At 35.3% G+C, this 60948-nt stretch overlaps 4 protein-coding genes across 4 annotated transcripts; 2 read left to right on the top strand and 2 right to left on the bottom strand.

Moving 5' to 3' along the window:
- Nucleotides 1-322: 322 nt before the first annotated feature.
- On the bottom strand, nt 323-17564 carry LOC132563571 (ATPase family gene 2 protein homolog A-like). Its single transcript, XM_060228313.1, has 15 exons — nt 17359-17564; nt 15717-15984; nt 14681-14739; nt 13301-13891; nt 12881-13010; nt 12285-12341; nt 10715-10838; nt 10011-10142; nt 9431-9548; nt 8652-8800; nt 7013-7222; nt 6417-6550; nt 2971-3097; nt 2031-2195; nt 323-1492 (listed from the first exon to the last, which is right to left on the bottom strand). The coding sequence occupies exons 1-15, from the start codon at nt 17549-17551 to the stop codon at nt 1316-1318; spliced, it is 2634 nt and encodes an 877-aa protein (XP_060084296.1). The 5' UTR covers nt 17552-17564; the 3' UTR covers nt 323-1315.
- A 327-nt stretch (nt 17565-17891) lies between these two features.
- LOC132563561 (RNA-binding protein 26-like) lies at nt 17892-36453 on the top strand. The gene is made up of 22 exons (XM_060228302.1): nt 17892-18069; nt 20832-20950; nt 21195-21400; nt 21790-21875; nt 22749-23140; nt 23874-24047; nt 24641-24751; nt 25045-25197; nt 25546-25773; nt 26302-26529; nt 27270-27397; nt 27862-27993; nt 28266-28499; nt 29511-29669; nt 29910-29984; nt 30700-30765; nt 31138-31236; nt 31699-31803; nt 32133-32366; nt 32964-33050; nt 33557-33685; nt 33913-36453. The coding sequence occupies exons 1-22, from the start codon at nt 18005-18007 to the stop codon at nt 34006-34008; spliced, it is 3306 nt and encodes a 1101-aa protein (XP_060084285.1). The 5' UTR covers nt 17892-18004; the 3' UTR covers nt 34009-36453.
- Nucleotides 36454-43432: 6979 nt separating this feature from the next.
- On the bottom strand, nt 43433-50548 carry LOC132563575 (sodium/bile acid cotransporter 7-B-like). Its single transcript, XM_060228317.1, has 11 exons — nt 50449-50548; nt 50059-50141; nt 49687-49823; nt 49245-49320; nt 48805-48843; nt 48528-48563; nt 46760-46908; nt 46140-46240; nt 44714-44839; nt 44107-44257; nt 43433-43773 (listed from the first exon to the last, which is right to left on the bottom strand). The coding sequence occupies exons 1-11, from the start codon at nt 50546-50548 to the stop codon at nt 43749-43751; spliced, it is 1023 nt and encodes a 340-aa protein (XP_060084300.1). The 3' UTR covers nt 43433-43748.
- A 289-nt stretch (nt 50549-50837) lies between these two features.
- Nucleotides 50838-60276, top strand: LOC132563562 (serine-rich adhesin for platelets-like). Its single transcript, XM_060228303.1, has 7 exons — nt 50838-50924; nt 51638-51773; nt 54536-54627; nt 56237-56461; nt 56975-57063; nt 57366-59266; nt 59816-60276. Exons 1-7 carry the CDS (start codon nt 50838-50840, stop codon nt 60274-60276), a joined length of 2991 nt encoding a protein of 996 aa, XP_060084286.1.
- Nucleotides 60277-60948: the final 672 nt, after the last annotated feature.

Here is a 60948-nt window from a genome sequence, read left to right as displayed (position 1 = left end):
TTCTGTTCTGTACACATGGTAAGGTACCAATAACAAGAAATGTATTTGAGTTAAAGTCTACAAGTTGCATGATGTTAATCTCTTTGAGAGCAGATGTAAATGTTTTCTGAAGTGATGGACATTGTAGTAAATTATTGTTACTTTTCCCACAGATTAGACAATGAGGGTTTACAAGTTTTTGCCAATCTGCCAGGTGTGTTTAAAATGTGTGTACATATTTAGTAATAGGTTTTCAGCTCTCCACATTCCTCTTTTGTAATGGAGAAAATAGCTTTGCTGCACAGACAGTTTTTCATTATCAGAAGGCACAAAGAAGTAGTGATTGTTTGTGTTCAAACCTGTTATTATTACTCTATCTGTACACAAATTACCTCTTATTACATACATCAAGCTCCTGGAAATCTACATAAGCCTAAATATAGTCATGTACTCAAAATTTTTGCTTGCATCAGTCTTACCAGCATTCATTCCTTCCACATACTTTTCAGGTCTTTTCCCAGCTGTGTATTTCCAGCCTTTTTCACAAGGTGACGCATTTCCCCTACATGTCGTCAGCGATTTGGTCGTTCTACATGCACATTCCTTAAATAGTAATCAAGCCAAGGGGCTGATGTCACGTTACCAAACAATAACCAGATTTATAATTCAAAATATTACTGAGCTTCCAACACATGAAACTTCATATTGCACAAGGGAATTGAATATTTCAAAATAAGATTATGATGGCGTTTTTAAAACATCATCTAAATGAATTTCCAGTGAAAGTATTTTTGTTGCATAAGCAGTACTTTTACCTGCGTTCTTTAGAAATTACTGATGTAACAGAGACATCAAATTAAATAATGGCTTCTGACACGTTCATTTCTAACGCAATAAATCATTACTTTCCTATAGTAATATCAGTAGTTTTTATTCTGTGATTTTCTCACATTGTTTCTTCTTGTGTCATCTGACTTTCTTTTGTCATTGATGTTGATGTTGTATGATGTCATTATGTCACTCACAATGTCCATATCATTCCACAATGCTGTCACTGAATATTGTTTTGTGAAGACAATAGTTGTGAAGATTTAGTTGCTCTTGTTGATCTGCTGGCCTATGTTTCCCTGTAGAAATTCCTGAGTTATATAACCTTTGTTTACCTGTAGGATATCTGGTTCTCTGGTCAAGTTTACCAGACATGTCACATCTGACATACGGTTAGATTTGTGTTGATTCATCATCAACACAGAATTTGGAGTAAATAAGACAACAGTGAGAAAAAGTCACTATTTCTCTAGTTCAGTGGTAGGTTTTATTTACCTCACAGTATAAATCAAACTTTCTGCATGCCTTTTTCATGTTGGTAGTTTTTATAGTATTCTATCAGTTCAACAGTTATCCTTGGTTTGATCACTGTCAGAGCAGCTTCAAAGTGACGTGAATGTACAGTCTGACTGTCAATGTCTTCTTGTAGGGCAAACATGGCAGCCTCATGACACACAGCAGACACCTGAAATAAAAACATGAAACCTGGTGACAAGAAAAAAAATACATCACTTGTAACACAAAGACAAAACTCTTTATATTTCAGAACATTCCACGGGATAAGATTCATAGCCAAAATACCAAGCCTTGCAACACAAAGGCACAATGTTATACATTACAATAAAAGTGAACCCATCCCCTCCCCATTCATCCTCTATTGATCTCTTTTGTTGTGGTCAAGTGTGACATTTGTACTTTGGCCTATGTCCACTAAAATCTGATCAGATGAATAGTGCCAATATCACCTACATCTGTTGAAGTGTTTTATGAAATATCTTGAATATGTGTTTTTATTCAAAGACATCCAAAAGTGACCTTTGCCCTATTAACATTGTCAAAGACTACGACAATCAAATGAGGTTTACCTTACTATTGTGTGAACCTGTTATAGATGTAAACAATAGACAGATTCATGCCTGAATGCATGCAGAAAGTGACCACTATGTGCATCCTTAGTAAAAACACGATAAGAAGTAACATTTGTTTATACACAGTAAACTTACCTCAGCACCAGAGTAATTTGTAGTCTTCTTTACCAGAGATTCTATATCAACTTCTGTGTCCACTGGCATCTTGGCCATGTTGATCCTGAAGATTTCCTGTCTCGTCTTCATATCTGGTAGTGGCACATACAGAATCCTGTCTAATCTGCCGGGTCTCATCAGAGCCTGATTACAAGAGATACATACATATACAGGCAAGACTGATCACAGTAAATGAATAATGATAAACAGTATCAGAAGAAGCAACCGAAAGCTACTCCAGAAATAAGGGTATTACTGAAATTGGTTAAGGCTCCTCGTTAACAATTCTATTGGACACAAATTGTTACCAAAAGGCAATAATTCTGTCATCATCTTAGTATGACCTGTGTATACATTATCCTAGCTTAAATGAAAGCAAAGTTTGGATACAGATATAAATTTTAACAAAGGGCACTGACGCTGTAATAAAGGGGCTGCTGGCCCTGAATTTGGTACATTGATATCACCATAGTTTGACCAATGCTTACATCAATGATCCTTGTTTAAGTGTGGGCAAAGTTATGCTCTTGACATGAAAGGTTGGACAGAAAGACGGACAGATAGACATAATGGTGTAAATAGGGTTCCCCTAAAAATTTTCAGGGAGCAGAAAAGTACAGAAATAACAATACCATGTACATGAGACTGACAGAAAAGTAACGACTCTCCCCATCCACTCTTCTAACCCTCCCTTTCCCAAAAATTACTAACATATTGGAAGAATAGTAAAATCTAGGCCTGTTTTCTTACAGAAAATTTTGCAGCACGAACAGGATTAATTGGAATCGAGAAATAATCAAAATACTTTCTTAGAAATCAATATACAAACAGAAAGTGTTCAAGTTTGCTATATCATGTGAAGGCAAACTGAAGTCAAAATAACTTAATGATCATTATAAAACTATATGACTTTCTCAACCTTATCTATCATATCAGGACGGTTGGTGGCCGCGATTACTGTGACATCCTGTAAACTGTCCACACCATCTATCTCTGTCAACAGCTGGGCCAGCACACGATCACTAACGTTACTACCTCCTGAGGAACTGTCAAAAAACACAGCTAACAATCATCACATGATAACACAGAAAAGCTTACAATCATCACATGGTAACACAGAAAAGCTTACAATTATAACATGGTAACACAGAAAAGCTTACAATTAGCACATGGTAACACAGAAAAGCTTACAATTATCACATGGTAACACAGAAAAGCTTTCAATTATCACATGGTAACACAGAAAAGCTTACAATCATCACATGGTAACACAGAAAAGGTTATTATCACATGGTAACACAGAAAAGCCTACAATTATCACATGGTAACACAGAAAAGCTTACAATTATCACATGGTAACACAGAAAAGCTTACAATTATAACATGGTAACACAGAAAAGCTTACAATTATAACATGGTAACACAGAAAAGCTTACAATTATAACATGGTAACACAGAAAAGGTTATTATCACATGGTAACACAGAAAAGCTTACAATTATCACATGGTAACACAGAAAAGCTTTCAATTATCACATGGTAACACAGAAAAGCTTACAATTAGCACATGGTAACACAAAAAAGCTTACAATTATAACGTTTCAACACAGAAAAGCTTACAATTATCACATGGCAACATAGAAAAGCTTACAATTATAACATGGTAACACAGAAAAGCTTACAATTATCACATGGCAACATAGAAAAGCTTACAATTATAACATGGCAACACAGAAAAGCTTACAATCATCACATGGTAACACAGAAAAGCTTACAATTATAACATTTTAACACAGAAAAGCTTACAATTAGCACATGGTAACACAGAAAAGCTTACAATTATCACATGGTAACACAGAAAAGCTTACAATTATCACATGGTAACACAGAAAAGCTTACAATTATAACATTTTAACACAGAAAAGCTTACAATTAGCACATGGTAACACAGAAAAGCTTACAATTATCACATGGTAACACAGAAAAGCTTACAATCATCACATGGTAACACAGAAAAGCTTATTATCACATGGTAACACAGAAAAGCTTACAATTATAACATGGTAACACAGAAAAGCTTACAATTATCACATGGTAACACAGAAAAGCTTACAATTATAACATGGTAACACAGAAAAGCTTACAATCATCACATGGTAACACAGAAAAGCTTACAATTAGCACATGGTAACACAAAAAAGCTTACAATTATAACATTTCAACACAGAAAAGCTTACAATTATCACATGGCAACATAGAAAAGCTTACAATTATAACATGGTAACACAGAAAAGCTTACAATTATCACATGGCAACATAGAAAAGCTTACAATTATAACATGGCAACACAGAAAAGCTTACAATCATCACATGGTAACACAGAAAAGCTTACAATTATCACATGGTAACACAGAAAAGCTTACAATTATAACATGGTAACACAGAAAAGCTTACAATTATCACATGGTAACACAGAAAAGCTTACAATTATCACATGGTAACACAGAAAAGCTTACAATTATCACATGGTAACACAGAAAAGCTTTCAATTATCACATGGTAACACAGAAAAGCTTACAATCATCACATGGTAACACAGAAAAGCTTACAATTATCACATGGTAACACAGAAAAGCTTACAATTATCACATGGTAACACAGAAAAGCTTACAATTATCACATGGTAACACAGAAAAGCTTACAATTATCACATGGTAACACAGAAAAGGTTATTATCACATGGTAACACAGAAAAGCTTACAATTATCACATGGTATCACAGAAAAGCTTACAATTATAACATTTTAACACAGAAAAGCTTACAATTAGCACATGGTAACACAAAAAAGCTTACAATTATAACATTTCAACACAGAAAAGCTTACAATTATCACATGGCAACATAGAAAAGCTTACAATTATCACATGGTAACACAGAAAAGCTTACAATTATCACATGGTAACACAGAAAAGCTTACAATTATAACATTTAAACACAGAAAAGCTTACAATCATCACATGGTAACACAGAAAAGCTTACAATTATAACATTTTAACACAGAAAAGCTTACAATTATCACATGGTAACACAGAAAAGCTTACAATTATCACATGGTAACACAGAAAAGCTTACAATTATCACATGGTAACACAGAAAAGCTTACAATCATAACATTTTAACACAGAAAAGCTTACAATTAGCACATGGTAACACAGAAAAGCTTACAATTATCACATGGTAACACAGAAAAGCTTACAATCATAACATTTTAACACAGAAAAGCTTACAATTATCACATGGTAACACAGAAAAGCTTACAATTATCACATGGTAACACAGAAAAGCTTACAATCATAACATTTCAACACAGAAAAGCTTACAATCATCACATGGTAACACAGAAAAGCTTACAATCATCACATGGTAACACAGAAAAGCTTACAATTATCACATGGTAACACAGAAAAGCTTACAATTATCACATGGCAACATAGAAAAGCTTACAATTATCACATGGTAACACAGAAAAGCTTACAATCATAACATTTTAACACAGAAAAGCTTACAATTAGCACATGGTAACACAGAAAAGCTTACAATTATCACATGGTAACACAGAAAAGCTTACAATTATCATATGGTAACACAGAAAAGCTTACAATTATCACATGGTAACACAGAAAAGCTTACAATTATAACATGGTAACACAGAAAAGCTTACAATCATAACATTTTAACACAGAAAAGCTTACAATTAGCACATGGTAACACAGAAAAGCTTACAATTATCACATGGTAACACAGAAAAGCTTACAATTATCACATGGTAACACAGAAAAGCTTACAATTATAACATTTTAACACAGAAAAGCTTACAATTATCACATGGTATCACAGAAAAGCTTACAATTATAGCATGGTAACACAGAAAAGACTTTCACAAATCATGAAAAAATTCATATTAGAATCTCAGGTCAATAATGTCAAATTTGTACAATTTACACAAGAACAGTGATGAGTGAAAGGACATCATTTCTTATCAATGGTGATATTAAGTAAACATAGTTTTAAAGAGTCATGGAAATTAAATGAGAAATGAAGTCCTGATAACACTGTTACAATTCTACTGACTACACAAACATTGTATAAGGGGTGATTTGATCACACACTTGTAAACATTGTCCTCATCATTCATACATTATCTGTATCTCTTTTGTATCTTTTTTCAAATAAACATCCTCTTCCCCCTGTCCCATAAAGAATTGGGAGTTGCCCAGTGCCCATTTTTTTTTATTTAGCTAAAGTCTACATGACAAAAATTCTCAAAAAATTAGAAAATCTTTTTTGAAATCCTTCAACAATTACCTTCCTCTTTCAACAGCAAGAGCATCAATCTCATCAAAGAAAACAATGGATGGTGCAGCAGACCTGGCTTTCCTGAACAACTCTCTGACTGCTCTCTCTGACTCACCGACCCATTTACTGAATAACTCAGGACCCTATAAACATAACCAGTAAAACGTTGTCTTCAGATTGGTAGGCAGAAAGACTATATACCTATATCATAGCCAGTCAGAAATGTATGTGTGGTGTTTCAGTGACTGTACACTGTTACCATCACCAGACAAATCACCTGGGAAGAGTATTTACATAAAGTTGTGTGGGATAGTAAACAAGTTCTCTTGTCTGTTCCATCCAATACACTTGTTAAAGGTAATGTAAGAATTGTTAGTAAAATTAGGGGAAAAGAAAGGAGTTTGAAATATTTCATACATGCAAAAAAGTCCAGAATATTTTGGTTTTGTTAGATATACCCCTATCGTTATTCAAAATTTAAATCAATAGTTCTAATGCTTAAGTTTATGTTTTGATAGTTGTATACAACATAGACAGTCGGGTTTACTATCATTCTAGCAATGATGACAAAGATATGTTTACAACCAACTTATATAACGGCTGACCTTGACAGCCAGAAAGTTGAGTCCACTCTCCGTGGCTAGGGCCTTGGCGATCATGGTTTTAGAACAGCCTGGTGGACCATACATGAGAACACCTCTAGGAGGTTTGATTCCCATCCTGAGGAAGGCTTCAGGATGTTTCAGTGGCCACTCCACTGCCTGCTTTAGCTTCAACTTCACCTCCTCCTGACCTCCAACATCACTCCACAGCACCTAAAGGGTAAGAGGTCAAGGTCAGATATAATCATGTAACTCAAACATCACTTCATAGCACCTACTGGGTCAGAGGTCAAGGTCAGATATAATCATGTAACTCAAACATCACTCCACAGCACCTAAAGGGTAAGAGGTCAAGGTCAGATATAATCATGTAACTCAAACATCACTTCATAGCACCTACTGGGTCAGAGGTCAAGGTCAGATATAATCATGTAACTCAAACATCACTCCACAGCACCTAAAGGGTAAGAGGTCAAGGTCAGATATAATCATGTAACTCAAACATCACTTCATAGCACCTACTGGGTAAGACGTCAAGGTCAGATACAAATATGAAATTTTAACATCTCTCCCGAGCAGTTGTATTGTCAAAGGTCAAGGTCTGCATTTAAACAAGACTTGTAATCTTTATAATTGTTTAAAATTTGTGAATTTTTAGGCATTTTATGACATTCCTAGCTACTTTATAGTGTGATGTTTGTAATTTCTAACTTCTTTAGTCTAATGTTTTTGATTTCTAGCCAATAATGTCAGACATTTTGGATTTCTAGCCAATAATGTCAGACATTTTGGATTTCTTACCAGTCCATTTTTAGTGAATTTGACCTTAGGAAATTTGATCTTGATGCTTTCTAGCTATTTCAAGTCTGACCTTGATATCTCCAGCTGTTAAAGTCTGACCTTGATATCACTAGCTGTTGAAGTTTGACCTTCATATCACTAGCTGTTGAAGTTTGACCTTGATATCACTAGCTGTTGAAGTTTGACCTTGATATCACTAGCTGTTGAAGTTTGACCTTGATATCAATAGCTGTTGAAGTTTGACCTTGATATCACTAGCTGTTGAAGTTTGACCTTGATATCACTAGCTGTTGAAGTTTGACCTTGATATCACTAGCTGTTGAAGTTTGACCTTGATATCAATAGCTGTTGAAGTTTGACCTTGATATCACTAGCTGTTGAAGTTTGACCTTGATATCACTAGCTGTTGAAGTTTGACCTTGATATCACTAGCTGTTGAAGTTTGACCTTGATATCTCTAGCTGTTGAAGTTTGACCTTGATATCACTAGCTGTTGAAGTTTGACCTTGATATCAATAGCTGTTGAAGTTTGACCTTGATATCAATAGCCGTTGAAGTTTGACCTTGATATCACTAGCTGTTGAAGTTTGACCTTGATATCAATAGCTGTTGAAGTTTGACCTTGATATCACTAGCTGTTGAAGTTTGACCTTGATATAACTAGCTGTTGAAGTTTGACCTTGATATAACTAGCTGTTGAAGTTTGACCTTGATCTCACTAGCTGTTGAAATTTGACACAAAAGATAAATAAGCTGACCATTGGGATTTCAGATCTTTCTGTAGTTTAATATAACATTGGTCTTAACTTGCTGGTTAAGTTTGACCTTCGTATAAACTGACCTTGGGAATCTCTAGCTGTACCTCCCGCATGGCACTAGGCTGAACAGTTGTCATAGCAACAGCTATATCCTCCCTTGTAATGACAGCAGTCGGCTCTGTCTCTAGTTCCTCATGGTCACGAAGATTTCTCTTCACAGCATTGATACTGGCTGTCACAGAAATATTTAATAAGGCAAAGAAGTAATATAAATTGTAAAGAAAACTTAAAACATTTTGTTTTGTTTGTTTACACATCATATTTCTCCCAGAAGCATTGGATATCTAGCTGCAGCAATTCTTTGAGAAAAGATCCAACCAGTATTTTGCAAGAAATAGCAGCAACAAACTTTCATTGTCAAAATCCAAGATGGCTACCTGTCAGCAATTTTTTGTTTTTCTGGTTAGTCTTAAAATCAAATGGACACAACCATGGACCAAAAGGAACTCACAGATCAAATTTGAGAAAGGTCCAAAAAGATTGATAACAAACTTTCATGATCAAAATCCAAGATGTCAGTCATCTTGCTTATCTGATCAGTCCCAAAACCAAATGGGCACATGCGACTAGGGACCAATGGCACCTATACATGAAATCTGATCCCTCCAGTATTTCTCAAGGTCACAATAACTGAACATGTTAACAGATAGATGGGCAACAGAGGTTACCAATCTGATTATCAAGTCAAATGCAGTCTTCTTTCCTGAACCTGAAAATTGTAATTAATGTTCAAATTAACAAGAATTGTAGAAACATCTAGTGAGTCAACTTTCTTTCTACATCAATAGTGCAAAAATGTCACCTTGCTGACATACGTAGGCCAGATCTGCTCCAACATAGCCATGTGCTGTGTCAGCCACTGCAGTAAGATCAGCCACGCTTAGGGAATGGGGCACTGTGGACATCACACACTGTAATATCTGAAATTGTAATATTTTACAAAAATGCAAGTTATGATAATTATTAAAGTATAACTTCTATGTTTTCATTCTTTTTCATAATGGAATAACATGTAATTAATGGTGTAAACTTTATAACATAAAAATGTATTATATTCACACTTCATTTTTACCAGAAGCAAAAAAGTATGTAAATCAATGACACAAAATCTGAGATGTTTACAAGACTGTATGTCTTACTCACTGACCATAAACTAAGGTATTCCATCGGACAGTATACCTCAATCTATATTAGTCATTTACTTTGATACCCTCATGGTGTCATATGTTATTGCTTTTGGTGTCCTTGACACAGTAATGTTATTTGAAACATTTGATTTCTTAAAAGAACAAATTACAAATTTTACAAGAACTTTTTTTGACAGAAATAGTTCATCTTAGGAATTGTACAAATTTTAAGATATCGGAACAGGATAGCAAGACCTCCAGTCTATCTGTTGCTGTCGGAACGCCAATCTCTATCTCTCTGTCAAACCGTCCTGGTCTCCTTATGGCTGGATCAAGAGAGTCTGGCATACAACAAGCAGCAATCACCATCACAAAACATTTACTAGCCTGGAAAGTAAAACCATCAATAATCAGTGAAACTGATGAAAGCTCCCCAAAAAGAATTTATAGAACACAAAATTTTAACAAAGGTTCATAGTTCTGTAATCAAGGGGTTGCAGATCCTGAATTTGGTATACAGCACATTCTCTTGATATGACCACTGTATACACCAAGTTTCAAGATCCTAGTAAATACAAGCAAAGCTATGCTTATGACACAAAAGTTAAATAAAGGATCATAACTCTGTACTGAGGGGTCATGGAAACTTATTGGTAAAGACAAATAGATAACATAAAGAATGCAGTTAAAAAGTACCTTTAACATATTGCAAATAAATAAGTGGGATCAACTACAGGTCAAAATATTTACCTGTCTTCTCCTGTAATCTTCAGTATTTTTTATAACTTTCATAGAGGACATTAAAACATTATATCATTTAGGTACAGATTATGGATGCAATAATCAGCAGCATGTGAATGACTGGTGTACATGCCTTCTAAGTAGAAATAAGTTCTTCAATACAATAAATGATGGAAACAGAAATTACTGACATTAAATTTACTGCGAAGTATACTTACCCTGTCGATTCCATCCATCAAAGTGAGAAGTGTCGCTACAAGGCGTTTCTGAGACTCATTCTGTGAGGTATCTCGCCGTGGGAACAGGGAATCAACATCATCCATAATGATAATGGTTGGTGACCTGTAGAAACAGGGAATCAACATCATCCATAATGATAATGGTTGGTGACCTGTAGAAACAGGGAATCAACATCATCCATAATGATAATGGTTGGTGACCTGTAGAAACAGGGAATCAACATCATCCATAATGATAATGGTTGGTGACCTGTAGAAACAGGGAATCAACATCATCCATAATGATAATGGTTGGTGACCTGTAGAAACAGGGAATCAACATCATCCATAATGATAATTGCTGATGACCTGTAGCCTATACTTATATCACATAAACATTCATTTATTTTTCAACGATTGTGAAACAAGCTATCAGTTTACATTAAACACTATATAACCTGAGGTTACACAATGTGTGATTGTGGTATATGGTATCTCCTTTAGTGGAGTTAGCTATATTTAAAACAAGAGAACCAGAGGGATCTTGGAGCCCATCATTGTTTGATCTTTATTTGCTCTTTGAAAGTTGGATCTTTTCCCACAATACTCTTCTCTTCTCTCTTTTTGATCTTAAAGAAATTTGAACATTCCTTTGCAGAAAAAGCAATGATAATCTTTATCTGCCAAACCAAAGATGGTCACCTGGAAGCCATTTTGTTTTTTTCTGATCAGTCCCAAAATCAAACAGACACAAGTAGAGAACAAAAGAAATGTATGTATGAAATTTGAGAGAGATCCATACAGTCCTTCAGTCTTTACTAGGCACAATCAAAGATGGTAGACTGTTGACCATTTTATTTTCTGATCAATCCCAAACTCAAACAGGCATAACTAGGGATCAAGACACCATAGACATGAAATTTGAGATGTTTGAGTTCTCAAGAAATAGCGATAATAAACTTTCAAAATCAAAATTCAAGATGGCCGTCTGGCAGCCATTTTGTTTTCTGATTATATTATTATTATTATTATTATTATATTACATTCTTAATGGCCTGTCAACACATGAAAGTTTTTATGGCCATCAACTGGTAAAACACACAGCGATCCAGTTTTTCTGATCAGACCCAAAATCACACAGTAGCAATCAGGGACCAAGGGGCTTCTACGCTTGCAATTTAAGAAAGATCTACGCATGAATTCTCAGGAAATAAGAGTAGAGATAAATCATGTTGTGACCTTTCAGTTAGCAAAATATAACTTATAAATCATTGTTATTACACTAACAACCTTGTCAAATAGAACTTGTACAGACTTCAGGTATAAATAACACAGGAATATATATTATATAAGTATCCAACAGTGGTAACAAATAAATGTTTTTGACATCTAAATCCTCAGTGAATTTCTTCTAAATCAATTTCTCTCACATTCACAGGGGAACTCATTTTAAATATTCATCTGTACATGTAACCACAATATCTCCACAGTTTAATTATTTCCTAAAACCCAATTGTGTATAATTCTTATTTTAAGAATATCATTTGATTGATCATTTTTGCTTTCTTACCTTTCTTCTGCCTCTTTGAACACATTTCTCATATTTTCCTCCGACTCTCCATAAAACCTACAACAATAAAATCAAATTTCTGTTGTTCCTTTACTAGATGTAACAAAATAATAACATGTAACTGTTGTAGACTGTAATCACTTCAAAAAACTCAGCACAAAAAATGCAGCATCTATCTCATTGACCGCCATATCGAAAAACAAACTCTACTTACCAAGCTTTGCTGAAGATATTTGAACTTATGACTCTCATTATATTATGAACTGGTTTCTTAAGATTATAACTTTTTGAGATCACATTATTTACAGGAAAATATGTTATAGATTGAAAATGTGATCAACACTTCAAGTCCCCTTACTTGCTAATAATGAAAATACATTCGAGTAAAAACTTCAAAGATACTTTGAGTCCCCTTACTTGCTAATAATGTAAACACATTCGAGTAAAAACTTCAAAGATACTTTGTGTCCCCTTACTTGCTAATAATGTAAACACATTCGAGTAAAAACTTCAAAGATACTTTGTGTCCCCTTACTTGCTAATAATGTAAATACATTCCAGAGTAAAAAAGTAAAAGACAGTTTGAGTTCCCTTACTTGCTAATAATGTCGGAGGAGCAGATATCAATGACATGAACACCTAGTTGATTGGCAACAGCCTTCAGTAACATGGTCTTACCCGTACCAGAAGGACCAAAAAGGAGGATTCCTCTAGGCAGTGGCAACCCTGTAATGATATCAAAATGGATATTATTTATCAAATAACAGGAACTTTTCTGAACTTCAGGACTCCCAATTGTAAACCATATTTGATTCAATCCACATAAAACATCATGTAGAGATTGAAAAAGTATTATTTTCATATTTCTAAGATTACTGGTACACAGGAGGAATTAAAAATTACTCATATTACACACTCAACTTAACAACACTGGTACCAAAAAGGCTAACATTAAACTTCTACGGACTAGAACTCTATGTTGAAACAATCCATTTTAATCCTGCACAATTACTGGCCATAAGACTTGAACACTTCTGGAGAATGAAGGGGTAGATTTATCATCTCCTTCAAAGACAATATTTGCTTTGACAAGCCTCCAATCATATCAAATGTTACAAATCTCTTCTCCTGCGAAACTTTCTCTTGATCTGTGATTGGTTTAGAAATGACAACTCTTGTATTTGCAGTTATTTTATAGAATGTCTTTTGAATGTTTTTCAGAGCATTGTCGGTTGTGGTCTTTTGAGGTGTCTGAAAGTTTGCATCAATCAGAGATCGACTTTTCACATCTGGAGTACTAGAAGAGGAGGGAGAAGACACACTCTCAGTACTAAAGCTTTTGTTGTCAGAGCCCCTCAGTGGTGTAGATGTAACACTTGTGTCTGATTTGTCTAAAAAAGACAAACTAGAATCAGCAGATAGATCTAGTTCTGATAAATCTGTGGTCAGATTCTGTAGCCTGCTTTCAGCAGTGTCTGATTCTTTACATTGGACATGGACTTTCTCCTCACAAGCATTCCACGGACTGATCTCTGCAACCTGAAGTCGACATCTCTGTCCATAATAACACATGCTCACATCATTGCCAAGAGTAAAAGATCTTCCACCTGGTAAAGAAAACAAATTCATTTATATCAATTTTTTTAGTAAACATAAAGTCTGTTCTTTACTAATAAGCTGCAGCCCTAACCATCTCATTATGAGATATAAAAAGATATGTTTTGTATTCAAACCTGGTAATTGATTTGAATGAATGTATCTGGATACCTGAGATAATTAATGAAGGGTTAAAGGGCTGTAGAGTAACTTATAATCTATTTCTTGTATCACACCCTGATACAAGTATCTGTATATACCAAGATGTTATTATGTGGAATGTTTAAACCTAATTTGATTTCTTTGACTTTTATGAAATTTATATATTGAATTAATCATAATCAATAACATTAAACTACTAAAAGATTAAAACATTTTCGTTTTTTTTTCACAATTTAATCAAGTCATGATAAAATATCCAATGTCAGTTGTGCTGACAAAATCAAGCAAGTAAATTGGTTTGTTGGATTGCATCATCGAATATTCTGAATTTGGAAGATGTCTTATGTATGATCATAAATGTCTGTGGTGAAACCGAAAGTCACAATTGTCATTGTTTGGTTTATCAGTGTAGAGGATTTTACATAGTACTAACTGGAGATAAACTTGATTTCAGATGATAACTTGTACAACAAAGAAATACATTATACTCATCTCACGTACACAAATAAATATTACTCTAGAGATGTTAAACCTGTGTGCACATAAGAATGGGATCTTTAATTTGGTAAAAGTTATGAAGTGTTGGAAGAAAATGAGGAAAACTTCATTTTCTGTTGCAGAACTCAATGAATACATACACAAATGGTGTTTCAGGTATTTTTCAAATTGACCATCTCCCAACACGTCATTCCATTCTCTGAAGCAACAATAAGAAAACATTTTTATTTATCATTATTGCATGATCAAGAGTAAGAGCCAAAGTCATGAAGCTCAGTTATTTACAACTTTAAGATTACGTCATGGAAAGTTTCAAATTCAAATAACAATATGAATCAATACCACTTCATGACTGGGCAGCACAGTGGTAGCATATTCGTATTTCATCTACATCAGTTGGTATTCATCTTTCACCTAGACATTTGATTCCTGAAAGGGCATGGGGGCACCCTTCATCCACATGGTTATTTGGGCTTACTTCCACAGTAATTAAGACTCCTGTGCACTCCTTCCAGCCCCAATTACAAGAGTGATTAATACAGGCTTAAAGCCTGTTTCGCAATTGTTTTAAAATAAACAAAAGTTCATATTACTACCTATCCATCGAACCAGTTGAAAACTTGCTTTATTTAAGCTACCTGTAGAACTTGCACCTGTATTATTCACAACAACAAATTTAATTGAATATATAACATTGAAATATCAGTAACAAACAAAACGCTTCCACAATTAGCTAAACCTTTTCAGTACAAAATTATTGCATACCTCAGAAAAAATACTATTGCTAACCCAAGAACACAAAAGACTCTGACACTATAATCATACTATAATCCAATACTAAAACATCCTTATAGACAGATATAACAAAGCCCTCTCCAAATAAGTCACAGTTTAAAAAACATTTTGTCAACTTATTGTGATCAAGTATAGCGTATATGTACAACAGGATCATTTCATCACAGGCAAATTTTGTTGTTTGTTGTCCAAACTGGAATGTATAATTCCAACCATGTCCATTGTTTTATTGATGAAGAAAAAAAATCTAAAAACGTAATTTAATTCTCTATCTCAACAGAAATTTTGTAGATGATGAAATCTTAAGGTGAAAATTTGACAATGATGGAAAGAAAATGATGTCATGAAATGTTTTCCAAACTCTGTAGTAATTGACTTTACCTTGGTGACAACATCACATTAGCAGCCATTTGTGGTGCATCCTGGACAGCAGTGACTGTGACCAGATCTCCCAACTGTCTCCCTAATATAACCAGGGTGTCCTCAGGGACTTGTACAGTGCCTGGTGCCACTGAGGCAGAGGGCCACGCTATTCTGACATATCGCTCATCAACAATGCATGGCTTTCCAATTGAAAGGCCACACATCATCATGGAGCTTACATTCAGTAAGATGATGTCATCCCTCAGTTGACTTGGCAGACTTGGTCCTGTAATAAAGAATAATGAAAGGAAATACAATTTGAAATTAAAAATGTTTGCAGTTTCATTTCACAATAGGACATTGCAAAAACTGGTAGGATAATTACATTAAGTCTAAAATCCTGGCTGTAATTCTTTATTATTTAATATGGTGTTTCACAGAGGAATCAAACAGAAATGATTCTGATTACAGCATAGTGGTATAATAATTATTCTGCTATCAGAATTACATCAAGCTTACGATCCTAACTCAGTGACTGCAGTATAACTTTATTCCTTGTTTTAGCACCATCTCATAATAGATAAGGAATCACTAATTAGAACTATCCTGGTTGCAGCACCAATTGATCAACCTGGTTAAGTACCAGTTTTCAATTACTGTAAACAGATTTAATTTGGTGCAATCAAATTTTGGAGCATTGTCTTCAATTTTCTTTTAAGAAATGGGGTATAGGAACTAAAAGAAGGATGTTGTTTTACTTTGTTTGTGCCACGGCTTTGAAAGCTCCATAGGGGATATAGGTCTTGAATTCTTCAAGTTCCCTGTACTGCATTCACTACTGCAAATGGCAGCAGATTCCACTGTAACATTGTTCTGGGGCTGGAGGAGGAATATCTATCTGTGTCCTTTGTAGAAGTTATGGGTTTTAGTTGGAAAAGGTCTTGTGTTGGAGTCAGCTTGAGCGAGTATGTATTCTATTGCTACTTGTTAACACTGATGTATTGTTTCATTTTAGAATGTATATGCTTTGTTTTATCAGGTTTATCACCCCAGGAACAGCAAGGTTCACTTCGAGGTCGGGTTCCCACCTATTTAATCAGTGAAAAATGTAAAAGTGTCGCATGATTGACACAACTTCGACAACTTTGACCATTCCTTTTCTCGGGTAGCTCTTTCCTAAACACAAATGATGCCAATTCTTCGGTTGAGGTTACTTAGTCCCAAGTTTGGTGTTATAGAGCTAGGCTGGTAGTATCTGGTCCAATCACCTGTCCTTCCGATTGACACACTGCTATATAATTATATATTATTTAATCTTTAAAGTTTTACCCCGTATACTTTTGTTTCATAATAACACCATTAACCTATCTCTTTTAATTTCACTGTATTTATCTAGCATTACTTATTCATGTTTAGGCAGATGTTTATTGTACTCTATGTTTTGTTTGTTTCCTTTTCAGTGAATTTAATTTCCTCCTGCATATGAGAATATCCTATCTCAAGTCTTGTGTATGTAGAACTTATCGTAGCAGTCACTAATCTGACCATCCGTAATATTTCCTACACTAGTGTCAAAACCTGTATGTGACCTCTTCTGTATTTGATTACAAACAATATCAAATTAACCTATTCTTATGGAAGTCATAATATTAGTCTTTACCGTCAGCTTTATGGTAAGGGGAGATCACTCCATGCAATGTGTCATTCCAAATATATCCATGTTGAAATTGTTCCTTATCTGTTGTATTCTGGCACTCTTTGGAATGTTTTGACACGTCTCTTATGTTTATGATACATAAACATCGAACACATTGCTGCCATTCCAACTTTGGGGTCTTTGATTTTGGTGGCATAATAAAGTGTACGGTTTCACCATACGATATACATCTTGCAACCTGCTTTCACTTTGTCCACACGTGCTGTAGTCTCGTTGTAATATCGCGAGAATATATCAGTTTCATCGCAATTAATTTTCCATCGATGATTCTTTCCATTCTTATTGGATTTCGTCCGATATATTTAGCAATTAAATAGAAGAAACAAGATTTGGTTTACACCATTAATGTCATATCGTATATTTTAATCAAACATGTTTTCAATGAAATTCGTTAAGTCACGTGATATAAAACGAGAGTACGACGCCATTTTTCGGTATCGTATACGAACGTCTCAGTAGAAGTAAACACATGTCGACTTGCTTAGTTGTAAAATCATTCATTTCCAAAGTGTAATGCCATGCAGCTGACGTCAACGAGATATGCGATTATTTGAAAGGATTGCATATGCCCTGACCTACAGCTTTTTGTATGAAAATGATCGTCGAAAATTTGGACGCGTTGAAAGTCTGGCTCACGAAAACGTTGACTCCAATGTAAGACTCAGGGCTATGTCTACAGTAAAGGCTGGTTCATTTGTTGTAGCATATCAAAATTGATAGAAATTCATTCAGAAGTTGTTGACTTTATTGGTCATTACCTTAACTAGCATTTTATTAATTACAAATGTGCTGTTATAAAGGTATGATGTGCTATAGTCGCTGCTAACGACCATTGACCAAATAGGCCATATGCCTTGCATTACGTACTGTTCTGTAGAGATTCGGAATGTCAAATAAGTGTTTTCTGTCGTCATTTCTGGCTATATTGTCATCAAACTAACGATTTTTACAAGATAACTTATCAAAAAATGCGTCATATCTGGTAGCATCTTTTGATGATAGTCATTCGGTAGCTGCTTTCGGATTTTTTTATGAACATGTAAATACAAATGTCACGTCTAGAAACAATCGGGGGTGTGATGATTTTTATATTTTTGGTTCAGTCTTTCTCTGCTGGCGAACATTTCATGACACAGTAGCTAGATTCTCTGTACCTTGTCAATTACACAGCTATATCTTTAAAAGTGGTAGTCTAGCAGCAGGTGATTTTGTGCAAACCATTCCATTATTTTTTCTCCCATAATATCTTAAACACTAAATAGACAGTTTCTAACTCAAAATTTTGTAATAAGGAATTTAGGAACATTATTATCAACACATGACTGCTACAGTTACCAAGCATCTGCATCAAATGGTGATATATCATTGTTATAAGGTGTTGCAATACCTACAATTGGCAAGAGCTGAGAAAGAAGTTTCAAAATGGATATATTTGATGTTCATTTCCAGAACATAATCTGTTACTTTTATGTATGCTATTATACATTTCATAGGACAAATCATTGGTACTATGTAGTATGTAAGTATTAAATACAGATATAGAAACTTTTAGCCATTGTCCATCAAATTGTTATTACAGAGAAGTAAAAAAGTTCCAGTATTAAACTTTTTACTGATGATTTTTTGAAAGGTTTTATTTAAGGTAGTAGATTGATAGTAAAATATCAACATGTTGCCTGTCTACTTTTTCTGGTAAAGGTGGCAGAATATGTGTAACAGGAAATAGTTCATTTTCTCATATTGTTTGTGTTTTCGCAGCAACCTTTTTTTTTAAATAAATTTTCATCTTTCATTAAAAGGAAGGGTATGATGCTTGGATATTGATAAAAAAAAATATATGAAAAAGTCAAGTTTTCATTGATTTAACAAGCTTTGAACTGCAGAGCAATCAAGAAAGGATAATGCTTCAGAATGACTTGAACCCTTTCCTTGACCATCTTGTGTTAAAAGTTTTAAAAAAACTATAAGGTTGGATAAAGAAATTTGTAAGGATACTTTTCTTGATTGAAAACGAATTGGCCTCTGTACTTAACCTTTTGCAATTTTCTCCCAAATGGCAAGTTTTTCCAACTATTAAGAAACAGCCTGGAATTTTGTTTGCAGGTCCTAAAATTCTGGGAAAGTGATCTACAAAGTCAGAATTCATATATTTGAAATCTGTGCTTTATGGTGATGAATTTACTTGAAATCCATCCAAGACTTCCAAAGTTATACTCTAGAGAAGTACCTGAATACATTGAAATTGTTGATGGTAATTTCATCAAAATTTCATTAAAATTGCCCCTTTTTAAGAGAGTCAGAACACAAAAGTCCCAGATTTTATGTTGGAATTCATTTTAAATTGAATGATTTATTACTTTCTATCAAACATAAAGGAGTACATCCTTAAATGCCATTAAATGTTGTTTCAGTCCTCCTGTAAACCTAGAGATGTTATTATGTCAATGACATGGTAATGCCTGTGATTTGAATAATGATGAATTATGATCTCAGATGCATGTTGTTCCTATAAATATAATGAACATTTTTTCTTTTCATTTTCCCTTTGTACTGCCTATAGACACTGCATAAATTAAATTTATGATCATATTGGATATTCAAATGCTGATTTGCATATTTCTGATAATTCTGATTTATCACTTGATAATAATGAATATATTTCAATTACATTTCATCTACTTAGAATAAGTCCAGACATTCTGTCATTCAAATAATCATGTCTAATTTTTTTGCAAGTCATCTGTTAAGCTGGGAGTAAATGCTAGAGTTGCATAAATGGTGAATGTTATTGTATGTAACAATTTTGCAATGAAATAAAAGTCCTCATGCAAGCAGATGGCAGTTACAATGCTCATGAAAACATATTGTTGACATAATCATAAAGTACTGTCCTTGTATGACAAAAGCAGAAAAAAATAAAGTTCTGTAACTGCTTCTGGTTCTGTAACACACCAGCACATAGAGTTTAGAAATGGTATGACCTCAAGAATTTTTAGGAATGCAGTTGCCAAGTTTAGGCAAAATTCTGGCCTAAGTGTCATCAAATAGCATTTTCTGGCTGTTTGGTGTCAATGTTCCCACTTTGAAAAAACACTTATGTATGTATATAGATAATTAGATATGAAATTCTTTTATCATTAGTATCAAAAACATTTTATTTAGTTCCAAAACACTTATTTTAGGTCAGAACTGATCACAACTTTCTTCACTTCCAATGATCAGAATTAATATTTGAGCTATGAGCAGTAGTATCCAATGGCATTAAAATAATTGTGATAATCACAGATAGTATAGGAAAGATGTGTGGATATGATATTGATTTTTTATTTTTTTGTTTTTAAAGTTATTGTTAATTTTTAAAAATCTTGTTTGGTTTTTACTTATTCATAAAGTATTGTCTTCTCTTTTGTTTACAGATGTGATGCTGACCCTGATCCCCTCGCAAAATATGTGGTTGCTCTCCTCAAAAAAGACAAAACAGAAAAGGAGCTTGAAGCAGTTTTCTTAGATCAGTTGGATGTTTTTCTTCAAAGCAGTAAGTTATTTTTTCAATTATTCATATAATGATGTCTGAACTGGGTATGTTTAACTAGCTTGATTAATAAACAAATTCATTTGCTTTTTTTCCTTCCTGGTATTTAACACTGATAATGAATTTTATCTTAATTTAAAAAATAGTTCATACATTTGCCATAACTGAAAACGCATAATACTTAGTTAAACAGACATATGGTTGAATTTCTATTTTTCTGATATTTTTCATATTAATTTTTTTTCAGAAACAAAAGATTTTGTTGCATCCTTTTTCCAAGTGTTAAGAGATAAATCCTACATTCCACCACCACCACCACCAGCACCAGCAGCACCATCACCATCCAGTGTACCTGTTAAAACAGAAGCAGTCCCAGACAGTACAACACAAGCCAGTGCTAACTTACTCAAACCCTCAGAGGCCAAGGCAGAGGGGAAAAAGGAGACAACACAGGTAAACATCAAATAATTCTATCCAAAATCAAATTGTTGATTGAACTTGAGTGTGGGTCAACCAACTATATTCATCAACTTTTTGTCTTCCCACTGTAAGTTTTAGTCCATCATAATTATTGGGCTGTTACAATCATTTTCTGGTCTTGATAAGATTTAAGAAATACTAGGATGGTAACATTTTTGTTGGTCCATAAATGCATATCCATTACTGTTCCATTTTATTAGAAGAATAATATGCCTGTTCTAGTCCGTCTAGGATGTTGAAAGTAGTCACAAGACAATACTGGTCATATCCACAGGTTTGAGTTACAACACTTAAACTAAAGAAATTATACATTACAATGATTTCAAATGTAGTGATAACCAAAATTGTCTTATTTCATCTAGAGTGAAGATAAAGTTGTGAAAGACAATAAAGATAAAGATGTTAAGACACGACGTACCAGGACTTCAAGTCAGGAGAGACGTGAACAGTAAGTCATTATACTAAGTCAGGAGAGATGTGAACAGTAAGTCAATATACCAAGTCAGGAGAGATGTGGACAGTAAGTCATTATACTAAGTCAGGAGAGATGTGAACAGTAAGTCATTATACTAAGTCAGGAGAGATGTGAACAGTAAGTCATTATACTAAGTCAGGAGAGATGTGAACAGTAAGTCATTATACTAAGTCAGGAGAGATGTGAACAGTAAGTCATTCTACCAGGTCAGGAGATATGTGAACAGTAAGTCACCATACCAAGGAAGGAGAGATGTGAACAGTAAGTCATTATACTAAGTCAGGAGAGATGTGAACAGTAAGTCAATATACCAAGTCAGGAGATTTGTGAACAGTACGTCATTCTTCCAGGTCAGGAGAGACGTGAACAGTAAGTCACCATACCAAGGAAGGAGAGATTAGAACAAGGTTTTGGAGACTAAAAAAGAAAATTGTTGTTCATTACACAAGGTTTTAGTGACTTGTCAGAACTTTTAGTCATTACACAATGTTTTGGTGACTGGTCAGAACTTTTAGTCGTTACACAAGGTCTTGGTGACTGGTCAGAACTTTTAGTCATTACACAAGGTTTTGGTGACTGGTCAGAACATTTAGTCATTATACAAGATTTTGGTGACTGGTCAGAACATTTAGTCATTATACAAGATTTCAGTGACTAGTAATTACATAAGATTTTTGCTCTTTTCCTACTTAAATGTGCATTTTTCCTTGATTAATTTCCATCATAATGATCAATATGGTCATTAAACAATTACTGATTACTGTGACTCTTATTTCCAAAGATTTTCCTTTAGTTGTAACCATTAATCAAAACAAATTTGGAAGCTCTCAATTTAATATTTGTTAGGGAAGAGAGGCAGAGAAGAAGAGACAGGTTTGGGCCAGTGGATCATACCATGCCTAGAGTGGTCAGAGGGCAAGATCGTGTAGACCGACCTGACAGACCTGATCGTCCTGATAGAGGTCCAGACAGGGGTCCAGACAGGGGTCCAGACAGAGGTCCAGGTGATAGGCGATACTACAGAAGAAGGTCAAGATCACGCAGTCCTAGGAGATACTCAAGGAGTCCTCTTAGATCAAGAAGTCCATACAGAAGACGCCCACGCTCAAGGTCAAGATCTCCATATAGAGCAAGGTCATGGACACCACTGTCCAGATCAAGATCTAGGTCATGGACTCCACGCTCAAGATCTAGATCTAGATCAAGATCTAGGTCAAGGTCAAGATCAAGGTCAAGAGGTGGGTTGAGCTTAGGGCTGGATTCAATATATATGAATATTCTCCAATAAGAAGTCAAAAGAGTACTAAATAGAAATATTTGCTAAACTTTATTTGTTCACCTTTTGTATTGGCTTATGTTCATCTGAGGTGGAAACACAGTATATATATGATTTCTTATTGACATTGAATATCCTGTCCACTTTCTAATCACTACCATATATATAAGACAGCTTTGTTTTGTAAGCTTTTGGGGTCAAGAACAGGGTTATCATTACTATAAATAGAATTTTCTCACTGTCTTTGCGCAGTATTTTCATTAAAACAAGCTGAAACAAAAGCAGACTAAAAAATTGACTTGTTAAGAATTAACCATGATAATTTCTTAAAAGTAGCTGTTTCAGAGTAAATGTATAAGAGGCAAGTTTTTGCCAACAAATGTTGTTTGATGGGAACACTGTCTCTGAACTGTTTTCATTTTTGCTATCAGATTAAATGTGTATTTGATATCATTAGCATAAAGTTGTTCTCTATACCAAAGTTATCTTAATTTCAGATAGGTTGGTGAAATCAACCAGTATGATTTGGAACTTTGATAGCAGACTGTTTTCCATTATTCTTACTTTCATAAACCTTGTTTTTGCAGCAAGACTTGCCAGTTCATCATTACTATTTGCTCATCTTCTCAAAATTTAACTTGTTTTGTTTATATGCATGATGGTATCCTTCCTTACATGTCATTTTGGTTTTTCAGGAAGGAGACCCCAACTTGACAGCCGTGGTTCTACACCAACACTAGACAATGGGAGATATAGCCACAGTATTCCCGCTGTAGGTGGTGGTGTCTACTCCATGGCTCATGGGGACCGCTGCCTCACCACTGACAGTGCAGGACGTGATATACGCCCCAGGTGTAAAGACTATGATGGTAAGTAATTCATTACCATGGCTAAGAAAGCTAACCAATACTTAACCTGCTAATTGGTACTTCAAAAGTAATGTACTTTAATATATATACTGTGGCAGAACATTTTTGAATAATTAAACAAATGATACACAATCATTTTCTATTCAGTTAAAGAAAATCTTTTCAATAGGTTTTTAATTCACTTCATATGTGAACAATTTCATGGAATAAATGACCCTTTCGTACCTCGTCTGATCTTGATTTTGTAATTGCGATATTTTCAGCAGTCAATATTATGGACTTCAAACTTAATGAAATTTTGTTTTGAATTGACCCATTGTTGTTATTGTCCATTTGAAATTATGAAATAGTTGTCATGGCTGTGTTGTTTTATATATCTTGTCAAGATTGGCTGCCGCTACCAACTACATTTGTACTTGGAAGTTAGATTAATGCATTCTACCTATTTCATACGAATATTTCTGTATGACACTGTGTAATTTATATTTTGGGTTTAACCAAGTTAGTGTTTGAAAAGTTCGCCATCAGAATTGAAATTATCAAATAAGGACAAGCTGAACTTCATCAATGTAACCTGTTTTCTATATTTACAGAGAAAGGTTTCTGTATGCGGGGAGATCTATGTCCTTATGATCATGGATTGGACCCTGTTATAGTTGAGGATGTCCCTATTCCAACTGTTGGTATACCGTACCCACCCCCAGGTAAGATAATCTGCCTATTCAAGGTGTGGGTATACTGTAATTCTCACTATGACATACCCATTTGTTAGGAAGTTCTCATATTGATTATTTTTTAAGTTTCATCTGAACTTTTGATAGACTAGTGTTGATCCATATCTGTAGCTTAGCTGGGAAAGAATGTTCACCAAATAAGCATCCTATCTTGACCATAGAAGCTGTTATTTCTCATTATAAGTCAAGCATATAATGTCTTTATAATGTTTGATACAGAGGTTTTCCATAGTGTAAATGTTAAATTTGTATTGACACTACAGGACCACCGCCTGTTAGTAACAGCACTAACCTCCCTCCAGGATCTGGCCCAATGGTTTCTGGCCCCCGATTTATGCCACCCACACATGGTCCCCCACCTGGCATGCCAAGAGTAGGAATGGGGCCAGGACCACGACCTCCTCCACCAAGGCTAGGTGAGTAACATTATTATAATTCCTCCTAAAGATTTTTAAATGCAGAAATTGCACTCTTGCAGATAAAAAAGTGCACTAATATAAACAATTGTCTTCCTGTTGGATGGCAAAAGCTTAACATCATCTTGAAAACTCTTTCTATTGACAAACATGAAAACCGATACAAAGAAATTTTCCTGGTTGCTGCATAGACCAAAGATGATTAAAAAAAACCCTAGTTGAAGGCATTTAAAGGGATCATAAGAGACAAATAGCAATTTTGGGAGTTGCTAAAGCCAATTTGACAGCAATATTTGAAAAAAAAAAAATTTCAATGTTTGTTTGCAGTTTCATTTTGATAAATTTCAGACAATTTTGAAGTTTACAATCCTGAAGCTCCAGGAATCACAAGACCTCAAGGTCCTAGGCCTGGTCCTTTCTGGAATGGCCCTCGAGGACCCCCACCAGGGATTGGAAGGGGAGGACCACCACCACCTCACTTTCTCTCTGGTCCTCCCCCACCACTACCCTCTAATCCAGGCAGACGAGATCACCTAGTCAGTATACCCACCCTTCCTGAGGCAGAGGAAGTTAAAGGTATGATGTATCTTCTGTTTTGAACATTTGATAATACTCTTTCTGTTATTATATGCCCATTTAAAATGTTACTGGATACATAGAAATAAGTGGAGCATCAGTTTCTGAGTTCATTTATCCATCATTCATTCTTTTTTCTGGTAGATAATTTACCTCATTATTGTTCAACTTTATATGTCGATTTATACAAATGTTGACGTTGTAATTGAAGTTTGAGACAATTTATTTATCATTAATGTAGAAAATACTAGAATTTGTTTTGAAGTTTCAAAATGGTGTAATTGGGAAGAGAGGTAATCACAATGCAACTGAATTTTACATGAAAGTTCATCACCATATCCAAGTCTCCAACATGGATAAGGCAGTGCGACCTAAAGTGGAGAGATAATTGTGATATTGCTTTAAATGTGATGATTATTTACCAAGAATGTTTCATTACACTTATGCTTGAGTGACAAAGGTTGCCTTGGCTTCTTTGTTAGTTAAGTCAAGGATAACAAATAAAGAACCTCTGTCACATTTTTACAGAAGAAGAGGAAGCTTCCTTAGCTCCCCCTGGTACAGAGCCTGTAGGAAAGCCTGCTGTTGTAGAAAAGCCCCCAGAAAGGACAGTCATTGCTCCAAAGAGAGCTTACAACTCTAGTCATGGACCAGGTCAGAACCAATCTGATCAGTATGGGGGTCAAAATCGCTATGCAGCCAACCGTTACGGCCCTCCTCAGGCCAAGAAACCATTTGACTACAGTCGTGTAGGAGGTATGCATGATCTTACCATATGTTAAATCCAACTTCTACAAATCATGGTAGGCAGAAATGCTGGTAACCATGTACATTTCCATATCATGAAGTAGACATTAGGATAGCATTGCACTATCTGCGCTCCCTTTCACCTCACCATTTCAGATACAGAAATGTATATGTAAATCACAAACCTTTGATTTTGAAGAGGCTTCTGTTACCAATCTGTAACCATTCTGTAAGTAAGGCTGAAAAAATACCCTGTGTTTACTGTCACTTGGAAACTATATTTATTATAACACAGAGGATCTCAAAACAAGGGAATCCTTGTATAAAAATACATAATCTCATGTTCTCGAGAGAAATCATTCCTTCATTGTTGACCTTTGACAATTTATTAGTGTCCTCCCATTAAATAATGTTCCCCTTTCCCTATGACCAGTTACCAGCAGTTTTGGCATTTAATTTTATCTCCTATGACAAGTTATCAGCATAACATTAAATGGTATTTCCTGAAATAGACCAGTGTCCTGACATCAATCTTATTTCCTTTGACAGGTTACCGACGTCCTGACATTAATGTTACCTTCTTTGATAGGTTAAATGTGTTCTAACATAAATCTTATTTGCTTTGATAGGTTAAGAGTGTCCTAACATTAATGATACCTGCTTTGATAGGTTAAGAGTGTCCTAACATTAATGTTACCTGCTTTGATAGGTTAAGAGTATCCTGACATTAATCTTATTTCATTTGATAGGCTACCGACGTCCTGACATTGATACATCCAATACTACCCTCCAAGTCACCAAAGTGCCGAAAGATTGCTGTAATATTTCTAAAGTCAACGAACACTTCTCTAAGTTTGGCAATATTACAAACATAAAGGTAAGAGAAAGGAGATAGATTTAAAATGCAGTATATGTTTGTATGTATATCTATTTTGGACATTGTAGCACAACTAACAAAGGAAAACATTTTGTTACCTTATCCAGACCTCAAACTCACAATCTGTGGCATATATATTTGTTTGTATATAAATTTCATTTGGTGGAATCAGATTTTAGCACAAGATTAATTTTTGGTAAATAAAGGGCATTGATGAATTAGCATATCCACGATGATTGTTAAATCATTAACAAACAGAAATTACATTAAACGTATTCATATTTTAGCACAATGTTTCCAGTGCAAAAAGTGCTTGATTAAGATTACCACTGAAATATGTTCATTTACAGTAATTCACAAACATTGAGAAAAAGAAGTGTAAAATTGCTGAAGTTGGAATTCAGCTACCAATGAACAACAATATGATTTTAACTAGCTACCAATGATACTTTTCTATTACACAGATTGGATACAACGAGCAGGACACGATCCTCGTCTCCTATTCCAGCAATGCTGAAGCTCTGGCTGCCTACCGCTGTAGTGATCCTGTCTTTAATAATAGATTCATAAAGCTCTTCTGGCACAAACCAGACAAGGTATTATTTTACATTGTATATTATTAAAGAGAAAGGAAAATTTCATCACTTAAAGTCAAGTTCACACTCACAGAATTTTAATATGATGTTTAAAAATTTGAAACAGTTTTTCTTCACAACCTTATGTAGGATTGTGCACACTGTACACTGTCAAACACTCTTTGTTGGTATCTTCTGTATATTAGTTTTGCTAAATGTTTTGCATCATGTATTTGTTAACTTTATGTCTTGATATCAGAACTAAGATGGATTTGTTGTCTACCTCTAAACAGGAGCTGGCACAAAACCAGCCAGATTCCTCAGAAAATTCTGGGCACAAGGCCAATTCTGGTGACATGCGGAATGTTCAGCATGCCTCTGCTAAGTCAAGACTAGGATCCATCATTCCTCCAGCCAGTAAACTCTCACTTAACAATCTAAAGAAACCGCCTACTACTCCGGCAGTGGAAGTTCCTGCAAGTGAAGCAAGCGAGTTTGCAGATACTCCTGACCCTAAGAGAGAAAAGGTAGAGATTTTTTTTTTTTCTTTCTTGCAATTGTTTAGGTAAAAAAAGAAGTAGAGTGGTGGTAGAGGAGGGAGGGATGTGGAAATGACCTATGTGATCATCCTGATTGGCAAAAAAAAGTTCTTGTATTGAACCACTTAAAGAGTTATGCACAAAAGTAAAGTCGTTAACATAGAATTCATTTCAAATGGAGTTTTTATATAAACTAGTCGTCATTGTACCCAAGTATAACATATCTATATTTTCTTGGTTTTTATCAATATAAACATCAGACTCTGTCATATGTACCTGCATTGTTTTGGCTTTGATAATATTATGATTGTCTAGCACTACCAAGTAACAGTACACTTCTGCTGAAGTAAACTCTAAATTATTCATTTTAAAAACTGTAATACAATTGTTTGGAGATTATGTGATAACAATGGTGATTGATGGTGAAATAATATATCCTTAATGTTATATACCATTTCCTGCAAGATAAGCTTATCCTGTAGTGAAACATAGGGGAATGTCCTAACAAGTAACATGTGGTGTTATTTTAGATATCATTTCTAACTATGGCGTGTAAGTACTTTTAAAGGCCGCCCACCCCTATAGAGAAAAAACAAAGTCAATTTATGGTAATTTGGTAAGTAGACAAGAGAAACTTTGTCGGAATGGTGAAAAAATTGAAAATTGTTAGTGTGGATTAACCAAATTTCAGAAATCTCCCTTGTTTTCATGAGATAAATATTGCTTAGATTTTGGACACAGATTAACAGAACAGACATGGTTTTTATTGCAATCCTGTGTAAAGATGAATAGTGACATGCAGGTAAGTGTGGTAAAATCACTGTCAGATTGATTCACTCCAGCTGTGCTCTGATATGAGGAGTGAGCTCGCTCTTATATCCAGCCATGATAGGAGTATTAATACTGGTAATATGTCATCTTATGAGCTGATCATTGGTTAAAAAATTAAAACTCCAGATCAACTAAACTGTGAACTGAGAATGTGTTTGTATTTTACAGACCATTGTATACACATCCTCTGTGGGTAACATTACAAAAACTGTGTATAACCCAGAAGCTATCAAAGCTAAGAAAGCTCTTGCAAGTCCCACCGCAGTGCAGACAGCAAGCTTTGTCTTCAAGATCGAGGCTATTAAACGCCAGGACGCTTTGAAAAAGGTTAGTCATTAAAACTTTTACGTATCATTTTATGGTATTAGTTACATGCTTCAGCGAGTAGTTATACATGTTGTAGAACCAGGTTGTCTAGATTAACGAGGTGTAGGATCAAAACATAGCACATGTCTAATCACATTTGGAAGGGGTAACAGTTATGTAGACTTTAGCAATAGGATTTTTGTAGAATTTCTGATGTGGATTGATAAGAATATGACCTGAATTGGCACAATTTTATTACAGGAAGCAATGAAAAAGAAAATAGAGATTCAAAAGCAGAAGCATGAATTACTCCAGAAACAGCTAGAACAACAGAAGGTAAGTTTCAAGATATCCTAAATTTCTGGAGTTAATTTGAACTTCTGAAGAATAAAACTACAGTACAAGATTATCATTTATTGTAACTGATAAAACCTATTAATAAATCCCTGATCTTGTATACTGGCATTTGCATCCCACTTAAGACTTATTTATTACTGTTTTAAAAGTTTCTAGATTTCTGAATTATTATTATGTTTTGTCATGTCTTGATCTGAAACTTTCCATGAATGATCCTGAGATATAGTTGACCAAGCATTCTTACTTTTCAGACAGGTCTGAAATCCAAGACAGTCACCATCTTTAATGAACACATTTTAGACTTCTCAAGTTCCACTGGTGCCATTGAGCTGAAAATTGTTGGGATTGATAAGGAAAGGAATACTGATAAAGTGTTCTTATATTTCAGTCTTCAAAAGTTCAGTGTGGCAGCTAACCACAGTGGCCATTTTTGAAACATGATTGCACAGTCATTGTTTTCCTGAACAGCACCTATTTTACACATGGGGTTCAGGTCAAGCATGCCTGAAATGGTTATGAAATTGTCGTGACCAAGTGTTGCTATTTTTTAGGTCAATTTCAGATCAAATATTGCTGCTATGATTGCCATCTTTGGGAAGTGGGTGTTAAAAAATGAAATTCTCCCATTACACAGAAATCATTGTTATGTTATTTGATATCAGCTTAACCAAAGTCCATGGGTTTCTATTTCTAGGTGTTGATACAAAAGTTGGAAAAAAACAAAAACATGAGTGCTGAGGACAAGGAAGCAATCATGAAGGTAGGAAAACAAATCTTCATCAAATTTACTAACACATCATGTACTGGTATTATTTATTGTATTTCACAATTACGGATGTATGGAACTCAGATGCCAAAAATTGAAAAAAAAAACAAAACTTTTTGTTCTTGTGATGATTACTTGAATGGTTAGATGGCAGAAAGTACTTTTTGTTTTACTGGTACAGGTGTCAGAGTATGTGTTTTTGTAAATAAGAAAAATTGAAATAGTTGACTGAATCAAGATGTAAACTACACAATCAAAAAATAAAATCCACATGAAAATCTGTCATATTAAGAACTCCGGCAAAATGTACAACTGTTGGTAACAAAGTATATCAAAATGTTAATTTGTCAATGAATTTTTTGGCAGACTTTAAAGATACTTGAGAGCAGTATTGTTAAATTGAAAGTAGAACTTGTTCCAAAGAAACCTGTGGTGGATCCAGCAACACTGAAGTCATCAGAACTGGTACCTATTTTAACATTAAAGCTGCATGTTTATTCATTTTTGAATTGATAATTAGGCTTAATGAGGCAAATACTTTTCTATAAATGCCACCTCTTTATAACAAATACCTGTATATAAAGGTCACCAATATATAACAAACATATGTCTATGAATGCCACATCTATATAACAAATACCTGTCTATAAATACCACATCTATATAACAAACAAATATCTGTCTATAAATGCCACATCTATATAACAAATGCTTGTCTATAAATGCCACATCTATGTATCAAATACCTGTCTATAAATACCACATCTATATAACAAACAAATATCTGTCTATAAATGCCACATCTATATAACAAATGCTTGTCTATAAATGCCACCTTTATGTAACAAATATGTGTCTATAAATCCCACTGGGATCTCTTGTTTATCCTTTCTTTTCCTTGATGGTTCTGATCTCTTGCTTGGTCAGGCGCGGAAGGAGATCCTGGACACAGAGTTGGAGTTGTTTACAAAACAGAGTACTGGAGAGGATACATCCAACTTAAAACAGAAGCTCAGTGAACTTACTAAACAGGTGCGTCTCCTATATTGGCAAAGTGATTTCTAAATATAAATTGAATCCCACAAAACTTACTAGATAGATGTCTTTATGTTTACAAAATCCTTTTCAATATGACAGAGAAGCTCAGAAATCTTAACATGTAAATGGTCTTTATTGTTTAAGCCAAAATAGAATTTATACACATGTTCTAATTCTTACCTGATTGCTGAATATGAACAGCAATAATAATTAAATTACACCATATATTGGATATTCAGTCCTAAATTGCATTTGTATTAATGATAGCAAATAAAAATAAAATTGTGAAATAGTCATAAATAGGATAATATTATTGATACCAGGCATCAGCTATGGGTCTCCTGGGTAGAGGCCGTGGTCGTGGTGTTTCCCGTGGACGAGGATCTACTACCTGGGTAGCTGGTGGTCTGAGGGGTCGTGGACGTGCCAACAGGGGAAGGGGCAGGGGAACAGGTTTCCCTCCTGGTGGGAACAGGACCTTGGACAAGAGACCTAAGATGGTGGAGGTGTCTGGATTTGAGATGGAGGAAAGAGATGGCATCCTTCCTCACTTTTCAGTAAGTTCTAATGGATTGATATCTACACTTCTACTCAGCACTTGTTTGATGTGTTGTCTTTGTATTTCTTTCAGTTGCTGTAGTACTGCAAGTTCCTTCATCTCATATTACTTCAGGATTGAATGTCATTTGACAAATACTGTAAACATACTGAACTTTGCACCAAAATATTTTATCCAATTAACATTTTGTGGTGAATTAGCGAATTGATAAATTTGCACATCAACAATAATTGCTGAATACCTTACTAAAGTTGCCGTTTTAGAACAATACCCTCAGCATGAAAAGTGCTAAAATATCAGTGATAAATCTACACACAAATCCTGTACTCAAAAACTTTTGATGGAACCCATAGAATTTCCAGAAATACTGACCAATTGTTTTTAGCAACAAAATGGAAAATTACTCATGAAAATATTAAATATTATAGAAAGAGATATGTTTGTTTGCAGTCTTATAATGTAATTTATATTTCTGCTTCAACAAATTCCCGATCTTTGTTTTATATCTGGAGTAGCTTTTCCTAAAATGGGATCTTGATATATCTGTATCTGGTTTAGGTATTATGTGTAAACTTTTATTTCTTATCCATTATAGCAATTTGGAACAGTTGAAAAGGTTGATTTTGATGAAGATTCTCAGTCTGCAATTGTTGCCTTTCAAACAAGAATGGATGCAGAAATGGTAAGTATGGTTGGATACATCTCTGATTTCAAATTTCATAAACTTTAGAGCAAAAACACAAAAAAGAAGAGATAGGTGAAAAAATTTATTGTACTACATATTAAACAACAAATGAGAGGTTTAATAAATTGTGGGCACCAAAATCCCTCTAGGATCTCTTGTCTTAATATCAAAAAGTATCTTTCTATATTATAAATTGTTACATTCATTTTTACCTACTAAGAACTACTCAAGTTTCAGGATAGATTTTACATAATTATTCTCCTCCCTGGAACAATAATTTCTTTTCAAGGAATGTCAAGTATGATATTTTGCTACTTAATTCTGGAAATGAATTTTGATTTATAAAATCTTTTTTGATTTTGGCACCCTTCCTTGCTAGGATTTGCTATGTATAAGAATTGTCATGAATACAGAGATTTAAAAGTCTGAAATCAGACAACACGTATAGGAATTGCATTGCCATCAAGTTTGAAAGTGATTCCTTTGTTTTATGACTTTTGAAGGCTGTATTACGTGGTTCCAAGTTCAACAACACTGTCCTTGCAATGAAGTGGTATATAGAGCCCAAGGTTACGTTGAACCTCAACATCAGCAGCGATGACAGTTTTGGAGGAGAGGACCCTGCAGAAGAGGTAATTCATTGGTATTTTGTGGTGATACAAATGAACTTTCAAATACATTCTTTATTCAACAGTTCTCTGTGCACATATTGGAAATTTGCATGTTAAATGAAGAAACACTTAGTCTAGCAAAGATGTATTTAGCTACAGATCAAGATCTAATGATGTAGTGCTAATGAAACTGTCTGCAGGGACCATTGAACTGAATGGCTTTTAACATATCATACACTTATTTACAGGTTTCTTTAGCTGATGAAGAAATAGATGAAGATGCGCTACTTGCAGGAGATGATGATGAGGAAGATGATGAGGAAAGTCGTTCATGGAGGCGATAACAGGAAGTGATTTCCTGTTCTGGAGGGGATGTAGTAAAGTAGTTGTTTTACTGTAGACATTCTAAAATGTCCCTGATTTATATATAATTTCATATTGCATTTTATGAACGAATGTATGACATTCAGAGAATTTTGACTCTGTGATTGAATGAGAGGGAGATTCAACTGTAGTCAGTAAACACATGTTCTGGATTGTTGAGATGGTTTGTACAAATGCTTTAATGATGATGTAGCCCTGATTGATCTGTAAAAAATTCTCCCTGTAAGAAAGCTGCTCGACATCATGTTTTTAATTGGTGCAATAAGATTTGTATCCTTGCCCAGAAGTGATATTTTAAACTTTCTAAATGGATGTAATCAATCTACAGCTGGCTCTCACATTGCAATTCTGGAGATAAGTGGTGCATTATCAATATTAAAAGCATATCTGTGTAAATAATTAATGAACAGAGGTGAGAGGAGAATTAAGGTGAAAACTTTCCTATGATAGATGTAATGAGGATGATGTGAAATATTTAGGTGGAATGTTTCACAATGTTCAGCTGTTTGTGACTGCGAGTTGTATGGAGTTACTTGTGAAATCCTGAAATGGAGTGTTCAGGATGTATATATAGCAGTTGAAAAAAAATGTCATTACATTAGTCGTTGGCTACTAATCAAACTTGATGTTCAAATAAAGAGGCTTTATGTTTGTATCTGTTATTTCAAACAATTTTTAATTTTGTTTCATGACATTGATCTTTGTTAAATTTTTAACCTCTGTGTTTTACAAACCGGTGTGTTTTGCATATCAAGTACTTTATCAGAAGAAAGTTATAGTGTAAAAGATTTAAACTGTTCATGTGTGAGTTCACACACTGAAAAAGGGATTCTTTCATGTCAGAAATAAGATACACAACTTTGAAACAATTACTATGATCTCTAGCATTGTAATGATATATCCTGTGTGTTTTGATTGGTCCTGCATTTGGTGCTGTCATTATCAGAATACAACTACCACATTTTTGGCTGTGTTCAGCAGTGATGGAAAGTAGCTGTATTTTAGCAGAATTGCTTTCAACAGAATTCCTTTCTGATTTACTGTACATATTTCAGTTAGAAAAAGAAGTAACTGTTCAAGTAAGCAATTTCATTTAAAATTGCTTTTTATATCCCATATAAGGGTGGAACTATATTACAGTGCAGAGTAGTTATTTTTGCATCTTCAGGTACGCTGTGTAACATCAAAGTCAGGTAAACAACTATTGAATAGGCCTGATAAACTATTTGGATAGTCTAAATTTTTAGATAAGATAGAATTCATGATCAATGTCGTAAAACAAAAGTTGCATTTTGGCTTGGGACAGGAAGACGAGAGTGGCTCACCAATTTAATCTTTCTTTACCCATGCCAAAATATGTTTTAAGTCACTGACAATGTACTTCAATATTTACTATTCTGAAATGATTTCACATTCCACTTTTATTTGCATTAAAATTCTTTTGTGATTCTAAAAAAATGGAAGGTATTTCACTGAAACAGTCTGTCTCACAGAATTATCTGCCCTTTGTTGATATTGTAACAAAGCATTTATACATACAGCATTGAGATTATGGTTCATGATAATCTCATTATTATCATGATCAGAGAGGTAGATTAACTTAAGTAAAGAAAAGTGTTTTGTATGATGGTGAGCTCAGCACCACCTATAACTTCTCCATCAAACACCTCCTATATCATCTGGAGTGGTTCTAGTAGAACATAGTAGTAATTGATGAAAATGTTGTGGAGAATATCATGTATTTATCTGTAACATTGAAGTCATTAATAACACCAGTACTTAGGTCATTTATGTAGTCATTAAAGAATGAAGCCCAAATTTCCAATTTAATGATGGAATGGCAATTTCAATTAATGTGCATTTACTTTATTTTGTCTTGAAAAAGAAGTCAAGTTGAATGTATTAACAAACACACCTGTTTTGTAAATAATGTCACTATAGAGAGTGTAGGAGCAATCATTTTCAAATTTTAGCTAACTGCATATGAGCATACCAAGTAATTATTGCAAGTTAAGCCATTGCAAGTAATTAAAAGAAAGTTTTTTTTTAATTTCTTTTTTCAATCATTGAATTTTCAAATGTGTACTTTATCAGAAATAACAAAGAAGGTGAACATACCATTGAATGTAGTGTTATGGCAGTTATGAAGGTGTAATCGTAGAACATTCAACAGGACTAACAATATTTATACAGAATTCATGTTGTTCTTGATGTTTATTGAAACAAAACAGAAAAAAAATCATATGCAAGACAGAAAAAAAAAATAGGTGCAAAAAAAAAAGCCACGATAAAAAAGAAATGAAACAAGTCTTGCTTCAATAAATTGCATGCTTAGATGATGATTTGTTGAACATGAAAGAGAAAAAAATGTTGAGTGAAAAAAAAAAATAAAATAAACAATGAAAAGATGTGGAAAATTCCACCAAAAAATTCTCAAAAGGTATTTTGAGAATGCTTCGAAAAATGCGCAGTCCCAAAATCCAATCCCAAAATCATCCTAGTCTGCAACAGTTGTGATTCCCTATCCCTGACACTTCTCACAAATCAACCTAGTCAGTTAAGAAATGTAAATTCATCCTTGACAGTCACCAAATGTGAATCCATCCCTAACAAATGTGAATCCATCCATGACATTTCTCACAAATCACTTATCCTTTACAGTCAGCAAATATGAATCATCCCCAGACATTTCTCACAAATCACTAATCCTTGACAGTCCGCAAATGTGAATCACCACCAGACATTCTCACAAATCACTAATCCTTGACAGTCCGCAAATGTGAATCACCACCAGACATTTCTCACAAATCACTAATCCTTGACAGTCAGCAAATGTGAATCACCACCAGACATTTCTCACAAATCACTAATCCTTGACAGTCAGCAAATGTGAATTATCCCCAGACACTTCTCACAAATCACTAATCTTTGACAGTATCACTAATCCTTGACAGTCAACAAATGTGAATTATCCCCAGACATTTCTCACAAATCACTAATCCTTGACAGTCAACAAATGTGAATTATCCCCAGACACTTCTCACAAATCACTAATCTTTGACAGTATCACTAATCCTTGACAGTCAACAAATGTGAATTATCCCCAGACACTTCTCACAAATCACTAATCCTTGACAGTCAACAAATGTGAATTATCCCCAGACATTTCTCACAAATCACTAATCCTTGACAGTCCGCAAATGTAAATCACCACCAGACATTTCTCACAAATCACTAATCCTTGACAGTCCGCAAATGTGAATCACCACCAGACATTTCTCACAAATCACTAATCCTTGACAGTCAGCAAATGTGAATTATCCCCAGACACTTCTCACAAATCACTAATCTTTGACAGTATCACTAATCCTTGACAGTCAACAAATGTGAATTATCCCCAGACATTTCTCACAAATCACTAATCTTTGACAGTCAACAAATGTGAATTATCCCCAGACACTTCTCACAAATCACTAATCTTTGACAGTATCACTAATCCTTGACAGTCAACAAATGTGAATTATCCCCCAGACACTTCTCACAAATCACTAATCTTTGACAGTCAACAAATGTGAATTATCCCCCAGACACTTCTCACAAATCACTAATCTTTGACAGTCAACAAATGTGAATTATCCCCCAGACACTTCTCACAAATCACTAATCTTTGACAGTCAACAAATGTGAATTATCCCCCAGACACTTCTCACAAATCACTAATCTTTGACAGTCAACAAATGTGAATTATCCCCAGACACTTCTCACAAATCACTAATCATTGACAGTCAGCAAATGTGAATTATCCCCCAGACACTTCTCACAAATCACTCTAGTCCTAGTCAATCAACAAATGTGAATCCATCCCTGACACTCGTCAGATCTACAATATATGGATATGGTATATAATGTAAGTACAGGTGTAGATGTTGATTCAAGTTCATTGTTAAATTTATACAAATTGCAATATGCTAATTTGGTTCTTCATCATATTCATTTCCATATGAATTATTCTACCATAATGCCAGTAACTTGGTATCTTTACAGTTCTGTAATTTTCTTAATGAGCATATATTCACAGTGCTACAGTATAACAAATAAATTTATACATATGTAGCACTGTTAAGTAAAGTAGAGAAAACTGATTTAGATCATTTATTTCAGCAAAGATTTTATTAATTTTGTTTCCTTTGACAGATAAACTGTTTTACTGCAGTTTTCGTACATTTGCAGGGTTCATTGTCAGATGAACAGCCAGGAATATTTTTAGGTAAGTTTTCCTTGTAAAGATAGATGGTGGCTATCTCTCTCAACAACATGAAAGAGGCCCACAACATGATGAATATCTCTTGATTCAGTGCCTCTTTCTTCAGAGTTAATAATCTTTTTTGATAAACCCAGATATATATATTATATATTTCATTGTCATTGCTCTCCTGAATTCAAGTAAGGAAAAATTTCAACAACTTTAGTTCCCTAAAGTTTGATGTCTCCTGTCTTACATTCCGTTAGTTAGTAATTTCACTTTGTTTCATTTAGCTAAACCCTTCATCTTCATTAACAAAGCTTTATTCCTTGCTGTAAGATTCAAATGTCAAGAGGTTAGATTAAAGGTGTTATTTTTATGCCCCCGCCATAGCGTTGCCCATGTCCGTCCGTCGCGTCGCGTCCTGTCCCGTCCCGTCCCGTCCCAAATCAGTATATACCACCTAACAACTTCATTCGGACCTTTCACTATTATTTCACATGGGCGGGCGGGGGCATTCATGTCTTACAACAGACATTTTCTAGTTTATTGTTTTCATGGTAACAAAGTGTCTTACTATAGATAGGTTTTTTTTTTGCTCACCTTTTTCATGTATAAATGGTGGATTTTGGCTCCCCATGTCCTGAGAAGCTGGATTGAATTGGGAGATTTTGCAGATTTTTTAAAAGTCCTTTCTGTTTTGTCAGGAATGCCAGGGCCCTCTCCAATTTTGGTCTTATTCTTTGTTGGGTGAAAGGGGATTAATTTTGTATAAGTGGTAGGTTTGTAGGACCTAATATTGAATATAGAACAAATTTTTACGAAAGGAAATCAATTTTTTATAAACAGTTAGATCAAGGCCCCTGCAAGGGTACAGATTAAGTTCGATTCCTGGCTGTCTGTGACCCCTTTTTGGCAGAGTTATGCCCCTTTGAACTTAGAAAATTCTCTTGGAATATTGTTTTCTTGACTTTCTTTGGTTATGTTTCGAGTTCATGCAATTTTGTATATAAGTTCTTGGTCAAAAGTTACGCACCGAGTTCGCTTCTTGGCAGTCTGTAACCCTTCTTGGCAGTGATATGTCCCTTTGAACTTGAAAAATTTCTCAGGAATATTGCTTTGAGCAGTTTTCCCTTTATGCTTCAAGTTATAGAAATGAAATTTGGTATTACAACTTTATGGTTGATCGTTGCACATCCAGTTCAATTTCTGGGTGACCGTGACACTTTATGCTGGCGACACATACAGTTCCGAGGAACTCTTGTGTATACATAGTGCGACTTTGCTTCTAGGATATGAGGGGGAGGGGCCTATAAGGGAGGTAGAGCAATTTCTTTTAAATTCTTCTTCTTCTGTAGGAATGTCAGGTTTGTCCCAATTTGGACTGAAGCATCCTTGGATGAAGAGGATTAATCTTGTATACTTGGTGTGTCTTTGCTAGAGGCAGGGCCCAATATGGGAAATAGAGTATATTCTTTAAAATCATCCTTTTTCTATTAGAATGTCAGGATTATGTCCCATTTAGGTCTTAATCATCCTAGGGTGACGGGGAATCAATTTTGAATAAACAGTGGGTCTCAGCCTCCTGGGGAGATAGGGGCAGACCAATAGGATTAGGATCCTGTTTATCCTGTTTGGTACCATGACTTCTGACAGTTGATCAGAAACACACCGTGTGCTTATCTGAACCTCTTAGAGGCCGATCCTGCTAACTTTCTGCAGTGTTGTGACTGGATGAAATGTGAGGCCAAACAACAGGCTAAACAATGGAAGCACCTTGGTTCATCCCCGCCAAAGAAGGAAAAGATTGCTCCATCAGCTGAAAAGGTTATAGCCTCTATTTTCTTGGATGCTGATGGTAATTTGATGGTAAATTATCTACAAAAGGGACAAATAATCAATGATTATGGCTTTGAATTAATTGAGCATGACCTTATTTGCCTGATCTCACTCCTTAAGACTTTCATCTTTTTCCATTATTGAAAAAGTCCATTTCTGGTACCCACTTTTGGTCAGATAATGAGGTCAAACAAGCAGTGGAGAACTTTCTGAATGGTCAAGGAAAGGTCTTCTTTGAAAGTGGCATTGAGGCCCTTAAGTATCGCTGGTAAGAGTGTATAGATACTGAAGGGGATAATGGTAAAACATAATGCAATATGTCAGTCAATAATCAAACCCTTAAATATGAGGCTCACAACTTATCAATCAGCCCTCCTAAATTGAAGATAATATTGCACTATCACTTTGGTCTGTCCGTCCATCAACTTTTTTCTAAAAATTACAACTAATCATATACAGACTGACTTTTGACCAAATTCGGTCAGAAGCATCCTTGGGGGAAGAAGAACAAATTTTGCATCAATGGTTGTCCCGACCTCCATGGCCCCAGGGGCAGGTCCAAAAATTGGTTTGAAGCATTGTTAGGTGAAGTGGAATTAATTTTTTCATAAACGATGGGTCTTGTCCTCCAGGGGCAGGAGGGTCTTTGCCCAATGGGGAAGATAGATTTAACACATTAAAATCCTTCTCATACTGAAGGAATTATTGAATTTTTGCCCAAACTTGGTCTGAAGCATTGTTTTGTGAAGGGGAATCAATTTTGTATACTATAGTAAACGATGGGTTTCAACCCAATGCCAAGTAGGGGAAATACATATAGTGTGATTTCTTTAAAATCCTTTAACTCCTGTAGGAATGTTTGGATTTCATCCAAATGTGGTCTGAATAATGTTTGGTGAAGTAGAATAAATTTTGTATAAATGTTGTGTCTCAGCCCCCTGGAGGAGATGGGAGGAGCCCAGTAGGGATAGAGCAAATTATTCTTGTAGGCATGATTTGATTTTTCCTAAATTTGGTCTAAAGTATGATTTGGTGAAGGGGAATCAATTTTTCATAATTGATGGGTCTGGGCCCCTAGGACAGAGGGGAGGGGCTCAGTTGCAGAAATGGGTTATATCTTTGAAACAGTTGAGACCCCCACCCCTAAACCACATATAACAATACTGGAGATCAAAAGATGAACATATTCATGATGTCAGAACTGGCCCTAGAGTCTGACCTCAGGACTTCTGGGTTATATCTTTGAAACAGTTGAGATCCACGCCCCATAAACATACATAGCATTGCTAGGCATCAAGAAATAGCCATTTAGTGTAGCCATATATAGAATTGCTTCACAACAAGAGATAAACCTATTCATGATGTAAGAATCGACCCTTGGGGGTGGCACACCTCTAGGGACTTAATTTCTGGGTCATATATTTCAAACAGTTGATATCCAAACCTGATAACCATATAAACTCAGTTGTGATATAAGCATTTACCCATTGTTCTTGACCTACCAAAGGCATTAAGTAACTGAGATGTAACTTGGAAATATTTGAAATACCTAACCTATAGGCATGTATAACCATTATAGGCTTTGGATCCAAGTGAGCAGACAGGTCTTATGGGCCTCTTGTTTCCTTTATCTTTTATATGATTCTTGTCAGAAGTCATCTCTATATAGTCATAATATCTAATTACATGTAAACCTTCTACAATAAATAACATAAATCCTGTTTTCAGACCAACACCATGTGTGCTGTTCAATATTCCCTTCTTCTATCTGTCCAGAAACAATTCTTGTTATCTCTATTTCTTGAAAATTACTGGATGGATCTCTCACAATTTTCATACAAACATTTCCTTTGTCCCTAGTTGTGTTTTGGGACAGCTCAGAGAAACAAAATGGCTGACAGATGCCCATGTGAGATTTTGAAATTTCTTTAGAGGAAGATCCCTCTTTAAACAAAGATGATCACATGATAGTGGGCACCAAGAGCTCTCTGGGATCTCTTGTATGAAAGTAAAATCAAAACAGGAAATCTCACAGTGGAAAAAAATCACATTTTATTTGCATTTTACAAGAATAAAAACACCAAATCCAAAATTTCAAACTTAACAACAATAACATACAAGAATTGTACCCATGTTTTAACATCAAATGTTAAAAATATACATATAATTTATATATAAGCCCTTTATAAACATATACAAATAATAGTTGTACCAACAATTAAAGAAAACCTCATATATTACATATAAATAAGTATGTACCACTTATATCGGGTATACAAACTCTCACAATATCAGCCACTCATCACTACAGTCTTGAGAACAGTTTCATACCCTTACAGAAATAATTTGTGTAATTCCTTTACAATCATATCAAATCTTAAGATATGATGCTGAGTTGCCACTTGACTTGAAACTAGTCCTGAAAAGTTATTATTAAAAAATCACTGTTGAACTTTTAAATTACTAACATCATCCTCATATCAAATAGGCCCAGTTTTCCCTACGTCTATGTAGACTAGACCCTGTGATCTTCATTCTCCATATCACCCATTTGCCCACTAGACACTTTCATATCAGAAAAAAACTTTATATATATCAAATTAATGTATTTCATGCTTTATAACTAATGCTTAGTATACTTATCACTCTGGGAGTGTCTACACCAATCTTCTGCTCACTTACCCGGAGCTGTGTATCATTTACCTGAAATTATCTATAAATAAGTATCAATTAACTGAGGTCTAATTCTACCAAAACCTGATAGTGAGGATTCCACATTATAATATAATTCCTGTACCTTTATTTCTGTGCAATAACTGAAAAAACTATTGTTTTTTTTTTTATTTTCTTGAATACCTCGTAGTACTGATCACTTGTCCATCTTTACTTTTAGTTAGGATCTTAAAGTATGGACACAAGAATTCATTAGCAAGACTAAAAGTCATTTTCAGTTAACATCTTCACACAATTTGTTGGGCAGACAGAATCATCTACATGTACGTCTATGGAACTCTTGAATCAAATTACATGACAGCATCACCACCCTGAGCATTATACCAAGGTATTGTATAATGTGCCCACTCATCTCAAACTAGTTGTGTGCCTATTTTGACCTATATAAAGTCGGGAAATCTCTAAGTATGTAAACTAAAATGAATGTAATACCTGTACATGTATATATCAACAGCTAAATAGATATTATATATCCCAACTTCATCATGTCATTTTTTCACAAAATGGGAATGAACATAATTCCTGAGATCAGAAGTTCACATACTCTGCCCTCTAAAATATGTCTGGCATATGACTTTGTTTTCCTGGTGAATTATAGGCACATGCATGGGATGTTCTTCATGCTGGTTTGATTTGTCTATGACCATTGCAATATTGGAAACACTTTGTGACATCATGATGGAAAAGCAGTGTATTGTACTGCAAGCATTGTATAAAAAACAGATAAAATGGAAAATTTGAATGTGTCAAGATAGGATTTCTTGATCAAGATAGGATTTCTGGGTCGAGATAGTCTTTCCAGTAGAGATTTTTCAGTAGAGATAGACTTTCCAGTAGAAATAGTCTCCTCCTTTCAGCCAGTGTTTATATGACTACACCTTTGGGTCATACATGCCTTGTGATGTTTTTTCTGAAACAAAATAAGAGAAGATTCTTATTTCAATTTCTTACTATTGTACATAGTGTTAGCACAATAATATCTACTTCTAATTTATAAAGTTCTGCCCTCGAAGACCTTTATATGCTTTAACAATGTCTTCAAATGTCTATTTTTGGTTTACCAGTATTCCCAAACAACTATTTATGGTTCAATAGTATCCTCATACATATTTTGATACTAACTTGAGTAGGTCCAAAATAGCATGTTACATATCTATGCTGGTAAACGGTACTTTCTCAAACTTCAGTCTACTATACTTTATAGTATGTTTATTGAGGAACAATGATATATCACAGTGCTTACCTGTGTTTGGACTGTAAGAGTAGCCAGCCTCTCAGAAATGGGACAATGAGACTGCCGATTAAAATCTGTGTTGGATGGTACACCAGGAGTGGGATGGTTATCACAGACATGGTTGGGTCACCACTGAAGATAATCTTTACTATGGGGATACCTGTAGTTAGAAATCACAGACACGATTAGGTCACCACTGAAGATAATCTGTACTTAAGGTAAACCAGTAGTTAGAAATCACAGACACGATTAGGTCACCACTGAAGATAATCTGTACTTCAGGTATACCAGTAAGTAGAAATCACAAACATGATTGGGTCACCAGTGAAGATAATCTTTTACTATAGGGATACATGTAAGTTCAATTCACTCACGGGTCACCACTGAAGATAATATCCCTCAGACCTCTCGCTACCTTACAGATCAGAAGGATTCTTTGAGTGTCAGCTTTTAAGGCCAAAAGGGTAATCTTAAAATAGGAATAACAAAAGGTCAAGGCCATATTTGATTTGAAATTGTTATCTACGGTAACGTGAAAATAAACATGTTATCTGATAAACTTAATCTTTGGTTAATGAAAGAATTGATATACTGAAGTCTAAGATAATTGACCTACCCAGTGTGAGTGACTTGTGTGTGGCGCAAAACATGACAGCAGGACAGTCCACAGGCTGGAATCCTGCTTGCTTCCATGATGAGAAAAAGAATATCAGTGTCAATAAAATGGACTGGATTATGACAACTGAAAATAAAAAATGCATTTGATAAGTTAAATGTCAATAAAATCATTGAAACATACCAGGGTAATATATATTTCATTATCATTGTGTGCTAATAATGTTTATTGTCTAAAATTCTATACCTACAGTACACAACTGTTAGCACAATGGTGTACACTTACTGTCGAAAATTCTATACCTACAGTACACAACTGTTAGCACAATGGTGTACACTTACTGTCGAAAATTCTATACCTACAGTACACAACTATTGGCACAATGGTGTACACTTACTGTCAAAAATTCTATACCTACAGTACACAACTGTTGACACAATGGTGTTCACTTACTGTCGAAAATTCTATACCTACAGTACACAACTATTGGCACAATGGTGTACACTTAATGTCTAAAATTCTATACCTACAGTACACAACTATTGGCAAAATGGTGTACACTTAATGTCTAAAATTCTATACCTACAGTACACAACTATTGGCACAATGGTGTACACTTACTGTCTAATATTCTATACCTACAGTACACAACTGTTGACACAATGGTGTACACTTAATGTCTAAAATTCTATACCTACAGTACACAACTATTGGCACAATGGTGTACACTTAATGTCTAAAATTCTATACCTACAGTACACAACTGTTGACACAATGGTGTACACTTACTGTCTAAAATTCTATACCTACAGTACACAACTATTGTCACAATTGTAACCCTGGTAAAACACAAGCCACAGTATACCACTCAGCAAGAGAGAAATTCTCTTTAGCTTGATTGGTTGAGCGTCATACTAGTAAGCCAGGGGTACCAAGTTTGATTCCTAGCAAAGGCATTGAAATAAATAATGACCTCTGTTACACAATGATGTACACTTACTGTCTCAAATTCTATACCTACAGAACACAACTATTGGCACAATAGTGTACACTTAACGTCTAAAATTCTATACCTACAGAACACAACTATTGGCACAAAAGTGTACACTTAACGTCTAAAATTCTATACCTACAGAACACAACTATTGGCACAATAGTGTACACTTAACGTCTAACATTCTATACCTACAGTACACAACTATTGGCACAATAGTGTACACTTAACGTCTAAAATTCTATACCTACAGTACACAACTGTTGACACAATGGTGTACACTTACTGTCTAAAATTCTATACCTACAGTACACAACTATTGGCACAATGGAGTACACTTAATGTGTAAAATTCTAAACATACAGTACACAACTGCTAGCACAATGGTGTATAAGGTACAGGTTGTAAATGAATAATGACTTGGATACTCACTGAGAAGTATGATGGACATGAGATTGATGGCATCTAAATTGACATCTTTATGAGAAAATGTATCACAGAAAGTTGTGTAAATGATAAGTAGTAAAATTCCACTGAAAAAAAAAATACAAATTTTCTCAAACATACTATTAGAATCATAGTCATTATTATTGCTCATATATTCCTAATACAGAAAGAAAACAATGGCAAAGAAGATGTTTTGAAATTCTGAAAGTATTTGAAGCAAACTTTACTTAATGAGTCATTAAAGTTTATCCTATTTGGAAACATACAGAATTAAATGCAGGATGTGTAATGTTTATCTAATACTTTTAAAATTCAGTTACAGCCAATAACTGCCATGTTGAGGGAGTTCACTCGTTCTAATGATAAGGCAAATAACTCTGTCGGTACCTTCATTGGTTAAGGTTAGTAATGTGTATTTACATCTTAATTCCTATCTTAATGCAGATGTTTGCATTCATGCCTAACAGGTACCTTAACTTAAGCCTTCCTAATTAAAGGATAACTTGAATCTGTACCTAGTTCCATGCCTTCCTTAATTAAAGAAAGGTAACTTGTATGTGTACCAGAGAGGTGATTTGTAAATGGTAACTTGTATTAATTCATACCTTCCTATGGTGCTGAAGGGAATATATGTCCTCTCCATCCAAACTCTTACAAACCGCCGTACAACCTGACCAGTCACAAGTGGCACGACTACAGTCATACATAACTGGACTATGATGGTGGTGATAGGTACATCTGCCTGGGATCCAACCTTTAAGAAAATTCTATAGCTATACTGCAATATCATTTTTGGGCACCCATTGGCTATCAAGCTTATTGCTATACAATGTGATAGAATGAAACCAAGGGAAGTAACTGGGAGATCAGAATGCTCCGATATTAACGACACTGATTTGTTTTTACACTAAATGGTCTAGCCGTCTTTGTACTGTACATTATTTACAACAAATGAGTTAATAGTTCTAACCATATGCGTTGTTACACTTAATGTGAGAATAGCTATTCATTTAAATATAAAAATGTGCAATAAAAAAATAATCTCTTAGTCTAAGCTTTTGAAGGAAATTCATTTTTGAAAGGGAAAGATTCTAAATTATATGTGTATGTAGTTCTTCATACATGACATCTTTACATCTATACACAATATACAATCGCAAGCATAAAGAAAATTATCTGTACCCTATCATGTCTAACAAATCTAATATAGTTATGATTACATCTCTCATTTCCTACTGCCCCTAACTAATTGGTAGGACATGAAATGAGAGATGTGATCATAACTATAATATTAGTATTCAACAATGTAATCTGCTGCAGTCATCATCTCATCAGATACAAAATGTATATAAAATATGAGGCCCAGGGGCCTAAACGGTCACCTGAGTGACCTCAAAAATGGAAACAATTGGAATGAATGTGTAGTATAGAGAAGAGAAAATGAGAAATTCAATTTGTACAGGAACAGAAGAGTTTTACTAAGTTACAAATAGGGTTGTGATATTTATAATTTTGGTAAAGCCCCTATAGCTCTTTCCATCCATAAACAATATTTGATTCTACCATATTTGTTTATTGAGAAGATTTTGAAATATCAGCCAGGGTCAATACATGCACAACACCAAACTTTCATCCTATACTTAGTCTAACAATTCTAACAAAATTTGATCTACTTCCAATGGAAAAATAAACAAATTATGCTAAAAAATGTTATTCCCTATATAAACTACAATAAACTTTACTCCCTCCCCAGGGAGATATTGTGAAATTGAGGTCATGAAATTTACGATTTTGATAAAGCACCCAAAACCTCTTCTATCCATGAAGAGTATTTGATTCTACTTTATTTGGGTATTGAAGACTTTTTTAATTTCAGTCAATTTTATCCTTTGTTGCCCTGCCTGTCAGTCTCTGGGGACCTATACTAACAATCCAAACCAAATTTCATCTATTTCCAAAAATTATAGAAAATAGAGAAAAAATATGCTGAAAAATCTTTTTTTCCTATATAAACTATAGTTAACTTGACCCTTTCCCCACAGGGAAATGGGAGACCCTGGGGTCATAAATTTTACAGTTTTGGTATAGCACCTTAAGATCCTTCCATCTATGAAGATTATTTGATTCTACCATAATTTATATTTTGGTTTATCTTTATACGAGGTATAGTGCATTTTTCCACCACATCAAACTTGTTAGTGTTCTACAAATTTGTGTCATGTATTAATACTACCTCCTCAGTCCTCTAGATGGAGCAGTGATGTTGCTGGTGTACAATCACTGTCTGTTATCATGATGTCACACAAGTAAAAGTATCAGTAACTGACTGGATTAAATGGATACCTTAATATATGTGTAAATTTTGTAACTTACCACCATTAAAATCAGAGTTGGTGTTACAAAGATACCCTGAAATCAACAACAATAAAATTTTTTGTTATTGCATGTCATTAGGTTCCTGTAGATATATAATCAATACAGTAAGATTTGTTAACAGGTAAACATTATAAATATGCAATGTATGTTTCACTTCTAAATAAGAATTTCATGTTTTTGAAGAAAAGCCATAATCTTTGAAATTACATGGTGTTTTATCCAATTTGTGGCAAAAACTAACAAATGAAAAAATTGAATTTCAAAGCCAACATACCAAAAAACTACCCAGAGCGGAGTTGAAAATAGCTGCAGCCTGTAAAAGTGAAGCAAAGAGAGATATGTACTTATGTATACATTAAATAGCTAGGGGGTGAGAGTTAACTCAATAACTTAATTTACCTATGAGTTTGTGAACTGTATGTATTATGCATGTATTTTTTGTAAATATTTAGTCGTAAATCATGTTTTGTATAACATTGGTTTTAATAAGTTTTTTTGTTTACAGTGATATACTGATGAATGTGTATATTTATGTTAATCAAGGAATTAACTTGTTGGCAAAATGTTGTGAATTTTTATTGTATAATGTATTATCCATTAAAACATATTGCTTAGTATAGATGAAAAAATGTTTCCTATATTGAAAAATTTTACAGGCTCTAATCTTAAAAGTCTGTGCCATATTGAACTACAGGCCTATTTAATTTTTCTTACCTCATTTCCTACAGCAGCTTTAGTGAGTATTACAGCAGAAGACACCGGTGGTGGCATACAACCAAGCACCTTTAAACTGAAACCAACCAAAATACTTTATACAGAGATTGTATCATTCAAATCCTTAACTCAGCTAAAAAATATATTTATTTGTGATGTTGATAAGCAGTGATAATTTTGTAACAAACGATTACTCTGAACTGCCAGCCTTCCAAAAAAGTTCAGAGTACACATCTGCCTACTAGCCTTGGCTAATGGGAGTTTCCCTTTAGTTCAATGATAGAGTATCGATCTAGAGACCAAAGAGTTGCTTGTTTGAATCCCTTTGGAGGCAAGGTGTCTTTTTATACTTTTTCCTATTCCAAAAATATGACTTTTGACCTAAAATGGCAAATTTCTCTAAGAGGTTGTGAAGCAGGTTTTCGGCATTATTTATCCTTACCCTTCTATCAGATGTTTGTCAAAAGGCCCTGATGCCAATAACGTTGCCAAAGTCTGCATCAACAGTGGAAATATAATGAAGGTGAATCCTTGAATGAATACATGAATCTTCACTTGGAAAATAGCTTTAGTGAATTCCTGTATTAAATAAAATTCAGAAATACAAACTCTTAACAAAGTATACAATTTCTACTGTAATTCTTGATAATTCACCATGCTCTGAATTTAAGCAAGATTTTTAACAAAAGAAAAAATAAGGGAAAAAAATGGGTTTGACTTTAAGAGAAAGTTCTCGAAATGAGTTCCAAATTTATTGTAGATCCCTAGTAAGATAACTTTGTACCCACAAATACTACTATGATACATCCCTTACCTCTGTTTTCAATGACAGACCACTGTTGAAGAAAATGATGAATACGGCAACATACTTTACTGTAATCTCTGGTTTGAGAATTCCTTGAAATGAACAACAAGCATTATCATTACAAATCATATTCTTAACAGTCCATCAACACTGAGTACATGATTGACATTATGGCTAAAAAACGATGAACAATAAAGGTGGGGAAAAAGTGTCACATGATAAGCTTAATTTAAAATCACTTGACAAACTGAGAAAGTGAGCGAAGTTAATAAAATTGTTGACAATATATATATATAAATTGACTTAAATTTGTCACAGAAGACTTGACATACAGGATCATCCCTGGAAACGGTTTGAAATAGTTTCATATATAAACAATCGTATTTTTAAACACCATACCTCCTTTTGAACCGATATCTGGGTCAAATTTGGCACTGATGATCACAAGAACTATTCCTATTATAAACCAGTTGCTTCTTAAAATACTAAGCAGTGCCATTGTATCACCGTCATTGACAGACGTTACGATGATACCGCGGTGATACCACGTTGACGGAAGTGCCTAACAACACATTTTTTGAATCATTGCGCGTTAGACGTACTTTGTTTTTTCGACTAATCAAAAACAACACTTTCGGTTTAAACATACACATTTTTTACAATTATATGATAAATTACTCCGCTATAATTATAAGATGTAAAAATTCATCAAACTACCTTTAAAGAAGAAAATAAACAATGTATTGTTCTCATTTGATATATCCATACGCTTGTAAACTTCCGGTAGTATGGCGGCGGACATAAATGCAAGACGGGACAAGCACAGCACAATCGCTTTCACGTTGCCGATTTCTTGTCAAATTTGTCTAGGAAAGGTGGGTTTTCTGATACTCCGTTTCGTCATATTGTGGAAAACTTTCATGTATATATATGATCAATCGATTTGGTAGTAAAATAAGAAAAGCGTCGCCGTATCCAAGGCTTGCGGCGGGATAGCTTTCTTTGACCACGGGAAACTGACACTCTTGGAGGAATGATATACTGTCAGTGCACTATGTTAGAGTGAGTAGAAATATTTCTGATATCAACTGCCGTTTCCAAAAGTCGGATAATCATCTGGTAGCGAACTCATACACTGAATACCAAATGAATTAAATTCAAAACCATGTATATAATATGTACCTGACTGAATTTCATTGAAATGTTGAGAGTGATCACTTACTGACTTACTTGTAGATTATTTTATTCCCTACATTATCCTGCCAAAAATCAGCTCAGATTTGAAACCCCTGGTATCCCTTTTTAATGAGAGCAACATTTTGACTCATGGAAAGGGTCTGTAATATATATTTTTACAGTGATTGTCCCAACTATTGAAAACTAAGTGTAAATTAAATCCATAGCTCCAATTTGCATTTTTCTCAATAAAACAGTAGGCTTCATAAGAAAGTGTATTGAGAGTAGCTATGTATTACCTATTCTAACTCACAATGTTTTAGTTTATTTCTTGGAAATACAAGTCCATATTGACAATGTGGGTATAGATATGAAAGTACTGATTTGTGTAAATGGATGCCTCTTTTCACAGGTAAAACAGCCAGTGTTGTGTCCAAACAACCATGTGTTCTGTTCCCAGTGTATGGATGTATGGCTACAGCGAAACCAACAATGTCCAGCCTGTCGTATAACCATAAACCCTGCTAATCCTGTACGACAAATTCTTGGTAAGTTCTGCGATACACTGCTTTTTTTCAGGAACTATAAACTAGCAAATGCTGTTTCAGAAATAAAACACTAGGAAATACACACTATCACTAGATAACCATTTTCTCGGTCTTTACAAGGTGATCCCAATGAATGAATTTTTAAAGTCCAAAGTGTTAAATGGAAGTAAGAACATTTGAGAGTGAAATAAGAGTTTGGCATGATTGAGCTAGATAATTACATACCAACTGTATCAGCTTTGCCCCAATTTAGGGACTACATCCCCACTATAGAGGGTATAACCCAACTGCAAGGACTTTATCCCACCATAAAGGCTATATCCCAACCACAGAGGCTCCATCCCAACTGTAGAGACTATATCCTGACCATACCATTAAGGCTCTATTCTGACTAAGGAATACACCCCTGCCATACAGACTATATTCTGACTAATGAACACATCCCTATTGTACAGACTATATTCTGACTGTATGGACTACATCCATACTGTACAGACTATATTCTGACTGTAGGGATTACATCCCTATTGTACAGACTATATTCTGACTGTAGGGACTACATCCCTGCTGTACAGACTATATTCTGACTGTAGGGACTACATCCCTGCTGTACAGACTATATTCTGACTAGGGACTACATCCCTGTTGTACAGACTATATTCTGACTGTAGGGACTACATTCCTGTTTTACAGACTATATTCTGACTGTAGGGACTACATCCCTGCTGTACAGACTATATTCAGACTGTAGGGACTACATCCCTGCTGTACAGACTATATTCTGACTGTAGGGACTACATTCCTGTTTTACAGACTGTATTCTGACTGTAGGGACTACATTCCTATTTTACAGACTATATTCTGACTGTAGGGACTACATCCCTGTTGTACAGACTATATTCTGACTGTAGGGACTACATCCCTGCTGTACAGACTTTATTCTGACTGTAGGGACTACATCCCTGCTGTACAGACTATATTCTGACTGTAGGGACTACATCCCTGCTGTACAGACTATATTCTGACTGTAGGGAATACATCCCTGCCATACAAGCTATATTCTGGCTGTAAGGATTACATCAAAAGCATAAAAGCTGTTAGTCTAATTTTTGTGTGGCTCCTACTCCAGATGTTGGACAATATGATTTAAGCCTATGGGTACTTCTTTGTGTATCCCAATTTGGATATTATACACTATATAGTGCATGTCCTTTCTATGGGTTCCAGATAAAGTGGAACCCCACAGTTTGGCATTCTGCTTTCAGATAAAAATATAATAACTTTACTTTAACCAAGCAAGCAATTAAAGGTCACATTGACTGAGACTACTGTAATAATCAAGCCTGTTGTTAAATGATAATAGGGACAGCACAAAACAAGGTAATATTAATGGTAAATTGCATTTTGTAGGAATTGCCTAAGATTGTTACTTATATTTATGCCTTGATAGATGGATACTTACCTTAGGTAATCAAAGTAATTCAATATCTGGTGCCTGATTATTTCTACTTTCACTTTTAGTTCCCTTTTGTAAGACCAGAGTAGAACTGAAGGCAGAATAGATTATTGTAATGCATAATCCAGTTAGGTGTACACAAATATTTATATCCCGGGACAATGGATCCAGACTTAATCAGGACAACTCAGCTTGATTGACTGTACAGATTTTTGTGTCTGGATTTTATCCAGCAGGTATTTCTAGTTAAAATGAGCTGATTTACTCTATTATGCCAGTCTTTTACTTAATTTTAACCAAGAGTGAATTTGATAAGCAGAATGACCAGTTATCTAGAGTTTATGAGACTTTCAACACTTCTACATACTTGTAAGAGTTACCTACCCTCTATCAATACATGCCCACACTACGCTAGAGGTTGTAAATCATTAATTATCTTTCGTTAAGTGAATCTGGGGGAATATTAATTTGGGCTCTGTCGGTCTGTCAGCTTTTGCGGCCTTTAACTTCAAAATCATTCAATTCAATTTCACAAAACTTGCTGTATATATTAAGTTAGTGCCCTAGTTGTGCCTTTTGCTATTGACAATATTTTTTTATATATATTTTTTCTGATAACATGGAAGCATAGTCATAAAACACAAAATTATTGTTTACTTTCCTTTCAAGACTACAACTTCAAAACTATTCCACTCAACACATTAAAACTTTGCGTATATATTAAGTTTCATTTTTTTTATATTTATTCCGTTGACATCAAATTTTTTTATTTCTTGTGACTTCTTGTATTATTCCAGATTTTATAGAGTGTTGCATAAATTTGTTCCTGGACAATACCAAGGTCTATTCCAATATCAACAGTCAAACACACAGGATCTACATCAAGATATAAACACTTACTATAAGGTTGATATATAAGATAATATATTGAATATGTTAAGGAGATGCAAAGAAATTTAATTGATAATTGACGAAAAAGACCTTACATTTTGCACTAAGGCTTTCGATGTATTAAATCTTAAGCCGTACATAATTGAGTGATGTCACAAATTGTTATACCAGTATATAGATATCTTATTTTGGTTTTACACAACAGCATGGTAAAGAGGATAATACCACACCATGTGGCTCATTGTTTACAATTGCCTTTTAGGTTCATGCAATGAAATAAGATTTTATTTTTCATGAAAGTTCTGCAATAGTATTTTATCATATGTAAGTTTTGTTGGAAATAAATTGTTTATCTAGTTGGTATTTTTTAAGTGGTTGACGCACATTGATCTAAACATTGTTGATTCCGGTTTAGGAGGATTAAACGAAGCCATGGATGACAAGGACAGACTTTCAAACCCTGAGCTACGCAAGGCTAGATTTGATGTGCTTTACAGAGAATATGAGGTGAGTTAATCAGATTCTTTCATTTGATATATCTGAATGGTTATCTTGGAATCTGAGTGTGCACACAAGTCTGATATCACTTTCCCATATGGTTTATCTGTGATACATAGATTTATAATTCAAAGCTATACAATAACACAGATTTTAATCTCTTGTCTCCACATCTCTTTTGAAATCTGTAACTTGTTCTCCTCCCTAACTTTGGTCTTGCCCTTTCTTAACAAACCCTCATGGAAGTCATATCCCTAAGGACACCTTCCTATCTTCAGGTTTGACCACAAATCAACAACACTGTGGTTCTTACTTAACTTTATACTGTTATATGAACAAAATCATAAATGTAACCAGAAAAGATGGCATCTTCTAGTTTACAACAATAGGAGTAATTTTTTTTTTAAGTCCATTTTTATGCAAATGTGTTTTTTTAAATTCTACTCAATGCTTTAAAGTAATGAAACCTGCTTTATAAATAGCACATCTTGCACAATCAACTATCATCTATACAAATGTGTTGGAACTAATAAAATAAACTTGTAAAACAAAAAATGTACCCAGTGTATCTACATACAATGAAATGTCAAGACCAGCTACATGTAGGTCCCATTGAGGTAACACTCAGCTGTCCATCACCCTACAGCAAGGTCCCAGTGGGGTATCACCCAGCTGTCCATCACCCTTCAGCAAGGTCCCATTGGGGTATCACCCATCTGTCCATCATCCTACAGCAAGGTCCCAGTGAGGTATCACCCAGCTGACCATCACCCTACAGCAAGGTCCCAGTGGGGTATCCCCTACAGCTGACCCTCACCCTACAGCAAGGTCCCAGTGAGGTATCACCCATCTGTCCATCACCCTAGAGCAAGGTCCCATTGGGGTAACACTCAGCTGTCCATCACCCTACAGAAAGGTCCCAGTGAGGTATCACCCATCTGTCCATCACCCTAGAGCAAGGTCCCACTGGGGTAACACTCATCTGTCCATCACCCTATAGAAAGGTCCCAGTGGGGTATCACCCATCTGTCCATCACCCTACAGGAAGGTCCCAGTGAGGTATCACCCATCTGTCCAACACCCTAGAGCAAGGTCCCATTGGGGTAACATTCAGCTGTCCATCACCCTACAGAAAGGTCCCAGTGAGGTATCACCCATCTGTCCATCACCCTACAGCAAGGTCCCATTGAGGTAACACTCATCTGTCCATCACCCTACAGCAAGGTCCCATTGAGGTATCACCCAGCTGTCCATCACCCTACAGCAAGGTCCCAGTGAGGTAACACTCAGCTGTCCATCACCCTACAGCAAGGTCCCATTGAGGTATCACCCATCTGTCCATCACCCTACAGCAAGGTCCCATTGAGGTAACACTCAGCTGTCCATCACCCTAGAGCAAGGTCCCAGTGAGGTATCACCCATCTGTCCATCACCCTAGAGCAAGGTCCCACTGGGGTAAAGCCAGCTGTTCATTACCCTACATTATGAAACATTATGAGCAGTGTAGTTATGTAACCTGATGAGTAGATTTACACTGCTATATTATTACCATCTGTAACTTTGCTGAAATGTATCAAACATAAAAATGAAAGTTTGTCCTGAATGATTGATTCCATAGGAAGAGTTTGAAAGGTTGAATGCTGAAAATAACTTACTGAAAACAGAAGTAAGTGTACTGAAACAACAGCTACAGAAGAGGGGCCCTGATGGCAAAACTTCCTCTAAAGACATAGGTCTGCCAAAGACAGCTGATACTAATGGACTGTTGCTTCTAACAAAAAAACTACAGGATGCACAGAGACTTTATGAGAAAGTGAAGATTGAACTGGCTAAAACAAAAGAGGTTTGCATTTTTTTCTATTAACCTAGAACAGTCTCTGAAGTTATAAAGTCTTTACTTTTCAACTTTCCCCAATTGCATATTAACAAATACATTCATAACGATTTACCATATTACATGTAAATACGACTAGTGCTATATGTATGGTTCAATTGAGTTAATCAGTGAATTCACCAAATTGAATATCCTAATGTTCATAAATTATTGCTAAGCCATTAAATCAGAACCACATAGGTTTTCCTAGGTACTCTGATTTCCTACAATAAGACCCTCAATCACTTCCATCAAGGCCAACAAAAGTATAGACTACACAGTTGTAGATGTAGATTTCCTAGACCACAGAGAGGTACATCTGATATAGAATACACATTTGTAGATTTCCTAGACCATTGAAAGACACTCCATATCTATCATGCATATTTTTTCTTCAACAGATTATTCTTCTGTAGCATATTTTGATATTAATTTTAAAAATCACATTTGATAATATGCTAATACACTGTTTTTTTTTCTAAGGAAAATAACTCTTTGAAGGAGGAAAATGTGAATATTAACCATGAAAATCAGAAATTAAGAGGAGAAATTGCCAATCGTTCTCCTCACAGGTAAATATATTAACTGCTTAAGTAAATACACATATATATCAATCCTAGTACATGTACCTGCTAGCTCCTTAAGACAGAACAGTAAATACATATATATATCAATCCTAGTACATGTACCAGCTAGCTCCGTAAGTCAGAACAGTGAATATATATATATCAATCCTAGTACATGTACCAGCTAGCTCCTTAAGACAGAATCATTGCTTCAGATCACTCATGATGCTGGATGAGACATTTGATGAATTGGTAGGTGAGAGGAAACTGATATTGACTATAAATTATTTTTTCTGTTATCTTAACAGGTATGGACGCTATACTGTGTCCACACTTGAGGCCAAAATCCAGAGCTATGAGAAGGAAGTGGGCCAACTGAACAAGGCATTAGAGAAAAGTGACAAGTACATTGAGGAGATGCAGACAGAACTTGGTGAACTGCGAACTAAGTCTAAAGCAGACACATTGTCCAGCCAGCCCTCAAAGTCCTCCTACACACGCTTTCTGCCCCCTGATCCTCCATTAACCTCAGGCTACGGTGTGGATGGCAGCCACAAGCGACAGCTGTTCGGGGAGGAAAGTAGTGATAAAAAGAAAAAACCAGATGACCAAGACTATATGAATGGTGAGTCACACAAATACGCTCATTACGATGACCAGTCTTTGCATGAACGGTACAAGTCTTATGACACAAAGGCTAGCATGAAACCTACAGCTTCCAAGAATGGTTCCAAATCAAAGCGGGTCACATTTGATCTTCCAAGGGATAAAAGTGAAACAATATCATTTGATCTTGAAATGCCAAGTCCTATGACATCAAAACTGTCGCTTACAAATGGGTCATCGGACTCGCCTATCAAAGGTGTACTGAAACACAGTAAGAAGTCAAGTACTGCAGAAATGAGTGACAGTTTTAGTCTTTCAAAGCCAAGCTCTTTAGATGATTCCCTTTTTGATACTCGAAGAAAGCCATCCACACAACGCTATAGCAAAGATGATGATGATTTGTTCCGTCCAACATCCAGGAGAAGTGACTTTAATGAGAGTTTCAGTCTTGAACATCCTGGGAGAGGGTCAGATAGACATGATCAGGAACTTGATGATACTCAAGCTATCCAGTCAGAGTTGGATGAACTAGATATCTCTCTTACTCCAGACTTTACTGACTGTATGAAGCTTCTAAATCGAGCAGAGAAAAAGGTGAGCAGTCATGGTGATGAAGAAGAAGAGGACATGGATAGCGAAGCTGTGTACAGGCCTACAAAGGATTATTTGGGGAATTACAGGTCAAAAGTTGACCCTCTGGATCATAAAGATGACTTTAAATCAAAACCTGATGTTGTTACACAGGATTTTAAATCTAGGGATGACTTTAAGTCTTATTCAAAGACAGAACCTTCAAGGACTGATACAACTTATTCCTCAAAATATTACAACCCTCGTTTGGAGGAAGACTTCAAACCCAGTGCTGCTAGTAAGTCTAGCTATGGTGTGATGGTAGGGGATGCCGATTCAGTAAGCAGTAAATACAGGACTTCACAAAGTGATACAGACACTATTGGTAACAAATATAGGACAGTATTGTCAACTGCTACAAGCTACAAATCTGATTTGTCTAGCAAAACAGATAGTGATCAGTATTCTGTGCCATCAACAAGTACCTCCTCCAGTGAAAGGTACACGGACAATTACAATGCTGGTGGTGGTGATGCCACAAGGTACCGTAGATCTGTTGATCGTGATCTACTGCCTCCGCGAACAACTTCAGCAAGTTTGCCGCCCTCAAAGCCAAACAGCATGTACAGTTCAGCTAGTTCTGCCCTCCAAAATAAGCCGTCCTTGTCTGGGAAACCACTCAGTCAAAGTGGTTTTGGGAGGAGTCCTTCTGTTGACAATCTATTTATGTCTCCCAAGTCTTCTCAAAGTACCGGCAGCCGCTATGCCACGGCAGAAGATATTCCTTCCTTCAAATCAAAACGCCTCAGTCTTCCCAGCTATTCATCCAGCACAAGCAGCAAGCCATCTGTCAGCAAGTTTACAACGGGATCGTATGAGTCGGACAGACAAGGTAGGGCTCTTCCTGGTTCTTTGTCTGAAACTAACCAGGAATACTCGAAGGCGTCCCTCCCTCCACGGCCATCCAGAACAAGGCCCTACTCGGACTATGGTGCTACGGCTGGTAGTTATGCTATGAGTGCTACTAATATGGGTAAGGGTGGCATGTATGACACTGTGGCTGCCCCCAGCACTGACTATGTAGCTGACACACCCCCTGACACAGTTGACGACATTGTTTTGCCGCCTTATGTTTCATCTTCTGTGTCACAACCTGCACATGTGTCCAGTGTTTCGTCCTTGTATATGTCTCAGCCTGTTTCTGTGTCACATTCTCATGCCTATACAGGGGAGCAGGGTGTGTCTGGTGTAGATGGAGGCGGGGACGCTAATAACACAGCTCACACTAATGCTTTTAATAGTGCTTCATATTCCTCTGGTAGAGATAGACCAAGCTTTTCCTATACAGACATAGATTTAGGAGTGAATCCCAGGAATAGGGGCGATTATAAGCCCAGCATCAGGACACGGTCAGCTAGTCTGGACGTACCTGTGTCTAAGATACTAGTCCAGGGCAGTAGTGGCGCCCGCACTCACACTGTAAGTAGTAGTAGTGATTTTGCTGTGACTGGGAGTGGTGTGAATTATTCCTCTGATTATCGGCCTGTAGACAAAACTGATGTTTCTGCTCTTCCTTTTACAGGTACATCTGCCAGGTCTTCGCTAGAGAGTGCTTATCCCTCGTCATCACGATTTGACCCGGCCCCCTCATCCTCGCGCTATACATCTGCACCATTATCTTCCTCCACCTCCACAACCTCCTACCTCCCAACCACCGTAACTTCCATTAGTGCCAGTAACACATATTCCACAGCTCATCCACCCTCTAGATCCACCTACCCTGCTGCCTCTCTCACTTCAACCTACCCCTCATCCTCTGCCTACCCCTCCTCTGCCCCACCCCCAACATCCTCATACACCAGCAAACCATTGGACCTTGAAACAGCTACCAAGGGAGGTTACAGCTACCTTTCAAACAACTCATCCTTGGGCGAGTTCTCAAAGTCAGATTCCTATCTACCTGAACCCAAGAAAAGACTGTTTGAATCAAGTGATGATTTTGATGTTTCCTTGAGTCCCATCAAGTCCACAAGGAAAATGTGATCGCATAACATTGATGAAGATTTCACATGTTTTGTAAAAAATGTGTTAATTTATAAGCCTTTGTGATAAGTACTAACCAGGTTTTATCAATGTCTTGGAGCATATGACATTCAGATATACAACGAAAGCAGCTTTTATGTTTGCAGATGTAATTTTACTGCATAGATAAATTACATTACTACGTTGAAGATAAACATACAAAAAGAACCATTTTTAGCTCACTTGGCATGTTGTGGCGCAGCATCTGTCGTCTGGCATCCGACGTCAACTTTAAACAACTTCATTTGATATTTGGCTGGTATGATCCTTTGATGAAGCTTGACAAAGTTTACAAGAAGAAATGACCTTGACCTATACTCAAGGTCACAGAGGTCAAACTAATTTAAATATTTAAACAAATTCTTCTCATGATCTAAAACGACTAGATGCATGATATTTGACTGGTGTGTTCCCAGGATGAATCCCAGCAAAGTTTAAAAAATAAAGACCTTGACTGATATTCAAGGTCACAGAGGTCAAATTTGTTAAAACATTTAAATGACTTCCTCTCATGGACTAAAGAGTCTTACAGGCATGATATTTGACTGGTATGTTCTTAGGATGAAGTCTGACAATGTTGATGAAATAAGTTACCTTGACATATGTTCAAAGTCACAGGGGTCAAAATTGTTA

This window comes from Ylistrum balloti, unplaced genomic scaffold, assembly GCF_031769215.1.
Source record: "Ylistrum balloti isolate Yb309-2 unplaced genomic scaffold, AGI_CSIRO_Ybal_v1 Utg371770, whole genome shotgun sequence".
NCBI lineage: Eukaryota > Metazoa > Mollusca > Bivalvia > Pectinida > Pectinidae > Ylistrum > Ylistrum balloti.
This window is presented reverse-complemented; position numbering and strand designations above follow the sequence as displayed.

Bases quoted from the DNA above. Each gene is read 5' to 3' on its own strand.
- LOC132563575 (XM_060228317.1), bottom strand. From the start codon at position 50,548: ATGGCACTGCTTAGTATTTTAAGAAGCAACTGGTTTATAATAGGAATA. The intron at 44,840-46,139 runs GTGAGTATCCAA...TTTTATTTTCAG, and splicing joins CATGTCCATCATACTTCTCA to TTGTCATAATCCAGTCCATT. The intron at 43,774-44,106 runs GTAAGCACTGTG...ATTTTGTTTCAG, and splicing joins CTCTTACAGTCCAAACACAG to AAAAAACATCACAAGGCATG.
- LOC132563562 (XM_060228303.1), top strand. From the start codon at position 50,838: ATGGCGGCGGACATAAATGCAAGACGGGACAAGCACAGCACAATCGCT. The intron at 50,925-51,637 runs GTGGGTTTTCTG...CTCTTTTCACAG, and splicing joins GTCAAATTTGTCTAGGAAAG to GTAAAACAGCCAGTGTTGTG. The intron at 59,267-59,815 runs GTAAGGGTGGCA...TTCCTTTTACAG, and splicing joins TATGAGTGCTACTAATATGG to GTACATCTGCCAGGTCTTCG.
- LOC132563561 (XM_060228302.1), top strand. From the start codon at position 18,005: ATGAAAATGATCGTCGAAAATTTGGACGCGTTGAAAGTCTGGCTCACG. The intron at 18,070-20,831 runs GTAAGACTCAGG...TTTTGTTTACAG, and splicing joins ACGAAAACGTTGACTCCAAT to ATGTGATGCTGACCCTGATC. The intron at 23,141-23,873 runs GTGGGTTGAGCT...TTGGTTTTTCAG, and splicing joins GTCAAGATCAAGGTCAAGAG to GAAGGAGACCCCAACTTGAC.
- LOC132563571 (XM_060228313.1), bottom strand. From the start codon at position 17,551: ATGCCACCAAAATCAAAGACCCCAAAGTTGGAATGGCAGCAATGTGTT. The intron at 9,549-10,010 runs GTCTTGCTATCC...TTACAATTTCAG, and splicing joins CAGCAACAGATAGACTGGAG to ATATTACAGTGTGTGATGTC. The intron at 7,223-8,651 runs GTCAGTTTATAC...CTTACCCTTTAG, and splicing joins TACAGCTAGAGATTCCCAAG to GTGCTGTGGAGTGATGTTGG.